Consider the following 72,089-nt stretch of genomic DNA (forward strand, 5'->3'; position numbering starts at 1 on the left):
ATTTACTTAAACATTTAAGCTCAAATTTGCATCTTTTTATTTCTAACTTAACAATATAAATTTCAAATAATTAAACTACAACATATTACAACAAAATGACTATAAAAACACACAAAAATCTATAAAATCAAAATAAGACTAATAAATTTAAAATTACTTAAAAACTTAATAAATCAATTAAAAACTCAAGAATTAAGCAACAATTTGCACATAAAAAGTGGTAAAATAACTCTATTTTGTAGAGTTATCACACCCCCAAACTTAATATTTTGCTAGTCCTCGAGCAAAAGAAAAATTAAAAAAACACTTTTTTTTTTAATTGGCGATGTCAAATGTTTAACTCAAAAATTACATAATGGAAATAATTAAAAGAAAATCACAAATAAAAGTAAAGCTTATGTAATTAATTAAAAAGTTAAAATTGTTTTCAAAATAGATATTTAACACAAAAACATCAAATCATCATGTGAACATTTAGACAAACTTATGCAAACAAAAATATATTAAATCTCAAGAGATAATCAAGCAAATTCTAGGATTTTTCAATTTTTTTTTTTTTAGAGATTTAAAGAATTTAATGTTTTAATAAACTATATCCAAATATCACAAATTCGAATAGAATAGAAAAGTGACATATTATGAAAAATATATATTTAAACAAAACTAACTTAAAAATTATAAGTAAAGCTAAATAATTATTTATATTTTTCTAAGAACAATTTCAATCATAATTTTTATCATTAGAAAATGAAAATCACCAATATATTTTTTTTTTCAAACAAAACAAAGATTTTTTTTTTAACATTATATAATAAATGAAAATTACATAAAAACAAAAAGAAAAACAAATAAAGAATTTTTTTTTTTTTTTGAATTTTACAACAAGTGAAAAACATGCATAAACACAAAGAAAAACACATAAATACAAAGAAAAATACATACACATTACCACCAAACTTAAATGAAACATTGTCCTCAATGTTTAATAAAATGGAAAAAATTAAGAATTACTCCCTCTGATGAATGCTTCATTGATTTGGCTCCTTTGTTTTCTTCTCTTCTTTTCTTTTTGGGCAAGAAGTTTCCTTCAAGCTTTTTTGAAAAACATGAAACAAAAACACACAACAAAAGTGAAATATAAAATGAAACATAAAAAATATGGGTTGCCTCCCACAAAGCGCTTTAGTTTATAGTCTTTAGCTCGACTATATTTTTTTCTTTCAACCAACACCCAATCGATGGTGTAAAATTTCATTAGTAGGGTGAGTTATCACTTTGATGCAAATGCCATAAATAATAATTGATAACATCACTTTGATGCAAAAAGAAAATTGCACATCTATATTAGACTCCTTTTCGTTTTGAGTAAATATACAAATTTGTTCAATTATGGGCTCTTGAGATATAATTATATCTTTTTCATTTTCCTCATGAGCCTCGAAAATTATTTCATCCAACTCTTTTGTTTTATTAGGGGGTTGGATGCATATTACAAGTTCTTCAACAAATTCATTCTCCTTTTCATTTTCAATTTGACTATTTGGATTGGGAATGGGTTGGTTGGGATAAACTTGTTTTTCCGACTCTATAACAGTTGCAAGTTGTCCTACTATTGTTTCAATTTTTGAGATTGACTGAGACTGGGCTAGTAAGATTTGGTAGATTGACTGCATGAACTGTTGTATGGTATCTTATAAAGATGGGCTCGTTTCTTGTTCAATGGGATATGATAGGTCGGATTGGGCATGACTTGGATTAGACATGTTGAATTCATGCCCTATTGGAGACTGGGTATGACTCCATGAACATTTTGGATTATAGGTGGGGGCAAAATGGATATCAAAATATTCATGCATATCATACATATCATTAGTTTCTCCATAATTTAAATTTGAGTGCTCGAAATAGTTGTACTCAGAATTCCAACTATAATCAAAATTATCCATATCAAGAGATTTTTTTTTTAAATTATAACAGAAATTAAGAAGAGTACTAAACAAAAAAAAATAAAATAAAATAAAAAGATAACATAAACAATATTAAAATATGAAAACAAGAGCTAGGACAAGATTTAAGTTTTTTTTTCACAATATTACACTAAAAGATTATAGAAGACAAAGAAAAATAAGGCAAAAATTAAATAAGACTAAAATTTATGCAAGAGTAGGAAGGCATAGCATGTCATCAACCATTACAAAATTAAGGTAAAAATTAGAAGGCACAAGTGCCATCAACTAAAACATAAAATAAAAGACTAGGAGGAAAAATTGTCATCAAATAGTAATTTGCAAAAATAAAAAAAAATAAAAATAACAACAAGATAAATTACAAAAAATTAGGACAAAATTAGGAGGCACAAGTGTCATCAACTATAAAAATTAAAACGATAGATAGGAGGCACAAGTGCCGTCAACTATAAAAATTAAAATGATAGAAAAATTAGGAGGCACAGGTGCCGTCAACTAAAAAAAATGCAATAAATATAAATAATTAAGTAAGTTTTTTTATGGGGGGTAGAACCGTCCCAAATTTTCTTTTTATCTTTTTTTTTAGATTTTATATAAATATATATTTTTTTAGTTTTTTTTTTTAAGTGCAAAAATTAAAATAACTAGTAGAAGAATTTACTAACCTTGAGATAAATTTCGCTTCTTTTCTCTTGCAACTCCCCGGCAACGGCACCAAAAACTTGATAGAACCAAAACGGGTATGTTTTAAATATTTATACTCGCAAGCGCACGAATCGTATTTATAGAATAGTATTCGTGTTAGCACGAGATCGAACCCAAAGGAGTTGACTAAAATAGAAAAAGATAAACTATTTTAAACCAAAATTAATAAATTCTAACCTAGCTCCAAAGATTAATAAGAGTTTTGTATAATGAAAATAAAATAAAAGACAATAATAAAGATATTAAAGACAAATATATAAACATAAATTAAAAGTAAAAATCAAGATGGTAAAATAAGTTTATTAAGGATTAGAATCCACAAAATATAAGTTCAATAATATTTATAAGTACATTGATTCCCAAATTTTAGTAATAGTATAAATTAATCAAAGCATCACTTATCCAAACTAGATATTCTATTTAAGCACAAGTTTTTATAAAAATATAGGATTTATCTTCACTTTTCAAAATTATAATTTGAAAGCATTTAGTGTAAATCAATCTAATGAAATAACAAATAAATCAATGAACATTATTTATAAGGCAAAACATAATATTTTTGCTCTAAGTATGGATGTGTACAGTTTAATGACATATCTTACACAAAAAATATTATGTATTTGCACTAATGAAGAACAAAGTTTAAATATGTGTTAACAATCCAAAATACATGATATTTAAGATGAAAGAAGATATTTGAAAAAGAAAATTCCATAAACTTTGTTGCACAAAATGGGAAATCTGTTAGATTAGCTTATAGAGGATCTTTATTTAAATTCCATAAACATATTAATACAAGATAGCTTAAAACATGTTTCTAAAATTGAACTCAAAGAGAAACAAATAATATAATACTTACAGTATACGCAGCGGAATTAAGAGTCCTTCCTTCAGTTTCTCTAACTCTTGTATCCTTTCTATCGCAGAGTATTATCAAGAAACTGAACCGATCTTCTATTTCCTTCACAATCTTCCAATGTATCCTTAGAACCACCTAGACTAGTGTGGGAAATTCTCAACACATGAGATAGATATAGAAAGAAGAAGAGAAAATAACAAAGTGGCTTAGAAAATGACTTGTGTTTAGAGAGAATATAAAACTATCAGAAAATCTGACTTGTGACTTATCAAACTTCTCTTTTTTGACTTCTCTATAAGCACTCCTTTTATAGACTCAATTAGACCATTTAATTTAATTAAAAAATCAGTAAAATAACAGCCATTTTGAAGCCCTAGGTCGAAATTATCATGGGCTTTAGGCCCGTGAAATTTCCCATTTGATTATAAACCCATTGGACTTAAAATCAAGGCCTGTATTATTTTCTATTGATTTAATTAATTAAATAATTATTTAAATCCTTTATCAAATTAATTATTTATAATTTGAACCTTGATTTAAATTTATTTATTAATTTAGATACCAATTTATCTTAATTAATAAATCTGCCATAATTTCTCTTTTCTTCTCAAAATTACACAACTCTATGAAACTATCCAAAATTGACCTTGTCAACTTTGATACTTCTAATTGATGATTAAATCAATTAATTGAGACTATCTAGATGATTTTATCCAAGGTACAATGGGGACCATGGGCCTATGAAATCAAGCTCCAATAAGTTATCATAAATCTAACAAATAAATTTACTAACTTATTAATTCCTCGTGACTCCACTATAGACTCGGAATTGCACTCTTGAATTCATAGAACGCTCTATAAAAAATATAGATATTCTATTAATTATCCATTGTTACAACCATAATTGTCACTCAATCCTCTATAGACGGTCTACAATGAGATAGGACTAAAATACTGTTTTACCCTTCATTGTATTTTATCCTTAAAACACTTAGTTCCTTGTAAATGATATTTCAGTAAACTAATTTAATTACTGAAATGAGATCTCTATCATTTAACACCTTGAACCAAACTAAAAGGAAACCATCGTTTCACTTCTTCATCAAAAGCTATAGATGTTCATATCTATGATTAACACTCCCACTCAATTATACTACCGAGTTCCCAAGATGTAAGTATGGGCTAGTCCGTAGGGTAAGCTGGTAACGAACAAGTCAAAGAACTCAAATAATAAAATTAGTTAGAATACTAACCACTCAGAATTGAGATTGAATTAACCTATGGTCAACTATATGATTTGACTAGAATAGATAATAACGGTATGTTTACTTATCTTATTAACTGTCAATATTGGTCCTGTCCGATGTAACAAATACACCCGATCTTATCTACTTTGCTAATGTTCTGGAAAGAACATAACACTGTAATGTGTAAGTAGATCATATCGTAGATTGGCAAGTCAGTGTAAATCTGGTGCACTGACTAATCTTATGACTAACTTATTTTGAACATATAATCATATTTATAATCCACTGTGATTACGTCACTATAAATAAGATTAGCTATATGCTCGGGATTTAATAGAAGTTTATATTAAACAAATAATCATGAAAATAAAACATGTGAGCAAAGTGATTGACCAAGTCAAAAAATGATTTCTATTCTTTTATTGATAATAAAATGAGATTACAAAGAATTTGGGTTTTAATTAGGGCATAAAACCCCAACAAAATCAATATACAAAATAAACACTATCTAGTTACATATTGTTTCATCAACACCTTAATAATCTTAAAAAGATTAGAAACTCATAACTAGAATAACAAATACACACTAAAAATTACAAACATAAATGGGAAAATTTGGAGGAGAAACCCCCAAATTTTTCCTCTAAAAATACATAGAAAGTAACCAAAAAGAAGAAGAAGATGAAGAGAATTGAGAGGTTTTGAATGTGTAGAAATTATGGTATAGTAACCCCTCTTTTAAATGGACGCCCTAAATGGTCTTCAAAACTGCATGTTTATAGCCAAAATGAGGTATTAAAATAATCAATTTAAATTAATTAAATTGATTAAATTAATTTAATTAATTATAATATGGTAAATAGGGGTAAAATATAGGGTGTAATAATGATGTTTTGGTGAAAATGTGTAGACAAAAGGGTAAAAAGTTGGCAATTTTGTCATAGGGGACAAATGAGCAAATTGATGGGCTCAAGGGGGCTGTTGGTGGCTTGTTGGGCACGGTTCAGGCGGCTGTTGGAGGCTTCATGTGATGCTGGGCCGAACTGGCTTGGGCCAGGAGTTGAAGGAGGGCTAGCCACGTTGGGGTGATGCTGAAGCAAGGAGGAAGGCTGAATGGTGAGCTCCTTGATTGATGCAGCTGGAGTTAAGTGGCTGGAGAGAGCTGGCCGAAATGAACTGGTTCTGAAGGAGAATTTGAGGTGCACGGCTGGAAAGGGATTGGGGAGTTGGGCTTTCTGCTGGGCCGAGTGGGCCTGGCACTTTTGGTATTTCAATAATACCACTTTGTTCCCTTGATTCCCTAGAAAATGCCACCTTTCTCTTCATTTTCTTACTTTTTCAAGAGCAAAAAAAAATACACAACTTCTCTACAAAAATAAACATAAATTAAATTAAAACAAAATATTTTCAATAATAAAATGTACAACATAAGTTCCATGAAAATATTAATTAAAACTTAATTTACTGAAACATTTAAGCTCAAATTTGCATCTTTTTATTCCTAACTTAACAATATAAATTTCAAATAATTAAACTACAATATAGTACAACAAAATGACTATAAAAACACACAAAAATCTATAAAACCAAAATAAGACTAATAAATTTAAAATTACTTAAAAACTTAATAAATCAATTAAAAACTCAAGAATTAAGCAACAATTAGCACATAAAAAGTGATAAAATAACTCTATTTTGTAGAGTTATCAATGTTCTTAGGAAACAATTAATTCGTGAATGCAAAAAGAAGTTGTTGGCACTGTCTCAAGTATCTTATATAGACAAAATACTTGTGAAGTATGCAATCCACAACTTCAAGAAGGGAAACCTCCCATCTCATCATGGTGTTCAACTCACCAAGAACCAATGTCCTAAGACACCCCAAGAGGAAGAGGAAATTAGACGGATACCCCATGCATCCGCAGTAGGATGATTAATGTATGCAATGTTATGTATCAGACCTGACATATGCTACGTTGTGGGTATAGTCAGTGGGTATCGGTCAAATCCAAGATTCGATCACTGGAAAATACTCAAGCGCATTCTCAACTATCTTAGGAGAACGAGAATATAACCTATTATATTATGGAGAGAATTTGATTCCAACCGGATATACAAATTATGAATTCCAATTCGACAAAGATTTCAAAAATCTACGTTTGGGTTTGTTTTTACACTAGGGGGTGGAGCAATTATATGGAGGATTATAAAGCAAGCTTGCATTGCTGACTCCAACATGGAAGTAGAATATGTAGCTGCAAGCGAAGAAGCAAAGGAGGTTGTATGGCTTAGAATGTTTTTGGATGATTTGGAAATTGTTCCAGACATGGATAAACCTATTGTACTCTACTATGACAACAACGGAGTGGTTGCCAATTCAAAAGAACAGAGAAGTCATAAGAGAGACGAGAATATAAAGCATAAGTACCACCTCATAAGAGAGATAGTACATAGAATGGATGTAATCGTTTAGAAGATTGAATCAACAAACAACCATGTTGATCACTTGATCAAAAACCAACAGAGATCTAGATCTAGATAACTGGTGTAGTAAGACATCTTAGTGGAGATGCTTTATACAATAAGATTTTATAGGAATGGACCAGATATGTATTTAATTCCCTTATTAAAATATCGTTTACCTTAAAGAATTATAATCATATCACTCAGGATCATATGCAGATCGATCTAAATCCTGAAGTTATTATGAACTCCTGTTTATATCATTTGAGTCCCTTGATTTACTCGTTAAAGTTTGTCTTAATGATAAAGCTCAAAGCTTTTGTTTTGGGGACTCATTAGTATATAGATGGTTGGGGACATAATATACAAATACAGAATCCAAGCCTTCTTCTTTAAAGATTGAATAATTGTTCTCTTAAGTGTTAATTTTGGAACTGGATAGTTTGAGGCTTCTAATTTATAAAATGTTTATAAATTAACTGTTCTCTAATGAATTAATGGTACTCAAGGATAAAGAGGTAATTAGAGGGGTAAAATTATAATTTAACCTAGCTCTAATTATTAATCAATTATTGGAGGATTGACTTAATAAAGTACTCAGTAAATATAAGTCTATAATTACAAGAGTGTAATCCCATATTTTTAGTGGAATAATATTGGGATTAATAAATAAGATTATTTTATTAAATAACTTTAATTAATAATATAAATATTTTGGATCTTGGAATTATAGCTCCATAAGTCCCCGGATCTTCTGTATAAACATTGTACATGGTAAGAGCAACAAAAGAAAAAATATGGTTATATTTGTTAAGAAAACTAGTTTATGGGCAAATACGTAATTATGAGATAATTATAAAATATATTTATTATTTAATTAATCGTAATTTTTGTAATTATTAATTAATTAAATAAAATAATTAGTTTTGAATTAATTATGTTAACTTATTTTAAATTAGTTTGATAAATTAATTTAATATTTAAATGTTAGAAATTTAAATTTAGAGAACTAATTTGAAGTGAGTGAGACATCTTATCTTAATTGTTAGATTGATTTTCAATCAATTTAAATTCAATTAATATATTTTGAATATAATAATAGATAATATCTATTTTTCATTGGATTATTTAAAATTGTTTTAATAAATAAAACCCTAGATGGCTAATATAAATATATATTATTATATTTCTCACAACAAGATACAGATTGTGATATTCAGTCTTACAAAAAGAGAGTTTTCTCGGAGAGAAAAATAAAGAGAAATTGTGTTAACTCTTCTCTTTACCCAAACTCCATTGTTCTCAAGTGTTGAGAATATCAGTGGAGTCCTAGATTGTCCAATTGAATCTCAAAGTGCCCACACACCACCTGTTGTGGTGAGACTACGATCTGAAAGACTTTGGTGTGAGTCTTACATGCTTGGATAGGATGATCGTTTATTATATAAGAAGTTAACAATGACACTTCATAGACTTCAAGAGGTAAATCTTCTTCTATTGGATTAATATATATAAATCATAGGATCATTTATATAAAATTGTTTAATATACAATTTTTTTGAATTCTACTGGGCCATAAATTGCATTTTGTTGCCCACTCGGAAAATCTGTCTCCAACAATTGCTACTAGAGTAGTCTATGTATTTATATATATTAATCGATGTATGAGATTCTTTGCATTTTTTTATATATGATGATATATATATATATTATAGTAACCATTAAAATACACCTATATATATATTCATAAATGAATTGGAATTTGATCATTAATTATATGGTCTCTAAGAATTCTTTTTAATGGTGTATTTTTTCACTTCTGCGTGAGTAAAGTTTTCTTTGCTCCTGCGAGAGTGAAATTAGTTTTTGTTATACTTTATTCATCTTGCGTGAGTTGTTAATTTTTTTGTAATCGATTGTGCCTATATATATATATATATATATATATATATTTATAAGACAATTCTTTTATAGGGGCTTCACTTTAAGCTCTACTAGTAGGGCTTTCAGTGTGTTCTCAATCTGTGAATAGTTTTCGGTGCGACTTTTTTTCATGACCGTGTATATTGTAGCTATTTAGATCATCTTGCAAATTTTTCAGAAAATTCTTATTAGTTTACAGTACTGAAAACTAGGTTCAAACATGTTATTTTCTACGCGCATAAAAAAAAGTAGTCACGCGTGCAACAATATGTTTGAACCTAGTTTTCGTTACTGTAAACTATTTAGAATTTTCTAAAAATTTGTAGGATGCTCTAAATAGCTATAATAAACACGGTTATAAAAATAAAATCGCGCCGAAAACTGTTCATGGGTTGTAAACACTGAGAGCCCTACCAGTAGGACTTAAAGTAAAGCCCCTATAGGAGAATTCCCTTATATTATATATATATATATATATATATATATGATATAATATAATGGGGCATTCTCCTACAGGAGTTTCATTTGAAGCCCTACCGGTAGGGCTCTCAGTGTTCTCAACCCTTGAACAGTTTTCGGCGCAATTTTTTTATGACCGTGTATATTGTAGCTATTTAGAACATCTTGCAAATTTGCAGAAAATTTTGAATAGTTTACAGTACTGAAAACTAGGTTCAAACATGTTGTTGCACTCGGGACTAATTTTTTTTATGCACGTGGAAAACAACATGTTTAAACCTAGTTTTCGGTAATGTAAATTATTCGGAATTTTCTGAAAATTTGCAGGATGCTCTAAATAGCTACAATATACACGGTCATAAAAAAAATCGCGTCGAAAACTGTTCACGGGTCAAGAAATACTGAGAGCGGCTTAAAGTGAAGCCCCTGTAGAAGAATTGTCCATAATATATATATATGTTTACGTAAATAAATATAAATAAAAATATATATGAGATGTTTTTTTTTTTTTTTTTTTTACGTTACAGTAAACAGTTTTTTTTAACTAATATTATATTATATTATATAAGATATAATATGTAAATACGACTATATATCCCCCACTTCAAATCGATGGATTAAGTCACTTATTTGATGTGAGCTGTTGGATTCTATTTTAATCGTAATGGATAATGGATGATTGGAGATCATTTAGTGCTTAAAAACTGGTAAAATACCCAACTCACCCTAGAAGCTTGCAACCAGTTAGCTTTTTTATTTCAGATTTTTTCACTCATATGAAGCTTTTAATACAATTTTACGTCAATGGTTTACTTTTCATTTTTCTGCCTGTGCTTTCCTTCTTCCTTTGTATGTGCAATTGATCGTCGATCTCCCCACTCTGTCACCTGAATCGATTCTTCTCTCTTCTTGTCGAACCTTTGTGGGATCGGTTCTCCTCCCCTGTCGACGGAACTCTGTCACACTTTTAATCATGAACAGAGTTTATGTATTAGGTAAGTTTACCAAACTAATAGCATTGAGTTCTATCACTAGCCTGATCATTGATTGTGATGTGTTCTCGCCTATCCGTATCCATGTTTAAGACAATGGTCTGGCCATTGATATATATTTATATAAAATATCGAAATCTATGGGTGTCTCTTCACTTCGTATCGTTCTTACTTCAATTCCCACTTCTAAGAGAGTAAATTCAGAACCTCTTTCATTTTATCTTCTTTAATTTGTTTAATTTCGATATAATTCATTGTCAAATTATCGTACTTTCTAGATGAGAGTGAAATTTTTGAACTTTTTTTGGAAAAGTACCGATGCCCTTTAAAGATTGAACTTTTATGACTTTGGTTTGTTAAAAGAATTTGATTGACAAATTGAGTAAATATATGAAGTGGATAACATGACATGTAGGTTATTTTCATTCAAGGACTCTAATCATATAATTATCTGGTATTTTTATCAATCATAAAGTTTGCATGTTCATGGTGTTGATTTTGAAGGAGCCAGTCCAAGTTGTATTAAATGAATACATAGAAATCTTTTGATCCGGTGACCGAAGTTAGAGAAATTTATGAGAGTTTCATCATAATCAAATTTTGGTCTTCTGGGTCTTTCTCTTCACTTCACTCCACTACATACCCTTTGTGCTAGTGATCGGAGTTGTATTTATTTACATGTTATTTTTTTAAGAGCATAATCATATAGGTAGAAGATATGGTCTTAATACGTGCATATATAATGTTAGTTTCGTTATTGAATATGTATACATGCTCAATGGAAGATATATATTTTAGGGAAAATTAAATTTTTAACTTTTGTATGAATATTGTTAGATGAAATGTGTAATTGGAGTTATCCTAAATAAATCCTTACATCTGATGTTGATTATTTACCAAAAATATCTCAAATAAAGTTCATGCAACAAGACTTGGAGAATGAATTTGGAACTTGTGAATTTGTGGAGGATATGAAGAAATCGTTTTCTAACTATGAAGACTTGTTATCAGAAGAGTGTACAGAGCTTACAATAATTGTTCATGGATTTATTTGCATTTTGTACTAGCTCTGTATTTGGATGCAACTACTCTTCTCCAAATTATATGTATTCCTAACTGGACATATAAAAAAGTTGAGACGGTTCCAGTTCCATTTCTAGATTCTTGGTACTTAATTAGCTTTTGGTACTATCGAACAAAATAATGAAAAGTATTGTGTAATTAAAATCTCTGTATGAATTAATAAAGATTTGGTCTTTTACACTTTCCATTAAAGTGGATGTACCCTTGGACTGTGAAGAACATCATCCAAAATTTATTCTTGTAAATATAATCATTTCAGAGATCTATTTATAATGATGCAATGATTAGCTATAGTTTGTCAATGATATTTGATGAATTTGATACATGTATTAGTTACAACAGATTATGCATATAAGGAAAGCATGTAATAGAAATATATGCAATGATTTTTTAAATATTTTTTTTGAAATAGGACTGGTCATGGATGAATGACTTAGTTGTGAGCAATAAATAATCTCAAATATACTAGGGACATTAATTGTTTATTTCACAGAATATGCGCATAGACAGTGACTTGACCTCAAATAATAAAAATAATAGAGATTGATAATACTGAAAAAATGTAGTTTATCTATACTAATATGAAGTGATAATTGTGAACTTCTTATTATTAATACAACTATTTATCAGATTTTTATTGAAAATGATGAATGTAATTTAATTTATTATCCCACATTTTAATTAACTAAAATTTGTAGTTAAATTAGAAAATTAATCTTAATGAAAACTGACTAACAAAACTTCTAATAAATAAAAATTATTTTGAAATTTTGATCAACCAATCACATGTTTTGTAAAACAATTAACACACAATGCAATCATTCATATTTTTCATAAACATATTTTAGCATATTAAATTAAGATTTTTAATTTATAATCATATGTTTTAAAAATACAATTTTATACTCGCGAACCAATCATATCCTAAAAAAGTTTAACTCATTTGCCCTTTTTTGGCAGGTGGAGGGTAAGTAATTTGTTTTCTCTATTAATTTTATTTGCGTTTACTGATTGATTTTAAAATTTATTAAATTATATACATATATAATGGTAAGAAAAAAAAAACTAGTTTATATAGTTTTAAATTTATAAATATTCAATTTTACAAATAAGAAAAATCTAACCAAACAGATTTTTTGTTGTTCTAAATCAAACTCATATCTCAAACATTATAAATGAATGCAATACATAAAAATTTTAATAAAAGAAAATTATAAGTAAAAAGATAAAACAAAAATTGACCTACACATCAGGACAATTGTCCCTATTATAGGTTCTACGTCGCTGCAAAATATAATTGGAAAAGTTTTAAATGAATTAAAAAAATTACAAAAAGTCAAATTTTCATTATTTAAGTGTTAATTTAAAATTTTAAGTTTTTAATTTGAGAATTGAAGTGATGCATTCAGAAACAATTTAATTTAATCTAAACTAAAAGTTATATTATTTAAGTCAAAAGCTATGATCAATGCCACCCTGAGATAGTAGCTTATGACAACCTTGGCTAATTATAGAGTATTTTGAACCTAATTAAATGTCGAATTTCCACTTGTGGTGTTCTAAGATCAACAACCAAATTTATAAATAGTTTTCTTGTTGACTTTTGTGGTCAAAAGGCTATGATCGGCATTGATTGACGCCAATGACACCTCGATTTAGTATTTAATGGAAACCTTAGCTAATTGTGGAGTATTATGCATCTAGTCGATGGTCAAACTGCCACCCACGATGTTCTAGGATAAACAATTGCACCATGTTGAATAATTAAAGGGATGGGAGACGATGAAGCAGTAGATTATGTTTCAATTAGTGTCAATCGTCACCGATCTCACCAGAAGCAGTAGATTATAGCATCCTTGACTAATTAAAGGGTATTTTAGACCTAATCAACACTCAAATTTCTAATTATCACTACTAAAAAAATGGTCACTTGCGTCAGTTTTAAAAGTGACGCAGAATCCCATAATGCAAACAAACTTGACATTTGCGTCAGTGGAGAACTGCCACAAATGCCAGGTTTGCATCAGTTGGGCACTAACACAAATGCTATATTAAAAAAATAAAAAATATATATTTTAAAAAACCACCAGCAAACAAAACTAAATTTATTTATTTCAAAACCAAACTTATAATATAAAAAATACAATATCAAACTTAAAATTGATTGAATACAAAATACAAACACAAATTTACAAACTCTAGCTCTGTTACCCAACCCCTGCGCGCACCCAGCCCTCGTAGGCACCCAACCCCCCCCCCCCCTCCCCTGTGCGCACCCAGCCCCTGCACGCACCCATCCCTATGAACCTAGTGTGAGAGAGAGAGAGGGAGAGAGAGAGAGAGAGAGAGAGAGAGAGAGAGAGAGGGAGAGGTGAGAAAGAGAGAAATGGATTGAAAGATAGAGATCGAGAAAGAGAGTGTGAGAAATGGAGATGGGGGCAGCTGGTAGAGAAATGGAGAGAAAAATATGCTAAGGTTAGGGTTTTGGCTGATAGGTTAAATATTACAATAAAAATTAAAAATAGAATTTGTGTCAGTTTGTAACTGACGCAAACTGACGCAAACAAGTTCATTTGTGACAGTGCAAAATTGACACTAATGAACTTTCTTGCGTCACTTACAAACTGACTCAAATGCTATTTTTAATAGTGTCAGTCTTATTGATGACACAAATGCCCTTTTATTTGTTTCATTTTCCAACTGATACAAATGCTCAAACTAAGTCCACCCCGTCAGTAAACGCCATTGAATGACACATTTGACTGACACAAAAGAGGGATTTTGTAGTAGTGTATGCTTATGAAAATATGTCATCACCCATGACTTTATTACGAAGTTAACAGAAAAGCTAACAAGTACTATCATATTAACAAGTAGTATGTTTGTATAAAAAAATATATCAATCACAAGAAAACTATAAATAATTAATGTTAAACATTCATCCATCTAATTAATCTTAATTTTCAAATACATTAACAAAAATAGTTAATGGTAAACACTAAACCACTAACTAATTTGATAGTCAAATACATTGACAAAAATAATTAATGCTAAACATCCTACCATCAATTTTTTTTTTCAAAAAAATATGTACGCCCTGATTTTCCCACGGGCTGATTAGCGAGCTGAGCTACGGCCTAATCATGATTATCTCGTGGACACCCCCAAGACCGGAGCTGCCATCATAAGATCATACCTCCTTAGCTCGAGGTAACCTAAGGGTTCGCCTCTGGTTACTTAAGGACTGAGTCCGGGCTCTGAAGGCCGAAGGTCGAGTTAAGTATCCAGCTCGTGGTACAAGCTAGAGTTGGAGGCTATGACCCTTTATAAAGTCAACCACGAAAGGTAAACATGCATATATCAGACATCACATGTCTGATATATCCCTGACTTCTCGAACATGCAGCGTGAACGTGCGTATCCCACGACTGGGTTGGGCCGTGCGGCCCATCATCCCCTTACCTATTGATTTGACCACACTTATGTGTCAAGTTTAGGAATTAATCATAAATGTCATAGAGTTGATACGATAGGTAAGAAGGTCACGGGATGACCTTCTTACCAACTCTCAGGTGCCTTCTCCTATAAATATGGAGACCCTGGGAGTTAATAGGGGTTGGATTCTTTATTGTAAGAAATACCCTGTAATCAAATATCCAGTATATAGCAATAATACTGACTAGTGGAGTAGAAGGATTTTAACCTTTGAACCACTTAAAAAATGTACTTTGAGTCACCATTTCATTTCCTAAGATCATATATCTGTTTCGGTTCAACATAAGCACTAATCCCTTTCTCTTCTTTTCTTAATTTCCTGTTGGCGAAGAACCGCGTCAACAGTTTGGTGCTTTCATTGAGAGCAGGTTCGATTAGTGCTGTCGCAAACATCCAACTATGGTGACTACTCGATCCAGGCATGGTAACGAGATAGAACAGCATGATGGGCAGGAGGCTCATCATACTGCCACCCCTGGTGAACAAGTTCCTGAAGCCCAGCAGCGGCCAGGAAAACAGCCAGCGGGCCAAGATGACACCGGAAGTTCGGCACCCCGGCCACCTAATCCAATCCCGTGTTATTACACTACGGTGGAGATGGAGAATGCTCAGCTGAGGAGCCAGCTAGCAATAGCTAGCCAACAGATCAAGGATGTGCCGGCCCGACTACCCCCTCTCACAACCGACGCTAATGTCGGAGAGAGGCAAGGCGAGGCTCCTAAGTCTCGCCGGGGTAACCGGTCCAAGCATAGCCGTTCGGACAGACTTCCGACAGCCAACTCCACCCCTTCATCACACCATCGAGAGGCAAACTTCGAAGAAGTGCCTAGAGCCGGACAACAGCAGTACATCCGTTCGGTCAGGACGTCGACTCCTAGCTCCCAACCATCCTCGAGAGCGCCCAGGGGAGTTCGAGGAAATTCCCGAAGGAGATCCGGGGAGGGCTCGCAGCATCAGCCCGTCCCCAACAACCGTCCTGCGCCTCGTCTAGATCGCCAAGCGCGGGACCAACAGGTTGGCAGGGCCGAAAGGCCCCCACCGAACTTGATCCGTCCAGGCAGAACCAGGATCGCATCTCTAGTCAGGCATCCTCCGTCTCCAATCAGATATCCATCTCCTCCTTGGCTCGTCCGAGATATTCCAGCCTACGGAAGTAGCAGGAGAGATCCTCCATCAGCTGGACCTTCCCAGCGTAGCAGGGCGCCAAGGGAAAGCCCAGGTCCTCAGCACCAAGAACGAGCTCCAAGCCTCTCTAGCAGGAGCTACTGGACTGACAGTCACCGGAGTGACCTTTCTGGCGGAGACCTGCGTCAGCGCCTAAGTTCGGCACAAAGCCCACAAGCCACTCGGGGAGACGACCTGCGGGACCGCCTTAACTCCCATAGAGGGGAGCAAGTAGGAGGAGACAGCCATGCTCGCTCAGGGGGGGCCCTGTCCAAAGTACGTAATGGAGGGAATGCCCCAAATAACCTATCTCAAGATAGGAGGGGTAATAACCCACCCAATATGTACAATGGATCCGGAGCTGTTGAACAGCCCCGGAATAACCAAGGACATCAGGACCAAACCCTCGAGCACCTGGCTCAGATGGAGGAGCTAATGAGAAAACTCCTCTCGGAGAAAGAGAAAGATGAATATGATTCTGGGGACGAGATGGAGCTCTTCGCCCCCAGCATAGCAGCAACGGCGTACCCACCTAGTTTCCGTAAGCCGCACCTGTCAAAGTTCAATGGGGACGGAGACCCATCGGACCATCTGGGGATGTTCAACACCCTAATGATGGCCCACAACATTGGCCCCGAGCTGAGGTGTTTAATCTTTCCTTCCACGCTGACTGGACCAGCCAGGCAGTGGTTCAAGCAAGGTAAAAGACAGTCGATCAGCTCCTGGAAGACTTTCTTGGCAGATTTCAAAAGGGCATTCTGAGCCTCCCAGGCTGCCCGCGTTCAGGCCGACTCCCTGGCTAACGTGAGGCAGCAGCCTGGTGAAACTCTGAAGGCCTACCTGAGCAGATTTGCGAACGTTGCTGCTTGAGCCAGAGACGCAGATGATAGCTCCAAGCTCATGGCCATGAGAACTGGAATCCTTGTCAGAGGGGATCTCTAGAAAGACATACAAAGAAAGGGAGTCAGCTCGGTTAACGAATTCCTTAACAGGGCCCAGAAATGGATCAACTTGGAAGAAGCCGAAGCCTCAGCTGCAGGAACCGGCCAGGTCCCTGATCAGCCCGCTGGAATGGGGACAGAGGTCATGGCAGCGGCCCAAAATGTCACACAGAACAACCATCCTGGTGGAGGCAAAAGAAAGGGAAATGGTGAAGGCAGCCAGCATGGCCAAAAGAAGAATAAGTCCGTCGATAAGTTTAAGCCTGTCTTCGCGACTTATACAGAGCTCACCTAGTCTAGGGAGAATATCTTCCTAGCCAACTCTGCTCGAGTCCCCTGGAAGAGGCCGAAGCCATTAAAGCACCACAAGGGGAAGAGAGACACCTCCAAGTTTTGCCGTTTTCATATCGATGTTGGCCACAATACTGATGATTGTAGGCATCTAAAAGATGAGATCGAGACCCTCATCCGAGCGGGCCCCTTGGCTCAATACGCACGGAACAGGGTTCCAGCGAGTCGACCTGCTCCAGAAGTCCCGGCAAGTCAGCCCGGGGCTCGGATAGATCAGGATGTACCCCCTCCTGTGGTAGGAGGAGAGATATCCACCATCTCTGGAGGTCCGCATATGGCCGGCTCGAGCAGGGGCGCCCAGAAGAGGTACGTGAACAAACTAAAGGCTCATAACGGAGTAGAGTTCATCCCGGAGTAGCGCCTGCCAAAGCAGCAGCGATTGGAGAGGCAACCGATCATTTTTACAGAGGAAGATGCGGGCCATGTCCAGTTCCCTCACAATGACCCTTTGGGCGTGGCAGTTCAGCTCGCCAATCGGAGAGTGAGGAGGGTGCTGATTGACAACGGGAGCTCGGTGAACCTCCTATTCCGATCCACGTTAGAGAATATGGGTTTGACCGTCGCCGAGCTGAAGGCGACCTTCATGATGTTGTATGGTTTTTTGGGAGAAGGATCAACAGCAATAGGGACGATCGAGCTGGTGATCATCCTAGGAGAAGGATCTCGCACAGTCTCCAAACTCCTCGAGTTCGTGGTCATTGACTGCTCCGCTGCATACAACGCAATTTTGGGACGACCTACGCTTATAGCTTTTGAGGCCGTCACTTCCATTCGCCACCTCGCGATGAAATTCCCTACTTCCACGGGAATATGCACTGTCCATGGTGATCAGCTCGCTGCCAGGGAATGCTACAGCATTTCCATGAAGGGAAAATGTAAACCCGGGCAGCTGGCAATGGCCATCCAAGGTGGTGAAGAGGAATCTCGGGAACCCTTAGCTGATCCTGAGATTGAAAAACCTCAAAGCGCCGAAGGGGAAAATGTCATCTTAAGTGAGGATATTGACCCCCGAATAGGCGATTACAGATCCGAGCTCCAAGCTATTGAGGAGCTCGAGGAAGTGAACATCGATCCACAGAACCCTTCTCGGAAGGTCAAGCTCGGGAAAAATCTCTGTAGCAAGAGGAAGGCGGAGCTGACCAAGTTTCTGCGGAATAACCCGAGGAATCGAGGCAAACCCCGACAAGATCAAATCATTGCTCGAGCTTCCCTCACCCAGGTCGCGCAAGGACGTCCAAGGCCTGACAGGAAGGGTGGCCGCCCTCAACCGGTTTATTTCGAAATCCACCGATAAATGCTTGCCATTCTACAACCTGCTCCGAGGAAACAAGAAGTTCGAATGGACAGAAGAGTGCGAAAGAGCATTCCTCGACCTGAAGGCACATCTGGCCGAGCCGCCAGTGTTATCCAAACCGAAGGCAGGAGAGCCTCTTTTTCTCTACCTAGCTGTCACGGAGGATACAACTAGTGCCGTATTAGTACGAGAAGAAGACCGAGTTCAGAGACCAGTCTACTACATCAGCAAGAGACTTCTCGGGACTAAATCCAGGTACCCGTTGATGGAGAAATTGGCATTTTGCCTTATCATGGCCTTGTGAAAGCTCAGACCGTACTTCCAGTCCCACTCGATACACGTCATGACCGATCAGCCTTTAAGGCAGGTTTTGCAAAAACTTGAAGCATCGGGACGTTTGTTAAAATGGGCAATCGAACTCAGTCAGTTCGAGATTTTGTACACTCCGCGAACTGCTATAAAAAGTCAGGCCCTAGCCGATTTTATGGCAGAATGCACGGGATTCCAAGAGGATCCCGCAGAAGACTCACCCCAGGTCACCTCGTCCCAGGCGTCATGGAGGATATTTGTGGATGGTTCATCCAACGAGAACAGCTCTAGGGTTGGAATCATTTTGATATCCCCTGAAGGACATAGATTCCACTCGGCACTGAGATTCGGATTCAAGGCCTCCAACAACGAGGCCGAATACGAAGCTTTGCTGGCCGGGCTGAGGATAGCTCAGGAGTTGAAGGCGAGCTCCGTCCAGTGCTTCAGTGACTCCCAGCTCGTGATAAACCAGGTTATGGGCGAATATCAAGCACGGGGACCCAAGATGGCTGCCTATCTGGCAAAGGTAAAAGGTGAGCTGTCCGCGTTTAGGCGAGGCTCGATCAAACAGATACCTCGGGAGCAGAACGCTAACGCAGATGCTCTTGCCAAGCTCGCCACCTCTGGGGAGACAGAGACCTTGGGGTTAGTGCCAATAGAATTCTTGGAGAAACCAAGTATAAAAGAAGTCAGGACGGAGGTCGAGATGATCGATGCCAGGCCGACCTGGATGACCCCCATCCTTGAATACCTCGTCGAGGGAAAACTACCTCAAGGACGCAATGATGCACGGCGAGTCCTGTATCAAGCTCCCAGGTATGCGATTGTAGATGGAGTTTTATACCGACATGTGCATTCCCTACCTCTCTTGCGATGCGTTCTTCCAGGCAAAGCAAAGGCCATCCTGCAGGAGGTGCATGAGGGTTTTTGCGGAGACCACACTGGGGGGCAAAGCTTGGCCTTAAAGGTCCTGAGGCAAGGATATTACTGGCCAACTCTGTCCAAAGACTCGATTTCATACGTGAAGAAATGTGACAAGTGCCAGCGATTCGCCGCAGTTGCCCGAGCTCCTCCAGTTGAGCTGAAGATGATCTCATCCCCATGGCCGTTCGCTGTTTGGGGGATCGACTTGGTGGGCGCCCTCCCTACTGGAAAAGGTGGGGTCCGTTACACCGTGGTAGCCATCGACTACTTTACGAAGTGGGCTGAGGCAGAACCTTTGGCGATGATAACGTCCAAAAAAGTGCTTAACTTCGTGGTTAAAAGCATTGTCTGTCGATTCGGCCTGCCCAAGAAGATCATTTTCGATAATGGCACTCAGTTCGACAGCGACTTGTTCACCAAGTTTTGTGAAAGGTACGGAATTGTGAAAAGTTTCTCCTCCGTGGCCTATCCTCAGGCGAATGGCCAGGTCGAAGCTGTCAACAAGACTCTAAAGGTGAGCCTCAAGAAGAGATTAGATGAAGCGAAGGGGGTCTGGCCAGAACAGCTCCCCCAGGTCCTATGGGCATACCGGACCTCGCATCGGACTCCTACGGGTCATACTCCTTTTTCCCTAACCTTTGGGAGTGAGGTAGTCCTCCCCGTGGAAATTAAGGTGCTTTCGCATACTGTGCAATTCCCTTGACCTAGTTGATGAAAGGCGAGAAGATTCGCAACTCCAGCTCGCCCATTATCAGCAAAAGATCACTCGCTATTTTAACTCCAAAGTCAAAAAGCGCGCCTTTAGCGTTGGCGACCTGGTCCTAAGGAGAGTCTTCTTAGCCAATAAGGACCCCAAAGATGGAGTCTTGGGACCGAACTGGGAAGGACCATATCAAGTCATCGAGGTCATTAAGGAGGGAACTTATAAGTTAGCTCGGCTTGATGGAGTGGTAGTCCCGCGGTCTTGGAATGCCATCCATTTAAAGAAATATTATCAATGATTCACTTGTAAGGCCTGGAAGGACATTTTTTATGTATTAAGCAATGAGAATCAGCTTTTTGTTTATATCTGTACATGCTTTCAAGTGTAATCTAAAGTAACCACGAAAGACCCTTTCCCAGTTACTTGGGGGCATATGGTACCTGGATATAACCAGGTCACCTTAATGACTTAGAAGTTGATTCATATCGATTGATCGTTGTTTTTCTTAAAAAACGCGAGATATTGGTAAGGATTAACGCGAACTAAGTCCTATCCTGGATTTAACCGGGTCATAAAACTTAGAAGTTGATTTAAATCTATTGATCGTTGTTCTTCCTAAAGAGCTCGAGATATGGATAAAAGTTGACACGAACTAAGTTTTCAAATTAAGTTCCTGGATATAACCGGGTCATAAAACTTAGAAGTTGATTTAAATCTATTGATCATTGTTCTCCCCAAAGAGCTCGAGATATGGATAAAGATTAACGCGAACTAAGTTTTTCAAAAATTGTAACCAGAATGCGTAGGGGCAAGAGAGAGAATCAATTAAAAATAAAATTATGTTAAATTGTCTCGAGGTGGAAACACCTCATGCATAGGTTACACACAAAAAAAAGAGTGAAAAATGTTGAAAGAAAGGGCACAAGAGAGGAAGGCCCTAAGCTCCGCCAGGTGGTCCCTTGGAGGTCGTCGTCTGGCCCTACTCAGCTGCGCCGGAGCCATCCCCGGCCTCGGAGGGCGCTTCTTTATCAAGGCGAGCTTGGAACTTCACCAGCAAGCGCTCCCAAAGGTTCGCTGCCAGGAAGGAGAAGTCAGCGTCTGGATTGTAGGCCCAGCAATGGTAGAACAGGTCTTCCAAGGCCTTTTTCGAAGTTGCCTGCTCGGCCTCCAGGGCGGCTTTGGCCTCAGCCTTCGTGGCATCTAGGTCTGTCCGCGTGGTGGCGAGGGCGGTCTCGAGCTCTTGAACCTTTGGGCGGGTTTTTTCCAACTCAGCCTGCGAGGCCTCCAAGACATCCTTAGTCGCCTGCAGAGAAGTTTGGTGCTCGCTCCTCATATCCTCGAGCTGAGTTTTTGTTCTGGCGATGCTCCGATGAAGGGCTGCGGCACTGTGCGAAGGCAGAAAGGCAATTGCCTTAGAAAAAAGAGAAGGGAGAAAAGAAACACAGGGCAAAGCATGATAACAAAAAGCCATAAAAGGGTAAAGTCAGCTTACCGTTAGGGTCATGCCCAGTGAAGACTCCAGCACGCCCACCGGGCTCATTGTCTCGATGGCCCAGAGCTCCTTCTCGTTGAACTTGTATATGTGGCTGACGGCGTAGTTCGATGACTCATACACCGTTCCCCGGAAGGCCTCTGGGATCTTCTCCAGGTCCTGGGGATTGACTGGGATGCGTACCTCGAAGGGTACAATCGCCGAAGCCTCGAGCTCCGTTCCTGCGTCCCGGGCAGAGGCCGGAGCTCGTGGAGGGGGTGGGGGCATGTTGCTTCCCCCTGCAGCAGGAGGAACTGCTCCCACGACCTGGGCAGCTGGGGGTTGCTCCTTCTCCTTTGCAGGAGACTTGGTGGGGGTCTCGGCGGCGTGCTTGGACGTCCGGAGCCTCTTCATTCTTGGCCCAGCGGCCCCAGCTGAGGGGTTCCCCCCAGCGAATGCACCTCGCAGGCTCTCTTCGGGCTGAGACATCTCTTCTGTCAAAACAAAGACATGGTTAGTACAAGAGTTAGCAAACATACAGAAACAAAAACAAAGGGGGAAAAGGAGAAATTAATGTATATGTATACTAAAAGGGATCCTACCCCCCGAGCTAGAAGAACCTATGGTTACGACCATTGGCTCCGGAGCTCCCGTGGGAGAATCTAAGTCGATTATCTCCCGAGCTGGTGCAAGTTCTAGATCTGACTCCGGTTTCGGGCTAGATTCTTCTACATATTGCCTAAGCCGCGGAGCTACGGCACCCCTCCGGAGTGATGGCCATGACCGAAGTTTGGTCCCATACTCCTCGAATAGGATCGACCTAAAGGCTAGGGTGTTATCTACTACTACGGTACCCCTAGGCCGGCTATCTTGGTAGTCCAACACAAGCCAGTCGACACAGTGGAGCAGGGTTGTGTTCAGGTCCGGATCACTTCGGTGACGATGGACGAGTTGCCTAGGATTGAACCTAGCTAGCCGGGGGTCTGCTGTGGCCCTATCTAAACTCCTAAACAGGTAAGGGTTACCTTGGCCAGAAGGACCTGCGGCTGCTCCAGACAGAATCCGCCCCTCGCCCGATGTCTGGGCGACCTCCAACGCCCGCTTCTTGTTTCTCACGAGCGGAACCTCGTCCTCCTCGTCTTCATTTCCTGCAACCTCCTCCACGATTTTGGGCCTGGTGTCGCGGGCTGGGGGAAGCCCCCGGGGCCTCCTTAGGTTTAGAGTCTGATTTGGGAAAATCAGCTTGCAGGCTACCATCGTCTCGTCTGTCACGAGCACGCGGTAGTCCTTTTCAGTGGGGGGCAAGCCCGCCAGTGTCTCGTATTGAGCCCCAAGGGTCACATATTTCTTTGTCCTCGCAAAGATAGCTGCAGGATTAATCTAATTCAGAAAGGGATACAGGAGGAATTGTATGATACTTACGAGTTAAGGTCGAAAAACACTTATGCGGACGATTGAAGTAGTGGAGCTCGCAGTTCCTGAACCCCGTCGACATAAAAAATTGATCTTTGAAGTTGTTGGGGTGGTTGGGCAGCTCGATGACCGCAGCCGTGTTGGGGAATCGGGTTAAGTAATAAAACCTATCGCCTCGCCCCCGCTGATCCGGGCTGGCCTTGAGGCAGAAAAAGTACAAAATATCTGCAGGAGTGGGGACCTCCCACTCGTGCTTCAAAAATAAGTATCTCAACCCCACCAACAACCGATAGGAGTTGGGGGGTAGCTGAAATGGGGCCAACCTCACGAAATTGAGGAAGTCAGCGAAATACTGATCCAACGGGAGGAAGGCCCCTGCCTTGAAATGCTCGCCGCTCCAGGCCGCGAATTCCTCATCGAGCGGCGCGCAGCTCCGCTCCCCTTCCGCGGGAGGTCGGGCAATCACTGACGCTCTCCCCAGCCCGATGTTGTGGGAGAGGAATAGTTTGTTGATCTTCGTCTGGTCGGTAATCTTTGAGACAATCCTCTCCGCCTCAAAGAACGCGTCAGGAGCCACCTCGAGCTCCTGCTCCACTGCCGGCCCAATGTTGGGGATCGGGGATTCCGGCATCACCGCCTTTCCTTTGTCTTGCTGGGAGGCCGAGCTGCCGACGGTCTTCTTTGGAGCATTCCTCTTCGGTGCCATCTGGTCGCCTAGCGAATAAAAGAAAAGATTTTAGAAAAGGAGACCTAAGCATGAGGAAGAATCAAAGTGTTCTTTGCAAGAGCTGAGGTAAGCCCCGCCCGTGGAGAGTGAGGCCACGCAGTTCTATGAACACGCGCCTGTGCTCCCAACAAATCCCCGATTACTCGGAATTCGTGTGTCAGGAGGGTCATGATAGAATTTTCCTTGGAGGGAAAGTTTCAGTAGGCAAAGAGTGCAAAACCGCCTGTGAAGCGTGTCCCCTAAGCTACTCGGTTTTGCACCCAAAATTCCAAAACTCCTACCCAGAAATTTTCCCCAGAAAATGCATCCTGTAAACCATACTCCTAAACGATTTCCTACAGCAAAAATACCCTAACCTAAAAGGCTTTCACCCTTCATACCCACAAAAACCAGTAAACCCTTGCATGTGGCTACAGTAAATATTTACCTAGGCTACAGTGAAAAATATTTTCAAAACATGCATAGTCAGGAGGACTTACAGAGTGTTTGGTTGGAAGGTGGATGAAGGTGTCGCCTAGGTGGGAGCTTCGTCAGAGTATTTGTTTCCAAAGCTTTGAAGGAGTCCTTACGCCTGAGCTTCTTGAACACTGAATGACAGTCGGAAAGAAGAGGGTTTTTCTTCTGAGATGAAGAGAGAAGAAGGAGAGAGTTTCTGAGAAATTTCAAATGAAAGGGTGGCCCATGCGTAGGGTGGCCACCCCTTTTATATACGCGAAGGGTCACGTAAAAAGGGTCGTTGGATGGCCTTGATGTGGGATCCAAGGCCCTCCACTCGGAATACGAAACGTTGGCTGGGCATAGGCTAGACCATTAAATGCGGTTCTCGGAAGACGTACCGTCACCAACCACGATGTTCCACGTATCAGGCACCTGCGTAAAGTGTGGAAGGTGAAGAGTTCATGGGGAAGCCTAAAAGCCCCTACTGTGGTCTTATACGACGTCGTATACCACGAGCAGGGGCTTGGGGGCCAGATGTACGCTCTGATTTTCCCACGGGCTGATTAGCGAGCTGAGCTACGGCCTAATCATGATTATCTCGTGGACACCCCCAAGACTGGAGCTGCCATCATAAGATCATACCTCCTTAGCTCGAGGTAACTTAAGGGTTCGCCTCTGGTTACTTAAGGACTGAGTACGGACTCTGAAGGCCGAATGTCGAGTTAAGTATCTAGCTCGTGGTACGAGCTAGAGTTGGAGGCTATGACCCTTTATAAAGTCAACCACGCAAGGTAAACGTGCATATATCAGACATCACGTGTCTGATATATCCCTGACTTCTCGGACACGCAGCGTGAAAGTGCGTATTCAGACGCCCACGACTGGGTTGGGCCGTGCGGCCCATTATCCCCTTACCTATTGATTTGACCACACTTATGTGTCAGGTTTAGGAATTAATCATGAATGTCACTGAGTTGATACGATAGGTAAGAAGGTCACGGGATGACCTTCTTACCAACTCTCAGGTGCCTTCTCCTATAAATATGGAGACCTTGGGAGTTAATAGGGGTTTGATTCTTTATTGTAAGAAATACCCTGTAATCAAATATCCAGTATATAGCAATAATACTGACTAGTGGAGTAGAAGGATTTTAACCTTTGAACCACTTAAAAAACGTACTTTGAGTCGCCATTTCATTTCCTAAGATCATAAATCTGTTTCGGTTCAACATAAGCACTAATCCCTTTCTCTTCTTTTCTTAATTTCCTGTTGGCAAAGAATCGCGTCAACAAAATCCAATTAATGTTATTGTCAAATACATATCTAAATTTTATTAATGTTAAATATTCTACCATTTTTAAAAATTAATAAAAATCTAATTAATTTTATTGTCAATAATTTATTATAAAATTTAATTAAAGCTAAACATTCTACTACATACAAAGATTTTTTAAATCTAATGGTGGGGTTTTATTACTAGTATTAGAGGGGTTTGAAATTATATTCCCACTTGTATTCACGATGTTATCACTTCTGAGACTATTTGATAATACTAATCCCTTAAGGAACCTTTTAAAAAAAAGAAGTTTTTGTTTTTTTTAAATCTAATTAATATTATTATCAAACACGTTAGTAAAAAATAATTAATGTTAAACATTTTATTGTCTACTTTTATCTTAAAAAAAATCAAATTTGTCTTATACTTAAACACATTGGCAAACTTAATTAATGCTAACCATTCCCTCATTTATTACTTTTTTTGTTAAAAAAAAACATCTAATTAACTTTATTGTCAAATACAATAACAAATATAATTGATTCTAAACATTATACCATCTACAATTTTTTTTATTTTATAAAAAAGACACTTAAAATGATTAAAATACACAATTCATATGACTCTACACTATAGAATATTTTCAAACCTAATTAATGGTAATTCAAACATCCTAAAATTAAAAAATAAGACTGACAAAAAAACTTGTCCAACAAAAAATTAATACAAAACTCATACACAAATCCACCATTGCAATATACCTCGTGCCAAGATTGAGCTTAACCCATCAAAGAAAAGTCAAAGTCCCATATAGATTCATCGAAAGATTAACAAAAGAGATCATCAATAATCCAAAAGTCCAATAATAGACCAATAACCAACAAAAAATAAATACTAATTAGCAGAATTAAGAGAAATACGAAAATGCCTTCAAAATCATAAATACACATACATACTCAAATATTTTAAAAATAAAACCGTACCTTTAATAGCTAAAAATCTTCTTCTAAGAATCTATTTTGCTTGTCAGGCTATTCTCAAATCTAAAATATTGAAAATGAGGAAAGAGAAACAAATCTTTGACACATCATATTGAAATTGAAAGAGAGGAAGAGAGAGAAAGAGAAATAGATGATAGAGATATTTGAGAATGAGATGATAATCTTATCTAAAGAAATCGGAGTTGAAAGTGAAAACCACAGATGAGAGAAGAAGAAATCGACATTGATGTAGTGTTGCGTGAGGAAGACGAGAGATAGAGAAATGAAAAAAGTATTTTAATTTTTTTTAAAAGCAATATAATTTCGTTTTCAAAATTTACTTTATTTTTATTTCTAAATTAAAAAAATATATAGCAAAAGTCATCTACGGAACGCGTTTCCTTACTTTATTTTCATATTTTTAATTAAAAAATGAAAAAAATTATTTTTTTAAGAGTTAACTAACTGACCCAAAACAATCATAATATATATCAACTTTTATTATGTTCTATTTATTTTGCGTTGTGCAAACACAAGATTTAAATTACATATCCCTAGACATATGATTAACTAACTACTATTGTAACTATATCAAACTTCATAGAATTAACTGCCCTAAACAAAACACTTTTCTCAACATAAAAAAAAATGACACATGTGCCTTCACATTTTACATCCACATGAAAGACTTTTAGTCAACCGGCCCTGAGCCATTTACCAAAGTATTGCTCCATCTATGTTAATATGACACATGGCCTTCAGGATCCACATCTGAAGGAAGTCACGGGAGGATGCTAGAATTTTCATATACATATTATAAATAAAAAAAATTAGTTACGTAACAAACATACCGAATAAGACTAGGTCATGTTCTCTTCAACACCAACACCACCACTCCAGCTACCATCCGCCAATTGTGCTGCCACCTACGTGACTTCTGTGCGATGTGAGCAACCACCCCTCCGGCCTCCAGCCCTCGGCAACGCCTCTCCTCTTCTCCTCCTTGGCGTTGCTTTATGGTGGTGATGGTTTGTTCGGACTGAAACAACCTCGGCTCTGCCACCGTTCGAAGGTGCAAGCCACCACTAGTTTGACCCTCTCCTGACGCTTTCACATTTTTCCGTGAGATCGCTCATCCGTTGCCACCACAGCTCCTTCTCTGCAAGTGGTTGTAGGACGTTTGACGTCCACCTGTGCAACACCAAAATAGTTTTGGTTCATTCTCGTTTCGGCGATGAATTTATTGTGTGCACATCCATGCTTGTGGCCGAATACCGCAGACCCCATTAGCCATGGTAAGATCGGTGTGATGCGACTGGATTGGACCTAGTGGTGCTCGACTTTAAAGTCGACCATCCCAGAGCCTGTATACAAGCTGCCATGGCTGTTGGCAAATCATGCTTCACGTTAGTTCATGTTGTTTAATGCAACATATACATTAATTATGGGCTTGGGTTTGGGGTTGGGCCTAAAGTGATATTTTTGAAAATTACATGGCCCAAATGGCCATTTCAGAAGAAAATATAAGCCCAACATTAATTTTTGAAATTAATATTAGCCCAATATTATTCTTATGAAAAATAATTGCAAGGTGGTATTTCTGAAATAATTTTTTTTTTTTGTCTTTTCGGAATACTTATTAGAATTAGATTTTAATAATTTTTAAATAATAAGTGTGACTCATTGGATCTTGAAGGAGTTATGGAAGCTCAAGCAACATGGAGAAGAAGATGAAGACCTATTTTTATGTAATAGATTAGATTTACTTTTGATATGTTGTTGACTGCGTTTTTAGCCAACGACATGAGAACGTCAAATACGACAAGCCTTCAAGAGAAATAAAAACGACACAGACGGTTTAATGAAAAAAAAGTAAATAACACAAGAGATTTTATAGTGGTTCAGCCCCGATTGTCGGTAATAGCCTAATCCACTTAGAGTTATGATTTATAGATCTGTACTCAAGATCAGATGGACTGAGCCAACTGAGTTTCTTCAGTACAGATTGCAAAAATACAAGAATTCTCTCTCTAGAATACTCAGACCCAACTTTCTCTCTCTAGAATACACAGTCCCAATTTTCTCTCTCTAGAAAGAAGAAGCAGAAGAAGAGCCCTCTCTCATCCCATAAGCTCCCTATTTATAGGCCTGGGATCCTCAACTGATATCCCCTTATGATAGGGATATTTTATTATATTTATTACATTTAAACATTCAAAATTCGAAATGTAACAAACCCCCTATTTGTGGGAAGAATGAGAGATTCCCGCGTATGTTGTTGAAGCTGTCTCTGGGAATCTTGACTTAGGCTCCTCTAGCTAGTTGATCCACCTCCTACTGACCACTCATGCAAGTGTTGGTCGGACGTGCATGGTGGTAGGACATATTTTCGTGGGTTGAACGTGCATGGTGGTAGGACATGCACTTCTCTCCTCTAACATGGCACTCTCCTCTAGCATGCCATGTTCCTCCTTGAACCAATCTCCTTGGCTTCTCCTCGGACCAAGGTGGTCCGAGGCAACCTCCTTGGCACCTCACCTTGGACAACATTGAGGCAACCTCCTTGGCACCTCACCTTGGACAACATTGAGGCAACCTCCTTTAGCATCTCCCAAACACGTCCGATCGAACATTGTATAGGCTCTCCTTATCAAAATCTAAGTCTCCATTCTCTTGCATGAGACTCCTCCTCCTTAGCTACTTACCTTGGACACGTTCGAGCCAACACTTAGGAAACCTTGGGAGGCTTGCCTCCTACACACCCTTGGGGTCTCTTAGGACCACATCCTCCTTGGGGTCTCCTAAGACCACTTTCTTGAGTTCTCCTCGGACCTCATCCTTGGGTTCTCCTAGGATCACTCCCTTGGGGTCTCCTAGGACCACATCCTCCTTGAGGTCTCCTAGGACCACTCCCCTTAGCTCTCCTAGAATGCATTCTCCTTAGCCTCCTAGGATGCATTCTCCAATTTTTGGGTATAACAGTTGTAATTATCCTTAGAGACCTCATCAAATTCTTATTCTATGCTTATTAATATGATTGATAACATGTTCATGCATATAATATGCCATACATGAATCCTATATAGTTTATATTTAAAGCATACATCTTATTTGATTAAAAATATGTTTTAAATAAGATCAACATAATTGATTATTTGTTTATGTTCAATGTGATTTAAAGGAAACATATAATTAATTAAGTTTAATAGTTAAACTTGGTAAGTCACACCTAATGGGTATTTGCTTTATCCTAGGCCCATAAACAAAATTAATAAATGTGATTTATTAATAATGTAAAAGACATTAATTGTAATTTAGGTTCACCTAATAGTTTTATGATCAATTTAAAATTGATTTAAAATATTTAATGAACCTAATAAATTGTTTGCGTCTCCCTAAAGAAGGTTTTTGACTGTGTTATTTTCAAGGTTAACTTCTTATCAATGAATGAATAGAAATTAATGATGTATTTCAAGTTTGACTAACCCTAAGACACACACTTGAGTTAAGTCATTTATAAAAAATAATGGGTTACACTCACAAAGACGAAATTAGGCTTTCTGGCAAACTAGTTCTTCTTGGTGGAATTAACGATTATTCATAAGTCGAAAGAGAAAATAATTGATTTTAAGTTTCCACTTATGAATTTGAGATTGTCTCAAAATTAATTTGAAATTAGCCTGACCTACCCTAAAGTTGGTCGATTAATTGTCAAATTAATTTATTGTGGTTTAGTAATGTTGACCCAGATTTTGGTCAATTGACACGGAGTCAGAATATTCTTGATGTGAATGAATGCGTTGAAAAGAATCGAATGACAAAAATAATAAGAACACAATATTTTATAGTGGTTCGGCCCCAGGATCTGGTAATGACCTCCATCCACTTAGATTGTTATTGATATGGGAATCAAAGGAGTGATCAAAGAACTAGAGTCCAATGAGTTTCACTAACCTCTGAAGAACAATACAATATTTCAAGTAGAATTACTCTAGTATCAAATAATTCGAAAGCAAAAAAAAAGTCCCTTCCTTGAGCTATCTTTCTCTATTTATAGGCTCAAGGGGGTCTACACGAGATTTTTGCCGATATTCTCTCCTGAATAATCGGATATTCAGGAGATTATGTGAGTTAATTTCGGGATTTACAAAGATCTTTATTGGAACATCATGCTGTATGCGGAACCATCGACCAGACTGGTCGCAGGAAAGACTGGGCCGCCTACTGCCTATAATGTATCTTCTGGTCGATACACTAGCAGAGTTCCTCCAGATGTCAGCCACGTGTCCAGGGATCACTTGCCACGTCATCAATGCTAGTTTTTTGGATAACAAGTAAGATTTGTATTTTATGTATTATTTTGAAATTGTTGCATTCATGCATTATGTTTACTATTCTAAAACTCGATATTTATATTTTTTTATATTAAAGATATTTAGTTTCTTATTTCAGCAGTCAATATCTTCAATCAATAACCTCTTTATTATTGTTTCTTCACTCAACGAACACAAATTAAAATGTTGATAATTTCATGATAATATTGTATTAATGTGAAAAACATAAGTTTGTCATGAAAGAGAAATGTTCTCAAGTGTCAACTGTCACAATACCTCATGAAGAATAGAGAAGTGCCTAAATTTGATGCAATCTAATGAAAATGCTTGTTATTACTCGCTCTATGTAATGAATAATGTTCCTTGTGAAGAAACATGAAATATGAGAGTTGGCAATGATGTCATTGATTCTGTATACGTAGTGAGAGCAATCTGTGTAATTTTTAAATAGATTTATTAGTTTGAACAATAATTATTGTAAAATCATCTAGAAATTTGATTTGTATATCTTTATAAATTTGACAAAATTTTCATGTTTCTTTTATTAATAATAAGATAATTATTTAAGAGACCGGTATCAATAAATTGTCATAAAAATAATCTAATGGATTCTGTCTTTGAAAACCTAATGAACAATTAAAAAGTAATTTGGAATTATTTAAGTAGCTAATCCTTGATTATAATGACATAAAGTTTCTCAAAATGATGATACGTATATTTGGCGTCCTAGGTTAGTACATATCAATCTTGATCAGATAAACTGGTTAGTACAGGATATTCTTTAAGATTGCTAACAGTTAACACTCTTCCGGTTTGTATTTCCTATCCAAAAACATAAATGACTAAGAGACATTTCTTTGTAAATGACTAAAGAGCCAAATAACAACTTCAACTAGTACATAGTGATGTATGTAATCCTTTCAATGTACGGACAAGAGGAGGTTATGAAAATTCGTCATCTTTATTGACGATTATTCAAGATACGTATATTTATACCTAATGCAAAGGAAATCTAAAACTTGTAAGAAGTTTAAAGAATTCCAAACAAAAGCTGAAAAACTATTACAAAAATTACTTATACCACTTTGATCAGATCGAGGAGGTGGATAACTTGATTTGAGTTGAAAGATCATCTACTGGAGAATGAAAATCTATCCCAACTCACAACAACTGGAACACCAATAGAATCTTATTAGATATGGTTAGGTCATTGTTAAGCTACTGATCGCTACCACTCACTTTTTGTTGAAATGCACTTCAAAGAGCGGTATATATTTTGAATGTAGTTCTATTCAAGTCTGTGAAAAGACTCCTTTAGAGTTGTGAAATAGCACTAAAACTAGTTTACACCTTGTTTGCATATGGGGGTGCACCACTCACGTTTTCTTGGAAAACAAAGACTAGGAAGATGGACTAATACTCTGAAGTTTGCATATTTGATGGCTATGCTCCCTAAACAAACAGAGGTTACTTTTGTAGTCTTAGTGAGGAAAGAGTCTTTGCAACCTTTCTCAAACCATTAATTCTGTTTAGAATACTCAAGTGCCTTGTTGTAGTAGGAGGATTGTACGACAACCTGTTCGTTATGAACACAGACATAAGTTTTAGTGTTAGGCACGAACTAGGACAATCCATTAACTTTAGAGAAGGTAATGGATAATTATAACAAGATGCCATGAACAAGAAATAGAATTAATTTATTCCAATTCTATCTTGAAACTTCTAAGATTATTTGGTTGTCATAAGCAGCCAAGTTGAACTCAAGCTGCTCACTCCAGAGTTAGCTAGATATTCTATATGTACGCTTTCTTCGTGCGCTTATTTGCCAGCTGTACACCATGTTGAGTGATTCAGTTCGTATTTATTTTGGGGTACAACATATGCCCCCCAAGCTCCTGCTCTTGCATGACCTCACCTCTGACATGTACTATAGACGATTTTAGGCCCACATATCGAGTGTGAAACACGTGTTAGTGTGTAATAGGTGCCTGTTCGGGTTTCGAGTAATGTGACAATTGTCTTGTCAACTTTTTGCTCCCACAAGGGTTATTTAATCTAGGCCCTTGTATCCCGAACTGACCTAATCGAGAGGCCCAGATTGTTTCTCGATGTTTACGTATAAAAAGGAGAAACATACCTGAACCTCTCTACCTTGCATTCAAAAAATTTCATTTTCCTTCTCAAAACACCTTCAAAACCTTTGACATTCTCTCATTCTCTAGAAGATTTCAGGCTTCTATCTTTGGGTTTGTCATCACTTCCCTCGACCGAACATCCAATCTATAAGTGTCTCTATATCCATTTTAAATTTCATCTCCTTATTATTCAATAAGTTTTATAAAATTTTCCAGCACATTTTCTTACTTCGATTTTGTTTGAGTTTAGTATGGGTTTCAATAATGCCAAAAATAATAACATTAGGTCTGATTAGAAATAGTGTACAAAAAGAAATGGGTTATTTTTTTGGTTTTGAAACTAGATAGTTTGAGTGTCTGCGTAAAAAATTGAGGGATTTTAGATTCAGTTATGGGTAGCTTAAGGGTTACGATTTCTCAAGATGTTATGTATTAAACCGCTTTCCAAAAAGGTATTGTGTAACACCCTGGGTAGCCAAGACCATTACACTGTGTGTTTATAAAGGTGCAAGACTTGCTAATCAAGTCGTTTAGTTAGAAACGTGTTACTAAAATCATAATTGAACTAGGGTTAAAATATTTTGTTCATAAAAGACGCATTTCATTTAAATAAACATTTTATACATGGGATCTCAAAAGAAATAAAGTTTAAAGGACAGTTTAGAAAATTCCAGGATATATGTACAACTACTGGCCAGTCTCAGGGAAAAACAAACATTTCGACTTCTCCGTCCTGTACCGCTCCTCGGTCGTGGCGGCCGATCAGCTGACTATGTACATTTGACCTCAACGCTCTCCAACTCAGGATTGGTCCACCTTGCCCTTGCCTTTACCTGCACCACGTAGCACCCGTGAGCCAAGGCCTAGCAAGAAAACCATAATACATAGTATAGACAATTTACGAATCATCAACCAAATATACAACAAGTCATACAGCTCACATAAACGGTGATATCAATCAACAAACCAATAATTAACCATCCAGACAATGAGCATGTGACAATCATCAGAATAACATCAATAAACATATCACACAATATCTAGGGTCGATGCCCTTAGGCTGAACCCTATGTTTAAGTCATTGTCTTCGGCTCACTTAGGCCGAGCCCAGTGTTCAACCCACTGACTCTGGCTCGCTTAGGCAAAGCTCAGTGATTATTTGATTAACCTCAGCTACCAGTGGCCAAGTCGCGTCCTGTTTGCAAATATTGATACCCTCACTCTTAGGCCGTTTATCACATGTCCCCATGGCATAATATCATCTATGACATCATACAAATATAGGGAGCTCTTAGTCCCAACATATTCACATAACCGGGTACAGTTTCTTACCTTTGATTCCGATAGCTTTGATTAGTGAAAATGACCTTCAAGCACGATCCTGTCCGAGCCCTAGCGTACACCTAGTCAGAGTCATTTGTAACCTAACCTCGGGACTAATCCCAAGCCCTTCGGAAGCCCTAATTCCACCAAACGAAGTGGTGGAATCAAACCCCGAGTCCCCGGGCAAAAACCCTAAGAAAACACCCACAAATCCACTTCTGAAGGCAAGGTAGCGCTACAGCGCTACATGCAGAGCCAAAATCCCCCAGAAAACCTAGGCCCAGCGATGTAGCGCCTTAAGGCTAGCGCTACTTACAACTCCTTCAGCACTTTGATTTTTCTCCTTCGAATTTCCTCGAGCCGAAACTCCCTAAAACCCCTCCAAACTTCACCCATACATCAAATTGAACCTACCATCCCTTACATCTCATCCCACATAACCCAATGATTAGTGCTCAAAAATATCATTTTATTAGTCTTAAAAGTGTACAATTAATTAAGGTTAAATAATATTTTCATGGATTTATTGTCATATATTTTATATTTGAAAATATTAATTTTAATTTAATTTGTGTTTAATTTTCAGGAAATAAAATGTATTTTGACACAAAGAAAAAAAAAGAAGAGAGAAAGAATTAAAATTGAAGAAATCATGAAGAAAATGGCATTTTTGAAGATGGAATAGCCCAAAGTGGAGCCCAAACCCAAAGCTTCAGCTGCCACCTGACGCTGCCAAATGGCAGCTCCCCATTCACCCAGCCAAGCTTCCAGCTGCCTGACGAAGCCAAGCCGAGCCGCTGACGAGCCGCACCTGCCACCTGACGCGCTGCCATGTCTGACAACTGCCACCTGACGTGCCTGCCATGCTCCCCACGCGCCTGACACACGCACCTGACAAGCCAACCGAAGCCTGCTACGTCGCCCACATGTTCCCCACATCGTCAGCCTTTGTCTCCCACGGCTGAACAACAGTTTCCCCACTTTGCACCTATTTTGCAGCCATTTTTCCCACTATTTTATACACGGTTCAACACGTTTTTGAGTCCTATTTACACTATAAATAGAGTACCAAATGGAGTAAAAAATCATCAGATTGTGGGAGGAGAGTATAGAGTATTGTTGGAGAGAAAAACACTTATTTTTCCTATTTTTCTTTTACATTTTTGTGAGTGAAAACAATGCCTATTTTAGGCTAAATTCTCTTGGGGAAAGGCTAGAGTGAAGTTCATGTTTTACATTATATTTTTAATATATTGATTCTTTATTTTGTTCTTCATTTCTATATCTTTGTTACAATTAAATTTATTTTCTTCTAATTTTTATTCTAAATTTATTAGTGTCTTTTACATAAGTCTAGTCATGCTCTTCTTATGTAATTTAGGCTCTTAATTTAATTTAGGATATTTGTTATATTATATGCTTTTTAGTGCATTCTGCCATTGGTATTTTGTCGCTCTAAGGTATATAATATGATAGGTTTTTAACATTAGAAGTTAGTATAATTTAATTAAAGAACATATTTTAAGGTGAGCTTTATTATATATATTTTCCAACTATAATTAATGGTGTAGAATTATAGTTGAGTATAATAAATCAATTTTATTAAAATATATATATATATGTTTGCATGAATGTAACTTAGGCCTTCCATATTTTCTTTCTGATTCTAATTCCTTGATTTTGTTTATTTAATGTTTATATTCTTTTTCAAAGTTACATTATTTCAAAGTTTATTATTTCTGATTTACTTATCTTTCTGTTTACTTGTATTTTACTTCTCTGTGGATACGACATAGCCCGATTACTACGGCGACCGCTTAGGAGTTTATTGGGCGATATCACCCAACAACACAAAACTTAGCCACATGTACCATCAAACAAAGAAAACAAGATTTGAACCCAAGACTCAAGAACTCAACCAGAAACTCAGAAGTTACCAAGCAACTCAAATGATCAAGCATAGAATTCCTTACCTTTGATGGGGAATTCGACCTTAGGTTGCCCTTAGTATCCCTCCAGCCTTAAGCTCCTCAATTCTTCAAGCTTAATTCCCTTATCTTCCATCCAAAACTCAAGTTCGAAAATCTATTTCAATAAAATTCAGAAACTCAAGAACAACCTTTAAACATTACCTTAATTGGGTGACTAACTCCTGCAAAATCCTCAAGCTTTATCAAAGATCCTAGCCCTAAGCTCCAGCCTAAAGTTCCTCTGAATTACTGCCTCAAAAATCTTCAAGGAGTGGTGAAGAATGGCCAAACCGAGAGAGAGAAAGACATTAACTTATGTGTTCTATTTTTCCTTCTTTCATTCCTTCTTCTTTTATTTTCTTTCAGCTTCCACTTGCTTCCACACTTCCCACTAAGTCTATAAAGGCTAAATATCACTTATCCCTTATTAAATCAAATGACCATATTGCCCTCCTAGTTATAACCAAACCTTTAAGTCATTCTAAGGGCATTTTGGTCATTCCTCCCAATTCTCGCTAATTCCTCGAGTGTCCCTAATAATTATCGCTTACATCCCGACACCTAACTAATCACCAATTATTTTCCTCAATGTCAAATAATCTTCAAAATATTTCCCAAATTCCCAGAAATACCCCCAGGCTCCCCCGAGTCGGGTATAAATCCCCACCGTGACTTTTCTGCTAAATCGCTCACTAGGATCGCCTCGAGTTACAAGCTGCAAATATATCCACATAATAATGTGGTCTCAACAATTAATCACAAATAATTACATTTATGCCCTCAACGGGCCAAAATTACAAACATGCCCTTATAATCTAATTAGGGCCTACATGCATACTAATACACATAATCATGCATCTCACATGTCCAGATAATCATATAAGCATGCTTATCACATAATCACGCCTTTAACCATTTAATTCACACATAATTCAGTTATGCCTTCCCGACACACTAATCACGGCCCTTAAGCCTTATTAGTAATTTTGGTTCGTTACACATATCCCCTCCTAATGAGAGTTTCGTCCTTGAAATTTACCTGAATAACTCAGGATACTTATCTCGCATTGCTGGCTCAAGATCCCAAGTCGCCTCCTTGACCCTACTATTCCTCCATAACACTTAACTAGAGGAATCGTCTTATTCCGTAGAAATTTATCCTTTCGATCCAAAATCTGAACCGATCGTTCCTCATAAGATAAATCTGTCTGTAAGTCCAGGTCTTCATACTTCAGCACATATGTCATATCTGAGACGTACTTTTGGAGCATAGAAACATGAAATACGTCATGTACTCCTGACAGCGATGGTGGCAAAGCTAACCAGTAAGCCACGTGTCCGATCCTTTCCAGAATCTCAAAAGGTTCGATGAATCTAGGGCTCAGTTTTCCCTTCTTTCCAAACTTCCTCACCCCTCGCAGTGGTGAAACTCGAAGAAACACGTGGTCCCGAACCTAGAACTCCACGTCCCTATGCTTGGGATTAGCGTAGCTTTTCCGTCTACTCTGTGAGGTGAGCATCCTAGCTCAGATCTTCTCAATAGCTTCATTTGTCTTCTAAACCATGTTTGGCCCCAAATACTTCCTCTCACCCATCTCATCCCAATGAATGATTGATCTACATCTCCTCCCATATAACATCTCATAGGGAGCCATTCGAATCGTTGATTGGTAACTATTGTTGTATGAAAACTCAATCGACGAGAGATACTTACTCCACGATCCCTCAAAATCAATCATGCATGCTTGAAGCATATCCTCCAACACCTAAATCTTCCTCTCAGATTTTCCATCAGTCTGAGGATGAAAGGCCGTGCTGAACTTCAACTGAGTTCCCATAGCCTTCTGCAAACTACCCCAAAACTTGGAGGTAAAGATACGATCTTGATCAAACACTTTAGACTTGGGAACCCCATGGAGACGAACGATCTCCCTACTTTGCATACTGATCCACTGTATACGTCGTCTTCACTGGAAGAAAATGAGCTGACTTGGTGTATCTGTCCACTATCGCCCACACCGAGTCATGAAGCCCTACAGTCCTAGGTAAACCTCCCACAAAGTCCTTAGTAATATCCTTCCATTTCCACTCTAGAATACCCAAATGCTAAAGCAACCCTGCTGGTCGCCGATGCTCAGCTTTCACCTGCTGACAGGTTAAACATCTGGCTAGGTACTTCACCACATCCTTCTTCATCCCGGACCACCAATATACCGTCCGTAGATCCAGATACATCTTCGTGGTACTCGGATGAAGTGAGTACGGTGTAGCATGCGACTCATATAGTATCTTTTGTCTGATTACAACATCAGTTGGGACACAAATCCGCCCCTGATACCATAACAAACCAACATCTGAAATAGAATAGTCCTTAGCTACCCCCGCTAATACATTCTCTCTAACCTCCTGTAATTGAGTGTCAACCAACTGACCTTAATCTGTTCTAGCAGGGTCGACTGCAGAGTAATGTTGGCCAACTGGCCCACCCCCAATTCTATCCCTGCTCTGAACATCTCATCTGCTAACTCTCTCGAAATCTAGGTGGAGCTATACAACTGACCCGGGTCCTTCCGGCTCAATGTATCTGCTATTATGTTGGCTTTCCCCGGGTGATAAAGAATATCACAGTCATAGTCTTTTACCAATTCTAGCCAACATATTTGCCTCGTGTTCAAGTCCTTCTATGTGAAGAAGTACTTCAAACTCTTGTGATCGGTGTGTATCTCGCACTTCTCCCCATACAGATAGTGCTGCCAAACCTTCAGTGCGAATACACTGCTGCTAACTCCAAATCATGGGTAGGATACCGTTGCTCATACTCCTTTAGCTGTCGTGACACATAAGCTACAACCTTCTCGTTCTGCATCAACACACAGCGCAAACCCAACCTTGACGCATCGCAATAGACAACAAACTTCCCTCCCTCTGAAGGAAGACTCAACACAGGTGCAGTAACATGTTGCCGCTTCAATTCTTGGAAACTATCCTCACACTTGTTTGACCAGACAAACTTAAAATTCTTTAGTGTTAATTCTGTCATCGGTGCTGCTATCTTTGAGAACCCTTCCACAAACTTTAACTCTGAACCTCTGAGGCGTTCCTTGGCCTCACCCCAACCTCTCACTGCCTCTACCTTAGATGGATCAACCTTAATCCCATATGCACCAACAATATGTCCAAGGAATGTCACTTCTGGTAGCCAAAACTCACATTTCTTAAACTTGGCGTACAACTGATACTCTCTCAACCTCTGCAGAACCTGTCAAAGATGAAACTCATGCCCTATCTCTGAACTGGAGTACACTACTATGTCGTCAATGAAGACAATGACAAACTGATCCAAGAAGTCCTTGAACACCCTGTTCATTAAGTCCATGAAAGCTGCTGGGGCATTGGTCAAACCAAACGACATGACTAGAAACTTATAGTGTCCATACCTCGTCTGAAAGGCCATCTTCGGTATGTCCTCGTCCTTGATCCTAAGCTGGTGATAACCAGATTGAAGATCAATCTTCGAGAACACCGTCTTACCCTGTAGCTAATCAAACAAGTCATCAATCCTTTGTAGAGGATACTTATTCTTGATAGTCAACTTGTTCAATTCCTTGTAGTCTATACACATTCTTAGAGTCCCGTCCTTTTTCTTCACAAACAAAACTGGAGCACCCCATGGCGAGTAGCTAGGCCAGATGAACACCAAATCTAAAAGCTCCTGTAACTGTATCTTCAATTCCTTCAGTTCTTCCGGTGCCATTCTATATGGGGCCCTTGACACTGGCTCTATCCCTGGTGCTAACTTGACAACAAACTGAATCTCCCTATGTAGTGGCAACCCTGGTAGGTCCTCGGGGAACACATCCAAGAACTCACAAACCAACCTGGTCTCCTCCGACCCTGCTGGAAAAACCCTAGTGGTATCTACCACACAAGCTAGAAAGCCTATACATCTACCCTGTAATAAATCTCTGGCTCTTAGCGCTAATATCATGGGTACGCGGGGTCAATATACCGCTCCCACAATGACAAAGTGATCCTTGACCTCTGGCTTAAATGTCACCATCTTCTTCCTACAGTAAATAGTAGCTCCATATCTAACCAGCCAATCCATTCCCAAAATCATGTCAAAGTCCTCCATACCCAACTCAATCAAGTCTACTGACAATTCCCTACCATCAACCATCATTGGCAGTGCTCTAATCCACCTCCTAGAAACTACCAGTTCTCCTGTAGGAAATATAGTCCCAAACCCCGCAGTATAATTCTCACTAGGTCTACACAGTCTATCAATTACCTTACTAGAAACAAATGAATGTGTAGCACCAGAGTCAATCAATACAGTAAAAGGAGAGCCAGCACTAGAAAGATGACCTGTCACTACCAAGGGACTAGCCTCGGCCTCTGCCTACGTCAAGGTGAACAATCGAGCTGGAGTCAAGCTATCCACCTTCCCTACTTCCCCTTTCTTCATTGTCGGGCAGTCTTTCTTGAGGTGTCCTACCATCCCGCACACATAACAGACCTTAGCCTGGCATTAGCCCGAATGGCGTCTTCTGCACCTTGTGCACTCAGGATAACTCCTCCATGAATCTCCGCCTCCCTGATAGCCACCCTGAGTACCCCGACCTCTCTTATCAGAACCAGGAGCGGTCAAAACATTAGGGGTCTTCCTCTTCAGATCCCTGGGGCCTCCGCCCTTACCAGACCCAGAGTAGGGAGGCACCGCCCTGTGGCCCTCCCACCTTACTGCACTCTCCCTCCATATCTTATTCTCCGCTTCCTCAGCAGTAAGAGCCTTCTCCACAACCTAGGCATAAGTTGTCCCCCCAAGAACTATTGTAATCCTCACATCTCAGGCTATCATAACATTAAGCCCTTTGATAAATCTGTCTTGCCTAGCTGCATCAGTAGGCACAAGATCCGGTGCGAACTTCGCAAGCCTGTCGAACTTGAGGGTATATTCTGTAACTATCATGCTGCCCTGAACCAACCCCAGAAATTCATTAACCTTTGTTGTCCTGATGGCAACATTGTCATAATTCTGGCTGAATAAATTCTTGAATCCTTCCCAACTCAATGTAGTAACATCCCTAGTCTGTGATGCCACTTCCCACCAGATGCGGGCATCCTCTCTCAACATATATGTAGCACAAGCCACTCTGTCGTGACCCTCTATCCTCATAAAATCCAGAATAGCAGTGGCCATACTTATCCACTGTTTAGCCTTTAGTGGATCTGGTCCTCCCTTAAAAGTTGGAGGATGTTGTTTCTTGAACCGCTCATACAACGACTCCCATTTATTCCCAACCTCTACTGGCTGTATAACTGGTACCACTGAAGGTGGCACAATAGGGGTAGCACTCCATGATGGAGCTTGCTGTCGCAAAAGTTGGATCTGCTCATCCTGGCTCTGTAGCCGTGCTTGCATGTCTGCCATAAGTTGCTGCCAGTTCTCAGGGACTGGCAGAAGGGTCTGGCCCTGGTTATCATCTCTTGTCTCAGACCTACTACTGGTAAGTCGTACAGATCATCTTGGATGCATAGCTATCCAAGTTAATCTGTGATTAATGACTCGGCAGTTAGACTATGATGATAGGGTAATAGCCTTTCCAAAATCCACCAATGGAACATAATCGATCACAAGTAATCAAAATATGATAGTTTATTCAAATATTCATTCACATACAACAGCAATGCTAATAAGCACGCCTCAATATCATCACACAACAGTCAAGGTCCAGGCCCTATCAGCATCTCATCCTTCCTATTAATCACACAGATATCAACATTCATATTCCATTCTAATCATTTAAGAATATAAACACGTATGCACAATTACCAAACCCTAAGTCAAGCTTGTCTTTAGCGGCGAATGTACATATCCAGCCAGTCTTCAGCAACCCTTAAACCTAGGACGCTCTGATACCAAGTTGTAACGCCATGGGTAGCCAAGATCGTTACACTATGTGTTCATAAAGATGCAAGACTTGCTAATCAAGTCGTTTAGTTAGAAATGTGTTACTGAAACCATAATTGAACAAGGGTTAAAAGATTTTGGTCATAAAAGATGCATTTCATTTAAATAAACATGTTACACATGGGATCCCAAAAGAAATAAAGTTTAAAGGACAATTTACAAACTTCTAGGATATATGTACAACTACTGGCCACTTTAAGGGAAAAACATACATTTAGGCTTCTCCCGTCCTGTACCACTCCTCGGTCATGGCGGCCGATCAGCTGACTATGTACATTCGGCCTCAAAGCTCTCAAACTCAGGACTAGTCCACCTTGCCCTTACCTTTACCTGCACCATGTAGCACCCGTTAGCCAAGGCCCAGCAAGAAAACCATAATACATAGCAGTGACAATTTACGAATCATCAACCAAATATACAACAAGTTATATAGCTCACATAAACAGTTATATCAATCAACAAACCAATAATTACCATCCAGACAATGAGCATGCCATAATCATCAAATTAACATCAATAAACATATCACACAATATCTAGGGTCGACGCCCTTAGGTCGCACCCTCTGTATAAGTCACTGTCTTCGACTCACTTAGGCCGAGCCCAGTGTTCAACCCATTGACTCTGGCTCGCTTAGGCCAAGCTCAGTGATTATTTGATTAACCTTAGCTACCAGTGGCCGAGCCACGTCCTATGCGCAAATATTGATTCCGGCACTCTTAGGTCATTTATCACATGTCCCCATGGCATAATACCATCTATGACATCATACAAATATAGGGAGCTCTTAGTCCCAGCATATTCACATAACGGGCGCAGTTTCTTACCTTTGATTCCGATAGCTTTGATTAGTGAAATCGACCTTCAAGCACGATCCTGTTCGAGCCCTAGCGTACACCTAGTCACAGTCATAAATTAGAACCATCATTAAACTTAAAATTCCATAACCTAACCTCGGGACCAATCCCGAGCACTTGGGAAGCCCTAATTCCACCAAGCGGGGTGGTGGAATCAAACCCCGAGCAAAAACCCTAAGAACACCCAAAAATCCACTTCTGAAGGCAGGGTAGTGCTACAGCGCTACATCAGAGCCAAAAATCCCCCTGAAAACCTAAGCCTAGCGCTGTAGCACCCTAAGCCTAGTGCTACTTACAACACCTTCAGCTCCCTGGTTTTTCTCCATTGAATTTCCTCGAGCCAAAACTCCCTAAAACCCCTCCAAACTTCACCCATACACCAAATTGAACCTACCATCCCTTACATCTCATCCCACATAATCCAACAACACAAAACTTAGCCACACGTACCATCAAACAAAGAAAACAAGATTTGAACCCAAGATTTAAGAACTCAACCAGAAACTCAGAAGTTACCGAGCAACTCAAATGATCAAGCATAGAATTCCTTACCTTTGATGGGGAATTCGACCTTAGGTTGCCCTTAGTATCCCTCCAGCCTTAAGCTCCTCAATTCTTCAAGCTTAATTCTCTTATCTTCCATCCAAAACTCAAGTTTGGAAATCTATTTCAACAAAATTCAGAAACTCAAGAACAACCTTTAAACTTTACCTTAATTGGGTGACTTACTCCTGCAAAATCCTCAAGCTTTATGAAAGATGCAAGCCCCAAGCTCCAGCCTATATTTCCTCTGAATTACTGCCTCAAAAATCTTCAAGGAGTGGTGAAGAATGGCCAAACTTAGAGAGAGAGAAAGACATTAACTTATGTGTTCTATTTTTCCTTCTTTCTTCCCTTCTTCTTTTATTTTCTTTCAGCTTCCACTTGCTTCAACACTTCCCACTAAGTCTATAAAGGCTGAATATCACTTATCCCTTATTAAATCAAATAACCATATTGCCCTCCCAGTTATAACCAATCCTTTAAGTCATTCTAAGGGCATTTTGGTCATTCCTCCCAATTCTCGCTAATTCCTTGAGTGTCCCTAATAATTATCGCTTACATCTCGACACCTAACTAATCACCAATTATTTTCCTCAATGTCAAATAATCTTCAAAATATTTCCCAAATTCCCAAAAATACCCCCAGGCTCCCCCGAGTCGGGTATAAATCCCCACCGTGACTTTTATGCTAAATCGCTCACTAGGATCGCCTTGAGTTACAAGCTGCAAATATATCCACATAATAATGTGGTCTCAACAATTAATCACAAATAATTACATTTATGCCCTCAACGGGCCAAAATTACGAACATGCCCTTATAATCTAATCAGGGCCTACATGCATACTAATACACATAATCATGCATCTCACATATCCAGATAATCATATAAGCATGCTTATCACATAATCGTTCTTTTAACCATTTAATCCACACATAATCCAGTTATGCCCTCTTGGTACACTAATCAAGGCCCTTAAGCCTTATTAGTAATTTTGGGTGGTTACATATTGGGTCTGACACGCAGATCCTGAAGTATCAAGGATTTCCAGAGTTTACTGCGCATGGTCAGCGAACACGTTGAACAAAAGCGTTGTTGCTAGGGGAAATCTTAGCTTGTATATCCCTTAGGTTGAATAGACCGAGTTCAAACCCTCTGGCTGCCATACCTTTATCACCGTAGAAAGATTTTATATTAGGTCGCCTCTAACAGGCTGCTTTGTCGCCAGGCAAGCTAAATCATGGCCCACCAGAAGATGTCATTCACGAGCTCTTTTTCTCAAAGCAATTATAAGGGTAAGAAAATTGCATCTGAGACTCTTATTCCCCACTTCGCCCTAGTAGTGGATAGGGAGATCGTAGTTGACCCCAACGCCTTTTATGAGGCTTAGCGCATCGAATCCAAGATAAAGAATCAGGGCAAGGTTAATAAAATTTTACTGAGTCACGGGCTCAAATTGGGGTTTCAAGGGTCTTGTTGCCCACCCTCCGTTGCCCACCCTTCGTTGGAAGGAGAGTGAAGCTGAACTCCACTTCAGGATGACTTTGGGGCCTAGAGTCACGAGCACCTGAAGGTAGGTGCCTTTCTCCCTTTGGACCAATATTTCGTAGACTTTTTGAACTACATCAAACTGGCACCATTTTAGCTTCCCTACAATTCATATAAACTTTTGGCAAGGTTGAAGTATCTATTCTTGAAGCACTAGTGGGAGGTTCCCACCCCCGCTGACATCATGTACTTCTTTTGTCTCAAAGCCAACCCTGAACAAAAGGGGTGAGGTAATGGCTTCTACTACCTCACCAGATTTCCCAATACGAGCTCCGTCATCGACCTCCCCAACCACCCGAATGACTACAAGGATCAATTCTTCATGTCAAACGGGTTCAAGAACTGCACTCATTGGTATTTCAACCGTCCTTGTAAGTTTCTTACCTCCTTGATCTTTATACATGATTTCCTTTTCAATCAAGTTTAAACATATTCTGATTGAATTGTTACTTTGTGCAGCTATATAAAAGAGAACGGGGCAGTCAGAGACCCTCGAAGGTCAATATGAGATGTTGGCTCATATTCCTGCCAAGGAGAAGGAGTTCCGAATTGTAGTTAATGACGCTACCATGGTGGCCTGCAAACTAATCTGGAAAGATCAGACACTAGCCATCAGAGCTCATGGTCCTCCCCCCGAGCTCCCTTCTTCTCAAGAACTCATCCTTACTATTGAAGACGTTGAAGAAGAGGATGAGGTCGCACAGCTGGTGCGCGAAAGAAAGGTTTCTAAAGATGGATAATATCCTGACCAAGGCTGAGCTGAATCAGAGGTACCAGCCGACACATCCAGCCAAGGTAACCCATTAAAAGAATTAAATCGAGCTGCTACCAGTTTTAGGCTAGTTTGATTCAACCAAAGGCAACTCGTCAGTCGACAAATGGTTGATCTGGACCCTCCTTCAGTGTGTGGATCACTTGGTTGTCCGCTATGACTATAGCTATCCCCTGTGTACCGTAGTTGTAGATAGCACCCTTCATTATAGATCTGCCATTTTTGAGGAATACGACAAAAACCTTTTGTAGGGTATTTTTACCACGAGTATTAGGTAGGTTGTGCATGAGTCTAGTCCAGATGAGTCTTCCCCCTCCCCGATAGTCCAAGAGTTAGAGGTTTTATCCAGCCCGGTTCGTAATCTGTTGTTGAACATAGTAATTTCTGTTGGGAAAACTTATACAGGATCTTTATTTATTTTCATGTAGATCTAATATTAAACAAATTAATATGAGATAACCTAGAACATGTTTCTAAAATTGAATTCAAATAGAAACAAAGACAAGAACACTTACAATATACGCATAAAAATGAAAGAGTCATTCCTTCAATTTCTCTAACTCTTGTATCCTCTCCGTCGCAGAGTATTATCAAGAAACTGAACCGATCTTCTATTTTCTTCACAGTCTTCCAATGTATCCTTAGAATCACCTAGACTAGTGTGGGCAATTCTCAACACATGAGATAGATATAGAGAGAAGAAGAGAAAATAAAAAATAGGCTTAGAAAAGGACTTGTGGTTAGAGAGAATCTAAAACTATAAGAAAATCTGACTTGTGACTTATCAAACTTATATGTCGTCTCAGAAATCTTAACTCATGACTTCTCTCTAAGCACTCATTTATAGAATCAATTAGGCCAATTAATATAATTAAAAAATCAATAAAAAGATAGCCAATTAATAGCGCTAGGTCGAAATTATCATGGGCTTTAGGCCCGTGAAATTTCCCATTTGATTATAAGCCCATTGAACTTAAAATCAAGGCTTGTATTATTTTCTATTGATTTAATTAAATAAATAATTATTTAAATCCTTTATCAAGTTAATTATTTATAATTTGAAACCTTGATTTAAATTTATTTATTAATTTAGATACCAATTTATCTTAACCAATAAATCTGCCATAATTTCTCTTTTCTTCTCAAAATTACACAACTATGTGAAACTATCCAAAATTTACCTGGTCAACTTTGATAATTCTAATTGATAATTAAATCAATTAATTGAGACTATCTAGATGATTTTATCCAAGGTACAATGGGGACCATGGGCCTATAAAATCAAGCACCAATAAGTTATCATAAATCTAACAAATAATTTACTAGCTTATTAATTCCTCGTGACTCCACTATAGACTCGGAATTGCACTCTTTAATTCATAGAACACTCTATAAAAAATATAGATATGCTATTAATTATCCATTGTTACAACCATAATTGTTACTCAATCCTCTATAGACGGTCTACAATGAGATAGGACTAAAATAATGTTTTACCCCTCATTATATTTTATCCTTCAAATACTTAGTTCCTTGTAAATGATATTTCAGTAAACTAATTTAATTACTGAAATGAGATCTCTATCATTTAACACCTTGAACCAAACTAAAAGGAAACCATCGTTTCACTTCTTTATCAAAAGTTATAGATGTTCATACCTATGATTAACACTCCCACTCAATTATACTACTGAGTTCCCAAGATGTAGGTATGGACTAGTCTGTAGGGTAAGTTGGTAATGAACAAGTCAAAGAACTCAAATAATACAATCAGTTAGAATAGTAACCACTCAGAATTGAGATTGAAATGACCTATGGTCAACTATATGATATGACTAGAATAGATAATAACAGTATGTTTACTTATCTTATCAGCTGTCAATATCAGTCCTGCTCGATGTAACAAATACATCCGATCTTATCTACTTTGCTAATGTTCTGGAAAGAACATAACACTGTAATGTGTAAGTAGATCATATCGTAGATTGGCAAGTCAGTGTAAATCTTGTGCACTGACTAATCTTAGGACTAACTTATTTTGAACATATAATCATATTTATATTCCACTGTGATTACGTCACTATAAATAAGATTAGCTATATGCTCCGGATTTAATAGAAGTTTATATTAAACAAATAATCATGAAAATAAAGCATGTGAGCAAAGTGATTGACCAAGTCAAAAAATGATTTATATTCTTTTATTGATAAGAAAATGAGATTACAAAGAATTTGGATTTTAATTAGGGCATAAAACCCCAACAAACTCCCACTTGCACTAATTGAAACTAATGCCTTAATTATACTTTTCCCTTCTCCTTGATATGGTTATCAAATGTAGCTTCTGGTAGTGTCTTTGTAAACGAATATGCAAGATTGTCTTCAGTTGCAATCTTCATAACCTTCACATCTCCCCTGGCTACATATTCTCGAATAATGTGATACTTCCTTTCTATATGCTTACTTCTCTTGTGACTTTGAGGTTCTTTTGAGTTAGCTATCGCTCCTGTATTATCACAAAACAACACAAGCAGTTTATCCATTTCTGGAATAACACCAAGATCCGTATAGAACTTCTTTAGCCAGACTATTTACTTAGTTGCTTCTGACGTGACTATGTACTCAGCCTCCATGGTGGAATCTGAGATTGCAGACTGCTTTAAGCTTCTCCATATCACAGCTCCACCCCCAAGAGTAAACACCATTCCAGAAGTAGACTTCATGTCATCGACATTAGTTTGAAAATCTAAACCGGTGTAGCCTACAGGGTTCATAACACCACCCTTGTAGACTAACATTTATTCCCTAGTCCACCTTAAATACTTCAGGATATGCTTAACTGTTATCCAATGTTCTGGTCCTGGGTTTGACTGATACGTGCTCACTAACTACAACAATTTTGAGCATATATTACATTAAAAAATGACACATATTTACAATCGTTATTAATAGATAATTAAAAAAACACGGAGAAGTCATTTTTTAACACAGTGGCGCCTAGTTATATTTCGTTTGGTGCCAAATGAAAAAATTATGGGTCTATCTTAAGAAGAAAAGAAAAAGGAAAACAATAAAGCACAAATTCTCTAATTTCTCTCAGCCTCCATTGAATCCCTAAACCTAAGATACCCAAAAAAGTTTCCATTGCCGCCTCTCTGCCTCTCTTTCTTACTCTCCTCCACTCACTCTCTCCCACACACTTATCCTCTCGTCTCGTCTATCTCTTCCTCACGCGAGTCACTAGAGCACACGACGCCGGTGGAGCACTCTCTCTCATGAATCACGCGAGCTTCTGGAGCACATAATGGTAGTATCTCCCCTATTGAGTCGATGGAGCATGCTGGTACGTCACGCTGGTATCTCACTTTCCCTCACGTAAGTCACAACGGTTCTCTCCTTCTCGAAGCAAGAACATCTCTGTGAGGTGATTTTTTTTTTATACAGATTACATATAATCAGTATATAAATATATATTTATGAGTATATGTATTTATAAAATGTTTGATGGTTTTATGTTGTTCGTCCCTGCATTTACTCTCTTCTACTCTCTCATTCACTCTTCGTTTTCTTTCTTTCTTTCTCATTCTATCTTGCAAGTGATAGGCTTGGCATCGACAATAGTGTTCTTAGCTTGCAAAAGTTAGGCATTTTATTTTATTTTTTTTCAGTTTTAAGGTTCATTTTAATTTGATTAGTATACCAAAATAGCTACTGGTTTGTGATGAGGGTTTAAATTTGACTACAAATATCAATATTTTTTCTTTGTATTAGTTTCATTTGTGCAGGAGGTCTTCATCCATGTCACTCTTTCTTCATCTATTCTCACCGTAACCTCCTGGTAAAACAATTACATTCATATATATATATATACTTGCATATATGAATGTATATATATTGTTGTTTCTAGGAAGATATTCCAAACCTAGCTTCAAACTTTATGATGTTATTATGATACAGTTATGTAATGTTGATTTTGACAAAATTATTATTTCACTTTCTACATTCTAGCATCAGGTATGGAAAGTTATGCATTAAGGGTCTTTTCACACATTGTGATATATATATATATATATTTGTGTTGGTTTGATTTATGTCTTTTTTTAATGGGATATATATACTTTTGTGTTTATTTGGTTTTTTTTTTTTTGTGATGCAAATCAGGTGTTTGTGAAAATACCTCAATGGACTAAGATTGTGAATTTTTTTGAGTCGTTCCATTCAGATATATTTAACAATGATGGGTCTTTCTTTGTTTTAATGTTTATATTTAGTGTGTTTTCAAATAATAATGAATTAGGAATGAATGTTTGTATGTAGGCTAAACTACTAATATTATCAACTAATAATGCTTGATCATTCAGTTTTGAAGAGGGAAAGGCAAAATTGATAACAATATTTTCATTGGATTTTTTAATATTTTTTTTAGTTTAATATATATATCAACAAACAACACAATTTAACTATTTCGAGTTTCAAATATAACCTTCAACAATTTTCTTGTTTCCACGTAGTGCATAGAATGGAATAATACCAATTTTTCATCATAGTACTAAGTTATTAGGAATTCAGTGGGAATATGCTTGCTCTTATAAACTCTAGTGAACTCTAGTGAAGATTAAGTTGCATTGATTTGTATTTCCATGTTTGATTGTGTTGTGTGTACCAGGACATGAGAAATCAAGTACAACAAAGGATAACATATATACTTCAATCAGAAAGGTACTTCAGTAAGTTGTAATTCACTTAAATCATCCAATTACTTTGCTTTGCTTTACAATATCAATAAGCTTTTAATTCCTAGTAGTTTGAAATTCTTTGCAATGCTTTGTCTTAGGTTTTGTTTTGTGGAGAAATTCTTAACTTAGATTGATTGATCAAAAAAATTAGTCCTTAATTCATTTCATTATTTTTGTTAGGTGGCCATTCTCACATATTTGAATGTACATCAAAGTTGGCCATTTAAACTCAACTTTGCAATTTTCATTTTGAACTCCCATGTAAGTAATAGTCCAAGTCCTCTAAATAATACTCTACTGAATTCTGTTCTCTATAGATTAGCTTGTGTACAAGAATGAAAGACAGTAGATTATGAAATATATTTAGGTGCCATTCCAGTAGGTTAATGAAAATTTTAATATATATTATGATTTTTAATTAAGAGCTGAATTACTTGTTCCAAATAGGCTTGCCTCTTTCGAAAAAAAGCTACAGTGCAATATGTAACTATTAATAATCTAATGTATATTACAGTAATGTAAATTCTCACAGTAACACAAGTTTGTACTCTACAAATGCTAGCAATTTACTTATGTAAATTTAGGATTTAAGGGCTAGATTATTGGCAAAGAAATTTAACTGATTCATTCTGTTTCTCTCTGTTTCTGTTATGTTAGTATTTTTATTAATTCTATTTGTTTGGAAAAAGTTACTGGTGTAATATATTAGTCATAAGTGACACATGGTTGCTTATGAACCTCCCTAAAAAAAGGTCAGAACAATCTTTGTTTTCTCTATTATGTCAATTTACAATTCAAATTTTGTATGGTTAATATATTTGTATCAATTCATAATTGTGTAATTGTTTCAAATCATAGCTATAATCTAACTGAGAAAAACAAATTAATGGCTATAATACGTTGCTCTTAAAATGATAATTTTTTAAAAAATAATATGTTAAGTTACTAAACCATTCATTATGCAAATATATTTTGTTATTTTTTTAAATTATGTTAATTATATAAATATTAATGTCATAGAAACATTATGGTAATATTTTATATCACTGATCATATTGTTTTGATGAGCTTTTATTGTTCAATTTTTAATTTCAGATTTTGGTGTTAGATTTTTCCTTCATGACTGACCTTCTCTATTTCGCAACCTTTTCATTCTTGCAGGATTGGTCATCTGGGTTAAAGGGGACCAATTTCACAATTTAAGCTCACACGCCACCACGATCGTTTGAAGTTCAACATCCTCTTGACTTTCTAAGCTCACGCGCCATGTCTTCTTGACTTATTTGATTTTATATTTGTTTGTGGCTCAAAGTTTTTGTTAGAATTATTTATTAGTTTGCTTCTAATTATTTGACATATTCTTGGGCTTGGACTGATTGTAGAAGCTTCGGGTCCAACAGAGCGAGAGAATGGGGCAAAAGGAACGTTGATACTAAATGTTATGAATTTTCTTCTAATTAACAATAAGGCTTTCCTTGTGTAATTCGATCTATGTTTTTTTCTCTGCCTGGACATTATTGAATGTTTCGCATTTCTTTTTCTAGTTTCAGTTATAGATTTTACTTGTAAAGTACATGACTCAGGTAGAAACATTTATGATGAATCATGGCAGGGGAACTAGGAAATTGACAGAATTGACTGTACGTGATCAAATGATATCCATTCATGGTTCTATGTTTCTGAAATTATATATAATTACTATAGAGGTACAAATGATGGTGATTTTTTTTCTTTTTCTTTTTTCCACTCACTCTTTTTTTAATATATATACTAAGAGTTGTGGGCCACTTTTTTTCATATTGTTTTATGCAGATGAAACTCTCTAATGAACGAGATTCATTGGCATTGACTACTAAGAAACTAAGTTGTGATAGTTAAACTTACTAAGAGGTAACACCTTTGTTCCCATATCTGATGGATTTTCTTCTGTTGGCACCTTCTCAAATCTTTATTTTTCCTTGAGTAACCTTTTCTCTAATAAAGAGATAATTTATGTCTATATGCTTTGTACGATCATGATACATTGCATTTTTACATAAACGTATTGTACTTTGACTATCTAAATAGATTGAGTATTGATGAATCTGTTTGATGAGTTCCTCTTAATTTGTTTTTGTGCATACCAATTGCTTGTTTAATTATTTTTCCTTAGTTTGAGTGCATAAGGGTTTTATTATTGGTTCTATATATCTATAGCTAGCTCTTAATAATGATCTCATGCTACTTAGTTAATAAAAGTATCCGACTTAATTAATTAATAAAGCAAACCCTATATGTCACTGATGAAGGGCTAGCTGGATAAATGCGAGAGGACATTAGGATTAGCGATGATGATTTATAATGTGTTTGAGATGCAATTATGGCTTTGAGTTTCTTTGATTTTTTCATTAAAATATTCAGGGATATTCCTTTTAATTCTAATTTTTTTGACATGAGTTAGAATACCATTATATTATTTTGGTATCTTTCTTTGTTTGCTTTTGTATATTGTACATTTATTTATATAGATTTAGGGATATAATTGATTTATATATTTCTTGAAGGTTTTTTGAAGACCTTTGGTCATATGTAAGAGCATCAACTTCATCATCATATATAATGTATTTGAGTGATTGATCAATAAACTTTGTTTTCTTTTTCGTTTACTGTTACGAATGTGTGATATTGGGTTTTCCATTTGTTAGTTCTACAAAACTGGTATTGGTACTTAATGTCGTATGACAATTCTGTTATGGTGGAGATTATTAAGAAACAATATGTCTATAGACATATGATCATAATGCTTGCATTATTTAATATATTTTTGCAAATGTGGGTTATTGGTACTAGTGGAATTCTATGATAAGCTTCAGTAATTTGCCTTCAGATTCATGCTTGTAGTTTTGGCGTTTTCTTTCTATTTTTTATTTAATTGCCTACAAAGTGTTTGATAAATTGCTTCATTCAATATTAAGTTATTTTTAAGAGTGAACATATCCCATATATAATTTGGAGTCTTTGCAAATTCATGGGTTTGAGCAACTTAAAATGATTGCAAAGTGATTTGTTCCAACATGTCAAAGGAAACATATATATTCTATTAATTATATATAATACCAAATTATTTTCATAATTTATTTTGAACTTACTTTTTTTGTTAGAATTCATAGAATCATAGAGGTTCAATAAAAAATTAGAAACTTGTCACTGACTTAAGTTGCTACATTGGATTTTCATAGCCAAAGAATTTCTTTCAAACTTTTCTCACATTTTTGGCCCCTAAAGCTAGTGATCTTAACAACTTTTGCTACTTTATTTCTATGATTGTTAATTTTAAATTAATTTTTTTTTGTCTTTGGTTTGAATGGGACGAAATAGAGTGCATTGATAAAAAGTACAATATGTTGCACCACCTCAAATAAATGTTTCTTAATGGTTTTTCAACACTGTTTTTGTTGTTTTTAGACGCCTAGAGGACTGCAATGATATTGTAAGCCACTTTATTGAGTGGATATATGTTGACTTTTACAAAAGGGTCCGTATATTAGTCCAACATTTTAATACTAATTATATTTACTCATGGTATATAATTATTCAAAATGACTTCCTATTATTTGTAAGCGTTGGTGGCTTTATTTAAGATCACCGCTGTGAAATTGGGAGGAGGTACTATCTTTTCTTCGATTTTTGTAAGCATAGCTATGCTATATTTCTATTTCTATTTCTATGTGTGGGTGTGTGTTTGTATAATTATAGATAATTCTTTTCTTGTATGCTAGTTTTGTTTTCGAAGTTTATAGTGAGTACCTATAATTGAATATTTTCTTAGCTACCAGCCTTAGAATGAAACTAATAGTAGCTACTACTAATAATGAAACTAAACAAATAACTCAGTAAAGAACAAACCCAGTTGGCATGTTACAAGATTGGTACTAATAATTTCTTTTGTCTGAAATATATTTTCTTCATCTGCAGGTACTTAAGTAACTGAATCAGGGAATCTTAGGGGGTGAGGGAGTTCCTCCTATGTTAATAGGTAGGGTTTTAGTGCAAGCAATCTACTTTTGGTTCTTGTTTTTTATGCTCCTCATTTTTGTATTTCACCCCTGCCATTATTACACTTACACAGGAAGAAAACGAAAGCTTTTGTTCCTCCAGAGTAAGCATATGATCTAGAGCCTGCATGATGCTTCTGAGGTGCTGTTCTACTTACATTTCAAACTCTATGTTCTATGTTTTTAATTTGTTGATTTGAACGCATAGCCCCATTATTGAGTCTCTAAACACCTTTTTCTTTTATGAGGCAAAGGAAAGTATGAATAATTTTCATATTGAACATGACTATTGCAAGAGTAAGACCACAAACTGGTTGCTAAGAAGTTCAGAATGAAAATTGATTTAAATTTTTGTGTGCATGTAGAGGAAATGCAATATAAGTGAAATGCATCATATGACATTAATTTTATTGCATCATTTACTTGTAACGTTCTGGATAGCCAAGACAACTACACTGTGTACTTAAAAAGGTGCAAGACTTGCTAATCAAGTCATTATTTTAAAAACGTGTCATTAAACCTGTAAGAGCTAGGGTTAAAAAGGTTTTGGTCTCAAAAGACTCATTTTATATAATTAAATTGTTACATACACGGGATCCCAAAAGAAAAAGAGTTAAAAGTTAATTTACAGACTCCCAAATAAACACAAAAACAAAGGTTAGCCATACTAAGGCAAAATAGACAATCTCTGGGTCTTGCGTCCCTGTCTAAACGTCAACCGTGGCGATTGAGTAGCTGGCTATGTACATTTTGCTCGCAGAGCTCTCCAATCAAGGCTGATCAAGTTTACCCTTGCCTTTACCTGCACCACGTAGCACCCGTGAGCCAAGGCCCAGCAAGAAAACATCGTATGCAACACAATCAATGATATCAGACAGTTAATTCATTAAGCACGAACTCTCATCAAATAATTCACAATAGACATTCAGCACATATATTCAGATTCAAGATGAAATCAATCACATATATCACTTATATCACATAATAATCAAGGCCGACAACTTAGGCCGCACCCTCTGTTTATCCCACTGACTTCGGCCCGCTTAAACCAAGCTCAGTGCATAATAAGCTGTCCTCGGCTACCAGTGGCCGAGCCGCGCCCTATGCGCTAGTGTAACCCTTGGCACCCTTAGGCCGTTGGTTCACTAAATAGCTTGCATGGCATAATACCATCTTTTCAAGCATTCACAATAGGGAACCCTTAGTCCCGTCACATATATTCAACCAGGTGTAGTTTTCTTACCTTTAGTCTTTACGGTTATTGATTATCAGCGACACTTCTCAAGCACGATCCGTTCCTGAGCCTAAGCGTTTATCACCTAGTCACAACCAAGATATAGGGTTCCATTAATATTCAAATATAGGTTTCCGGTTTACAGAACTAAATCCCGGGAATCCGAATTCCACCAAGCACGGTGGTGAAACCAATCTCGAGCATACTAGACCACATTCCCATGCCTAAAATCCCCAAAAGTTCAAGTACACAACTAAGGGCTGCGACCCTTGAAGCTTAGCCGCGACCCTAGCCTCAAAACAGAACCAAGGACCGCCCTGGGCAAAGACACGCGTTGCGTCCCTTGCTTTGGGCGCTGCGGCGCCCACCCTTTGCCAAGCCTCCTTGGCTTTTCATCATCCTAGGGCCACAGCACTCTAGAACAGAGCCGCGGCCCTTCCCATCGAACCCAGAATTTCCACAATTTCTAAGCTTGAAACCTTAGCAAAAACCATCCTTAAGCTCATACTTTAACACCTAACAATCCCAACATTTTTAGCATAACTTAAACAACATAATTCAATAGAAATACAGCCCAACAACCTACTAGAACCCCATCTCCAACTTCTGAAACTCAAGAACCTCAAACACTCAAACCAACAATTCAAACTCAGATTAAAACCTCTAAACTATGAATTGAAACTTACCTCTTCACCCAGCCAAGACCAAGCTAATTCCCAAGCTTTCCTCCTTAATTTTGTCGTTAAACATCAAAACAGTGTTTACCTCAAAACCCAACCAAAACCAAGAATTTCTAATCACAGAAAAGAGGATTCAATGCTTACCTTAGTGTTGATTCTATTCCTTGGATGAGTCTTGAACTAAGCCCCAAAAATCCAGCCTCAATTTCTAGAAATTCCCATCTTGTTTCCCTTTAGATTTCAGTGTTCCTTTTGCCTTGTGTTTCCTTGAGAGAGAGTGGAGTATAGAGCTGAGAAAGAGTCGGTTTATTTTCCTCTAAGGGCCCCCTTAAGCTTGTCTTATCCGCTAAGTTAATTCCCAAGGCTCGGGGTGCCGGAACCGTCCTCGAGGGCAAAATGGTAAAATCCCCCAATATTCCCGCCTAGACTTCCTATCCTCAAATATATCTCCATATATTTATTTTCACAACCCGATAGTCTAAATAGCTACCCAATATCTGAAGCACCCCTGACTAATCCAAAGTCAACTGTTAAGCCATGTTGTGACTTTTCCCGCTAACTAGCCCTAGGATCGCCTCGAGTCGTGCTCTGCGAACCTACCCACATAATAATGTGGTTCTCACATTTATCACATATGTATATCATATTATCATCAATTATCACACAAACATTATTAATCATATAACTACACATTTAAATCACATTTAATCCAGTAATGCCCTCCCGGCACACTAATCAAGACCCTTAAGCCTCATTAGCGAATTTGGGTCGTTACATTACTGGTTTAAGTTTATCATGAATAACACTTATGAGTTATAACTCCCATTATGATTTCAAGCTGCCCTATAAGTGAACGCATAGCCCCATTATTGAGTCTCTAAACACCATTATGAATAACATGAAACAAGCTGCCCTGGTAGAGCATGTTAGAAGCAAGCTTTCTTTCTTCCACTGGGTTGATGCCCTTATTTTCTTAGAAATTTAGATTTCAAATGTTTATCAGTTTTATTGAATTAAATAAATAAAATTCTTGGTAAGTATAATATTCTATGACATGGATATTGTTGATTAGTAGCTACTAGCTAGAGAAGCTTTCTCTATTTATTTGTTTAATGATAACCATGTTTAAACTTAAGAGACATTTGTACATGAGAATGGACTCAAAATCGAATCAGTATAGGAATTGAAATGCTATGATTTTTTCACCAAATTAGAGTGTTGGAATGATTTTCTTCTTGAATTGGTTTTTCTGCAAGATTCTTAGGATCAATTACTTCCTGCTGTCTTTTTGTTCATTTTATGAAGATTTTTACCGAAAGTTTACACAAAACCAAGTGTGTTTTTCTCTATTTTTATATATATATATTTAAAAATCTAGTTGCATTTGTGAATCTGTTTGATATTTGTGTAATAACCTCTTGCTTTCTCTCTCTCTTTGTTTTTGTGAGTTATTGTGTGACAGTTTGTACTTTTGGGCTCCAAAAGGATATTTGATTCAGTTCATGAAGTTGCCAATGCTTTACTCAAGAGATTGCTTACTGGATATAAACTTTGTTTTATTTTCAAGATTGTCTCCAAGGTACAATCTTTCTAAATTTTATTATTGTTGAGGTTAATTGTTATTATCATTATATTTAAACTATCTTTTGTACATTTCTGTGGAGGCCTTCAGGAGTTATGTCTACTATAGAAGATGCTATAGGTAGTATAATTGCATGGCCAGTTGATAAATTCATAATTTGGTATTTAACTTTTTTTTATGTACTCTTTCAGTTTACTATTAACTTTAAGTTTAAGCATTAATTATTTAAATTCTTATGTAGCTAAGCAAATCAACCCACAACAAAGACAAGTGCACAATGGATGATGAATTGAAGGATGGAGAAAATTTCATGGTTTACTTTTTGTGTATCTTTCTATGCATTTGTTTTTCATTTTTGAATTAAAAGATGTTCAAGATTATAGAACTTTATTATGTATGCTTTCAAACTTAAGTTAGAATTAAGATCTCATGAAGTTGCACAAATCATGGTTTGATTTAGTTATTGTTTAATTGTAATACTTATGGTTTATCAATCTATTTAATATTACATTTTGTGATCAATTTTGAATTTTTTTTTATCCAAATACGATAATAAAAACCTTTTCATTTTAAAAAACTTATAATTATCCTTACACGACACAATTAAAAATCTATTATTTAAAATAAATAACAAAATTTTATTACTGGACCTTTAATATGGCATTTATGGCTGTTTAGGATACATATTATAAGTGTAACAAAACATTATGATTTATATAATATAACAAACTAAAAACGCTATCAAAATAATCAATTATAACAGTTGAAAAGTGTTATGAAAAATGTTTAAGATTAAACTTAAAATTTATAACCAATTACTCTAACTAAACATTATTATTTTAACATGATAGCAACAAAACATGTGTTATTAAATACGTTAAGATAACATCGAACATAACATTCAAAAACTATTATAGAAAAGAGGGGACTTTTAATAACAGGGGCTATGTTAGCGTTTTGAGAAGTGTTATGAATTTTTCCGGTTAGCAGATTTTAAGTGTTATGAATATAGTTTTTTCTTGTAGTTCCCACTGCATAGGAGATATCTGGTCTAGTACACAACATAGCATACATCAGACTTCCAACTGTAGATGCGTAAGGAACTTTTATCATTGCATCTTCCTCTTCAGGAGTCTGGGGAGACTACTTCTTTGAAAGATGAAGTCCATAGCGGGACGGTAGACGCCCTTTCTTGGAATTTTTCATTGAGAAACATTCAAGTACTTTATCTATGTAAGCTGCTTGAGATAGAGCTAATAGTCTGTTCTTTCTATCCCTGATGATCTGGATACCTAGAACATAACTTGCTTTACCCAAATCCTTCATCTGGAATTGAGTGCTCAGCCAATTCTTCACATCTGATAATTTCTTAACATTGTTTCCAATGAGTAAGATATCATCTACATAAAGAACCAGGAATACCACTATTTTATTTTCCTTCTGTTGGTAAACACAGGGCTCATCAATATTTTGTTCAAAGCCATAGGTCTTGATTAATTCATCAATCATAAGATTCTAGGAACGAGAAGCTTGCTTAAGTCCATAGATGGACCTATTCAACTTGCAAACTTTTCCTTCTTGTCCAGCTAGTTTAAAGCCTTTTGGCTGATCCATATAAATGACTTCGTCAAGCTTTCCATTAAGAAAAGCTGTTTTGACGTCCATTTTCCAGATCTCATAGTCGAGAGCAGCTGCTATGGATAAGAGGAAGCGAATGGAATTGAGCATGGCTACCGGACTAAAAGTTTCCTCATAGTCCACACCTTCTCTTTGGGTATAACTGCTACTAATCGAGCTTTATAAGTCTCAATATTTCAATCGACACCTCGTTTCTTCTTGTAGATCCACTTGCACCCAATGGCCCTAAAGTCTCTAGGTGCTTCCACAAGATCCCAGGCAGAATTTGAGTACATGAACTCCATTTCCTGTTTCATGGCTTCGAGCCATAATTCATTTTCAGGGCTAGCCATTGCCTATTTGAAAGACAACATATCATCATCACTAGTCTCACCAACAACCATATTGGTTTCACCATCCAAAACATAACGAACTGGGTTCCTAGAAACCCTCCCACTATGACGAGGCTCCGTGACTGTTTGCTCAGGAACAGTGGTACTTTCTACATTTAAATCGAATTGCGTCGGTTGGACATGAAGAGTGGGAATTTCATTGTCAACTTGCGTTGATGATGATGGAACATTGGTTGGAGTCTATTCTTTAATCATCTCCTCTAAAACTACTTTTATGCGAGGTTTAAAGTTCTGAACATAGTCATTTTCTAGAAAAGTAGCATTTGTAGAAGTAAACACTTTCTTTTCTGAATGACTATAGAAAAGTCCACCCCAAGTACCTTTAGGATAGCCAACAAACATGCAAACTTTAGTTCCCAGTTCTAGCTTTCCCTATTTCTTCCTCAGGACGTGAGTGGGACACCCCCAGATTCTATAATGGCGTAAACTAGGTTCACGACCATTCCAGCGTTGTAAAGGTGTTTTGGGGATTGATTTAGATGGCACAACATTGAGAATGTCATTCAGAATTTCAATTGTATGTCCCCAGAACGAAGTTGGTAGAGTTGAGTAACTAAGCATGCATCTAACCATTTCCAATAAAGTTCTGTTCCAGCATTATGATACACCATTTTGTTGCGGAGTACCTGGGGCAGTAAGTTGTGATAAAATCCCTAGTTCAGTTAAATGATCATGGAACTGCATATCCAAATATTCTCCAACCCTATTAGATCGCAAGATCTTTAACGTTTTACCTAATTGGTTCCTAGCCATTGCTAGGAATTCCTGAAACTTTGAAAATGTTCATGATTTCCTATGCATTAGGTAAAGACATGAGAATCTAGAGTAATTGTCAATGAAAGTGACGAAATACTCAAAACCACCCCTGGCTTGTACATTCAAATGTCCACAAATATCTGAATGGACAAGACCAAGTGGTTCTTTGGCCCTATCACCCTCTGCAGAGAATGGACGCTTGGTCAGTTTGCCTTCTAAACAAGATTCACAGACAAGTAATTCACCTAAGGTGAGTTCCTTCAAAGGTGTGTCCTTTGTAATTCTTTGAATCCTATCATAGCCAATGTGACCTAGTCTCTAGTGCCATAAATACGTCATATTATTGTTATCGGTCATTTGACGTTTATTGTAGGTTTAGCTACTTTGAATAAATCATTGTTAAGAGCGAGGGGTTCGTTAGGTCGCAGAATATAAAGCCCGTTTTCCAAACATGCAATACACAATTGTGATCCATTGAAGGAAATAGATATATTAAAACTTGTTAAAGTCATAACAAATTATTCTAATTGCAACATGGAAACTGAAATTAAATTTCTACTAAAATCTGGAATAAAAAATACATCTTTTAAAATTAAGTATTTATTTCCGAACATCAGACGGGCTATTCCTCTAGCTTGGACCTTAACGAATGCTCCGTTCCCAACTCTAAGCTTTAAGCCGCATTTGTTCACTTCCTCCCACGATTCAAGAAGCTGTAAAGAGTTGCAAACATGGTTGGTAGATCCAGAATCAATAATCCAAACAGATTTATCATTCTTTAAAACATATGTTTCTAAGATAAATGAACTATAATCATTACCTTTCTTTTTAGCTGCTAGAAACTTGGGGCAATCTCGTTTCCAATGCCCCTTCTTTTTGTAGTAAAAACACTTATATTTACCTTGTTCTTACCCGCAGGCGTCTGTGCATTTTGTCGTGCACTCGTCTTTGCAGCCTTTGTAGGCTCAGGGTAGTTGTTTTGTCCACCTTTCCTCTTATTTCAAGCTTTCGAAGATGAAGCTTGGTTAGCTTCAGCCTTAGCTAGATCAGCAGCAACAACAGTAGTCTTATTTTCTCCTCCTTTACTAGGTCCACCCATGAAAGGTTAAAAAATTTGAAGTTCGTTCATGAGCTGTGTCAGACCATAGTAGAGTTGATCACGAATGTGTAGACACGATGCCATCTGAGAATTTACGGTGCCATTACGAATGTGCGGAGACAGTGCTATCCAAGAATTTATGGTGCTATCACGAGCATTAACGGTGCCATCATGAACGTGTGGACACGGTGCTCGTTCTAGGGATTCCTCAATCATGACGAACTCGGAGTTGTCACCAATCAACTTTATGTTGATATTCTACTTTCAATTAAGGACGTTTTCTCCAGTGAGTTTCTCCATCGAAAGTTGAGAAAGGATGGGAGTAGACACTACTTAACTTAAAACTACAAATTACCAATAAAATAGAAATCAATCACATTTGCTCAATAAAACTTCTATTCACGCATATTTCAAGAAATAGAACAACATATACCAAAAATATGTAAGATATGAGGAAAAATACCAAAAACAATCATATCTCTATTTCTTTAGGTTTTTAACTAATCTATGATATCCTTGTCCCGGTTGGCGAGAGTAAAAAATACCACTAGTTAAATAGAGTTGTAAACTCATTTAATAATGGACACCACTATTAACAACCTACTATTCGATCAAAATAAGAAAACAAAATCTCTTATTTTATGAGCTAGACCCACAGTTTCGATAATCATAGATTTAGTCCTAGTAGTCACCGTAGGGGTGAGTCTAGTAGAATTTGACCTATAATTATCTATCTGTCGAGATCTAACCTTGTCAAAATAGCTAATGAACACCTTCCGTAAGGGGACGAATTAAAGCGCCTCGAGGCCCCATTAAGCTATTGACTATGTTAAACTAACAGTGGAGATCGAATAAAATTCTTAAAATAATCTCATTATAAAATTAAAAATAGTATTTTTATTATTTATATTTTTAGAAAATCAATGACTATGGTTCTCCAAAAAATTGAAAGATTAAATTTTTAAAACCAAAGTCCTATAATTTCCCATTAATTCTAAAGTGTCACATTAATACAAATTCAATTAATTTAGAATTAATTTGTTGCTAATCAATATTTAGGTTTAACTAATATAATGAACCTATACAATTAAGTCCAACTCAGGTAAATGAGCCTTAACAATTGGGCTTGTATGGAGGAGGGCTGGGTCTAGTATGTCGTTCCCAGTACAAAGGCCCCCTATCTTCCATACAAGGTCCAAAAAAAAGAAATTTAAACCTTCGTTTTATTAATTTATTATTTGATTAGGCCCACTATAGTCATGCAAAGCAAATAGGCCTTCACAAGTGGAATCACCTATAAGAGAGGAATTTAAACTTTATATTTTCTAATTGGCCCAAATAAAACCTATCATTTTATGAATATTTTATTTGGCAAAATCCATATATCTAACAAACATATGGGCCACTATATGCATCTAAGCCCAATTGCCAAAATACCACATATAGTGCAAACAGACATGTTATAATTGGATGGGCCTAATCATGTTACTATATGAGCAATTCTGTGAATTTATGCAAAAATACCACAATTTATTTCATTTGCAAAAATACCATAATTAAATATCTAGAATTTATCAAAAATTCGAATTAGTTATATTTTTACAAAAATTAGTCAATTTAAATGAAATTTATCAACAATTAACAATAGTTAATTTAAATTTCATTTATCAACAATCAACTTGGTTTAGGTTAATTTGAAAAAAAAATATTAATTTAATTTAAATAGGATTTATCAATAATTAACCAAAGTTGATTTAAATCCCATTTATTAAAAAAATATTTTATTAATTGGTTGAAAAAAATGATATTTTTCAAATTTTAACCAATTTTAAATTTTAAAATCAATATCTTAACTATTTTCCAAAATATCTTGTGTTGTTATAACTATTAGCTAATATTTTAACCATTAAAAAATAAAATAAAATATAAATAGTTATAACAATCATAAAATATCTAACTATTTGATATCATAATTCTAATATTTTAGTATAATAAAAGATTAAAAATTAAGTTGTTAGTCTATTTTTAAATTTGAATTTGAATCTTTGTATAAAATATCTAATTATAAAAATTCCAAATAACAAAAATATCTTATTTAAAAAAAAAAAAAAATTTAAATACAAAAAAAAATATGATATTTTTGGCTTTGATTATAAATAATTATTTCCAAAAATTTTATTTTTCTTAAAAAAACAATTGGATGAATAGTACCCATGGGTACTGTTCACCGTGGCTGGTGCACGCGGGTGGCGCGCGTTTGTGCGCACGGTGTGCGCGCGTGTGCGCTTGCACATGGCAGCAGTGCAATTTTTTTTTTTCGAAAGTTTTTTGTGCAATTTTTCAAATCAAAACCATTTTCTAATTAATTTTTAACATGTTTTACATAAAAATAAAGCATATATAAAAATTAATAGCATAGAAAACAGTATAAAATAACCTAAAAATTGCAAATAATCACATAAAATCAATATGCTTCATAAAAACATGAAAATCCATCCAATTATTCAAACACATCAAATAATCCAATTTTGAACATGTTCATTAATGAAAATAAAGATTACCAAAGGCTCTGAGGCCAGATGTTGGGAAAACTTATACAGGATCTTTATTTATTTTCGTGTAGATCTAATATTAAACAAATTAATATGAGATAACCTAGAACATGTTTCTAAAATTGAATTCAAAGAGAAACAAAGACAAGAATACTTACAGTATACGCAGCAGAATGAAAGAGTCATTCCTTCAGTTTCTCTAACTCTTTTATCCTCTTTGTCCCAGAGTATTATCAAGAAACTGAACCGATCTTCTATTTTCTTCACAGTCTTCCAATGTATACTTAGAATTACCTAGACTAGTGTGGGCAATTCTCAACACATGAGATAGATATAGAGAGAAGAAGAGAAAATAACAAAGAGGCTTAGAAAAGGACTTGTGTTTAGAGAGAATCTAAAACTATCAGAAAATCTGACTTGTGACTTATCAAACTTACATGTCCTCTCAGAAATCTTAACTCATGAATTCTCTCTAAGCACTCATTTTATAGACTCAATTAGGCCATTTAATTTAATTAAAAAATCAATAAAATAATAGCCAATTCTTTTCCCTCGGGATTTTCTCTATGGTATACCGTTCCAAACGGTCCAAATAACCTTTTACCCTCAACAAGTATGCATTCATCTTGGAGGGCCCTCGCCAGATTCTCACCTTTCACCTGAAACACCACTAGTTGTGAGTTGCTAAAAATGTGAAAATGTGTTACCTTAAGTTCTTTGGCCAGTCGGAAGCCAGATAGAAGTGCCTCGTACGCTGCCTCGTTGTTTGAAGCTTCGAACCCAAACCTTATGGCACAATACTGTTGGGAAAACTTATACAGGATCTTTATTTATTTTCATCTAGATCTAATATTAAACAAGTTAATATGAGACAGCCTAGAACATGTTTCTAAAATTGAATTCAAAGAGAAATAATGATAAGAATACTTAGATTATACGCAGTGGAATAATAGAGTCATTCCTTCAGTTTCTCTAACCCTTGTGTCCTTTCTATCACAGAGTATTACAAAGAAACTGAACCAAACTTCAATTTTCTTCACTGTCTTCCAAAGTATCCATAAGATCACCTAGACTAGAGTGGGAAATTCTCAACACATGAGATAGATACAATGAGAAGAAGAGAAAAGAACAATGAGGCTTCGAAAATGACTTATGTTTAGAGAAAATCTAAAAGCTATCAGAAAACCAGTGTCTGTTATCTGATTTCAACTCTCACATAAGATAACTTTTATACACTCATTTAGGTCATTTATTTTAATTAAAAAATCAATAAAATAATAGCCAATAATTAGCCCTAGGTCAAAATTATCATGGGCTTTAGGCCCGTGAAATTTTCCATTTGATTATAAGCCCATTGAACTTAAAATCAAGGCCTGTATTATTTTCTATTGATTTAATTAATTAAATAATTATTTAAATCCTTTATCAAATTAATTATTTATAATTTGAACCGTTGATTTAAATTTATTTATTAATTTAGATACCAATTTATCTTAATTAATAAATCTGCCATAATTTCTATTTTCTTCTCAAAATTAAACAACTCTGTGAAACTATCCAAAATTTACCTGGTTAACTTTGATAATTCTAATTGATAATTAAATCAATTAATTGAGACTATCTAGATGATTTTATCCAAGGTACAATGGGGACCATGGGCCTATGAAATCAATCTCCAATAAGTTATCATAAACCCAACAAATAAATTTACTAACTTATTAATTCCTCATGACTCCACTATAGACTCGGAATTGCACTCTTGAATTCATAGAACGCTCTATAACAAATATAGATACGCTATTAATTATCCATTTTTACAACCATAATTTTCAGTCAATCCTCTATAGAAGATCTACAATGAGATAGGACTAAAATATCGTTTTACCCCTCATTGTATTTTATCCTTAAAACACTTAGTTCCTTGTAAATGATATTTCAGTAAACTCATTTAATTACTGAAATGAGATCTCTATCTTTTAACACCTTGAACCAAACTAAAAGGAAACCATCATTTCACTTCTTCATCTGAAGCTATAGATGTTAATATCTAAGATTAACACTCCCACTCAATTATACTATCGAGTTCCCAAGATGTAAGCATGGGCTAGTCCATAGGGTAAGCTGGTAGCGAACAAGTCGAAGAAATCAAATAATACAATCAATTAGAATACTAACCACTTAGAATTGAGATTGAATTGACCTATGGTCAACTATATGATATGACTAGAATAGATAATAACGATATGTTTACTTATCTTATCAACTGTCAATATCGGTCCTGTCCGATGTAACAAATACATCTTATCTTATCTACTTTGCTAATGTTCTGGAAAGAACATAATACTGTAATGTGTAAGTAGATCATATCGTAGATTGGCAAGTCAGTGTAAATCCTGTGTACTGACTAATCTTAGGACTAACTTATTTTGAACATATAATCATAATTATATCCCACTGTGATTATGTCACTATAAATAAGATTAGCTATATGCTCGGGATTTAATAGAAGTTTATATAAAACTGTTATCCCCAAAATTTCAGTTTGATGACGTGGCAATCAGAAGTGACAAGTGGCAATGCATGGTCAGTAAATGACACATTAATAGTCAATAAATGTGTTGGCTCTTCGGAGTTGTGATAAAGTGATTTGACTGATCGGATAGAATTTATGTCCGACCGGTAAAGATTTTTGACTGACCAGTCAAATGCTTTGGCCAACTAGTCAATTGTTTTGGCCGACGAGTCAATTATTTTGGACGACCAGTCAAGTGTTTTGCTAAACCAGAGATGTGTCATGCTAGACCAGAGAGGTCCCATGTTAGACCAGAGATGTGTCATGTTAGACCAGAGAAGCGTCATGCTAAACTAGAGATGTGCCATGTTAGACCAGAGATGTGTAATGTTAGACCGGTGGAGTGCATGGCCGACCAGTGAGGTGTTTGGCCGACCGGTGGAGTGCATGGCCGACCAGTTAGGTGTTTGGCCGACCGGTGGAGTGCATGGCCGACCAGTGAAGTATTTGGCCGACTGGTGGAGTGCATGGCCGACTGGTGGAGTGCATAGCTGACCGGTGAAGTGTTTGGTTGACCGGTGGAGTGCATGGTCGACCAGTGAATTATTTGGCCGATCGGTGGAGTGTATGGTCAACCAGTAAAGTATTTGGTCGACCGGTGGAGTGTATGGCCAGTTAGTAAGGTGTTTGGCCGACCGGTGGAGTGCATGGTCGACTAGTGATGTGTTTGGCTGACCGGTGGAGTGCGTGGTCGACCAGTGAAGTATTTGGCCGACCGGTGGAGTGCATGGCCGACCAGTCAGCTATTTTGGCCGACCAGCCGAGTGTTTTGGCCGACCAGTCTTTCTTCAAGGAGTGAAGTTGGTCGACAAGACAGATCATCGTTATGCAAGCGAAGTTCCAGTAACGGCTTCGGCTAGAATTAGTTGTACCTACACGGGAATCTCTTAGTTTATCCCAAGGAAGTTGCATATTGTTGTATTTTAAATGTTATTATTAATTAAATATTGTGAGAGTAACAAAAATGACTCGATCAAAGGGAATATCTGATGTACGATCCATGAGCCTATAAATAAATGGCTCATGGCATCATTTTGGGGGATCTGATCTGTTTAGATTGAGAAAAACTCTCTAGTTTGGAGACTTTGGGGCTGTTACTTGGGGTATTCTTGGGGCATTTTCTAAGAGATTTTAGAGAGGAAAACTATTTATTTTTCTACTTACACTTAAGAAACTCAGTTGGCTCAAGTTCATCTGATCTTAAGTGTAGGATATATATCACAACTCCAAGTGGATTAGGGTATTACCAATAAATTGGGGCTGAACCACTATAAAATTATCTGTGTTGTATTTTTCTCTTGAAGGTTCATTGTAGTTTTGACGTCTACTCGTCGTTGGCCAAAATCGTGGTCAACAAAAACAAATAATCATGAAAATAAAACATGTGATCAAAGTGATTGACCAAGTCAAAAAAAGATTTCTATTATTTTATTGATAATAAAATGAGATTACAAAGAATTTAGGTTTTAATTAGGGCATAAAACCCTAACAATTTATTCCTCCAACTTAGAAGGTAGGGCTCTTGTTCTATTCTTTGCCTTGTATTACCCTGATTAGTCATTTCTTCGAATTGAATTTTCTGCTCATGTTTTTGTAGACGAAGATATGGACATGAAGGGCACCTTCATGTCTAATGGGGCATTACTGGACTCATCATTAAGAAGGCGAGAATATCGAAGAAAAGAACCACCAAAGCTAGAGTTGTCACCAGATCCCCTACAAAGGATAAAGGTGCCAACTCCACTCAAAAGTAGCAGCAGCAAAAACACCGCCAGCCCAGGTAACTGCAATTACCATTCATGAGGTTCCTTTTCCTCGTCCTTGCGACCCTGCTCCAGCTCCTCAAGTTGCTCTGGGTGGAGCTCCCAGTCAAGCCACTCGAGGTTGCTAGGATCCTAGAAGCGCTTCGAGGACCCCTCCTTGACATGGCAGACCACATGGTGGGCCATGCCCACCAAGAGAACATCAAGGACCGGAGGGACATCGAGGAGCATTCCCCAGGGATGTCCTTGAGTCAGCCTTGGGGATGAACCTGACTGTAAGTTATCCCTTTACCTTCTATATTATTTCTCTTTTTGTTTTTACTTTTGCAAGAAAATCATGTCATGTATTTTTATTTTGCAATCTTGCTTAGTTCAAATTTGCAATATCGCCTAGATCCGAGCTCAAAGAGATGATCTCAAGGCCGCCCTAACTACATCCCAAGACAACGAGCGAATTTCCAAGGAACGAATGATTGAGGTGAGCTAACAACGAGACCAGCAGCATGTCAAGGTTGACAGCCTTAACAAGACACATGAGGAAGTCGACGTGCTAAAAAATAAATTCTCTGAGGTCAAAGTCAAAGCCAAGGAGGATGTCGAATAGGAAAAGTTGGATGTTGGCGAAGCAAAGAATGCCCTGGAGGAGATGATTTACCAGTGCTAGGAAAACAATCAGAAAGCGAATTTTTCCTTTCTGGATGCGGAGCTTTGGGGGCATTATCTTACTAAGTTCCAGAGACGACTCTCACAAGAGCCCTCCGAGATCGTGGAGGCTTCTGGAGCTACATGGTAAATATTGGGAACATTTGAGGAATTAGCAGGATTTGGGGGAAATGACCATTTTACCCCTAGGGTCAACTTGAGGGCTAGTTAATTAAGAAGGGCATAATGGTCTTTTGCCTAGGTAATAAGAGATATACTCAGTTAATATTTGAGATTACGCATATACTAGAAAATAAAACTGGAAACTTAGAGAGATATTCAGAATTCTCTCTTTCTCCCTTACGGATTGCCCTCTCTCTTTCTACTTTGGAGCTAAGGTGAAGGGTCTACTGAATTTTGGCTAGGAGTTGGGAACTAAGTTGGTTCTAGGCTGAGTCAAACTGAGGAAAATCATGTTTAAGACAACCATAGGATTTATGAGAAGTTAGGGTCATCAAATTCAGGTAAAACTCTAGTTCCTCACCTTTGAATTCACTAAGTAGAACTGATTACTTTGATGCTTAGAACATGTGTTTTATTTTTGGAATTTGAGTAGAATTGGACTGGGTTTATGGAGTGATGAATTCTGGTTGAAATTGGATAGTGATTAAGGTGTAATTGCTAAGGTTTTGGGTGATTAGAAATGTGGTATGTAATCTTGAATTTGTAGCTGGTTTAGTGTTGAATTGAGGGGACTTGTTAGGGAAAGTTATGGGTTAATCTTGGTTTTCTTGGCTAAAATATACATGAGTTAAACCCAGATTTTATGGGTTCAAATGGGGCGCGCCGCGACCTAGCCTGTGGGCGCCGCGCCGCATGTGGCTGTTTTGGCCTGGGTGTGGCCTCTGACTTGGGGGCGCATCGTGACCCACTAGGTCAAGTCGTGGCTGGCCTCCCCCTTTCGCTTGGGTGCTTGCTCTCTAAATTGGGGGCAAGTCACGGCCCACAAAGCCAATTTGTGACCTGCCTAGGGATTTTAACCTTAGAATTGTTTCAAGAATTGGTGAGGCTCGGGGTTCAAACCTAGGCGCTCGGGAAAATTTCTACTACCCAGTTTAGTAGAAAATGAGGTCCTAGAGGCCAGTTTCTGTCTCCTTGGTATTTTATTTTTATTGGAAGTTGATGGATACCATTGGCCCTTGTGACTAGGTTTATCGCCAAGGCTTAGGGCTAAGGATCGTGCTCAGAATCATTTCATTCACTCCGCTAGGACTTAAAGGTAAGAAAACTGCACTCTTTTGTGTGGCTTTGTTGGGACTGATATTCCCTATGATTGAATACAAATGTTTTATGATTATAATATGCCATGTGAGCATGAAATATATGGCCTAAGAGTGTCGATGCTGATATTTGCGCATAGGACGCCGCTCAGCCACTAAGAGACGGGATCAGCTAAGATTAGCACTGAGCTCGGCCTAAGCGAGCTGGAGTTTGTGGGTTAAATAGAGGGTACGACCTAAGGTCGTTGACCCTGAGTATTGTATGATGATTATGATAAATTGTTGAGTAATAATTTGTTTACTATTACGAATCTAATGTTTATCGCTTGTTTAATATTGTGATGAATGGCTTGTGATTTGTTGATTTCCATCACTGATTATGTGTTTGTCATAACATGATGAATACCTGGTTAACTTCTTTATGGTTCATTTGATTGTCAGTATTGTTTGTGCTATGCTATATTGGTTTTCATGCTGGGCCTTGGCTCA

General features: G+C 37.1%; 2 long non-coding RNA genes across 2 annotated transcripts; both read left to right on the top strand.

Annotated features, from left to right (window-relative positions):
* Nucleotides 1-10,162: 10,162 nt before the first annotated feature.
* LOC133829043 (uncharacterized) lies at nt 10,163-11,951 on the top strand. The gene is made up of 2 exons (XR_009891478.1): nt 10,163-10,618; nt 11,533-11,951. It is a non-coding gene; the product is annotated as an uncharacterized LOC133829043 (long non-coding RNA).
* A 42,663-nt stretch (nt 11,952-54,614) lies between these two features.
* Nucleotides 54,615-55,396, top strand: LOC133829044 (uncharacterized). The gene is made up of 3 exons (XR_009891479.1): nt 54,615-54,890; nt 54,997-55,044; nt 55,331-55,396. It is a non-coding gene; the product is annotated as an uncharacterized LOC133829044 (long non-coding RNA).
* The last annotated feature ends 16,693 nt before the right edge of the window (nt 55,397-72,089 follow it).

The sequence above is a fragment of the Humulus lupulus genome, chromosome 4, assembly GCF_963169125.1.
Source record: "Humulus lupulus chromosome 4, drHumLupu1.1, whole genome shotgun sequence".
NCBI lineage: Eukaryota > Viridiplantae > Streptophyta > Magnoliopsida > Rosales > Cannabaceae > Humulus > Humulus lupulus.